Raw genomic sequence first — 72089 nt, 5'->3', positions numbered from 1 at the left:
ATCTATGGAAAGACCATGTAACTTGATGGATAGACAAAATTTTGCCCTCACCTAGAGTGCCAGAGATGCCAAACATAGCCCACAGAGTGGCTTTTTTCCTACCTGCATGGAGTTTAGGAAAATTGAGTTCATTGCTTGCATTTAAAAATTGGGAGAGTTTGCAGAAAATGTGGATTTCCACCGACACTTTGAAAACACATTTCGGGGGCACCTGGGTGGCATAGTCAGTTAAGCACCTGCCTTCAGCTCAGGTCATGGTCCCACGGTCCTGGGATCGAGCCTCAGTCAGCGGGCTCCCTGCTCAGTGAGGAGTCTGCTTCTCCCTCTCCCTCTGCCCCTCCTCCCCACCCATGCTCTTTCTCCCACTCAAATAAGTAAATAAAATCTTTTGCAAAAAAAAAAAAAAAAACACACACACATTTCTGTCAACACTGAACGTACCTCCCATAATGTCAGTGAGAGAGGGAGCCAGGAAAGAGGGCAAGTCCAGCTAGTTACAGAATTAAGAGAGCCCCTGGGAAGACACCCATGCTGTCAGTGGTCAGGTCAGTGCTAATATTGGCCACCATCCTTCTTAGGAGATGGGTAGTTTGCCAACAGCGTGTTTCCAGGAGATTAGATTGCCCAACTCTCCCACACATGCAGACACCACCAAAACTTTTCAAACAAGTTAGAAGTCAACTCAGAAGCTACCTTTCCAGAGCTCCTGAGAGTCTGTCCAAGGGCACACTGGGGACACGTACAAATGAGCAATTGCAGATGCTGAGATGCAAGACACACCGTATCTTTCACTTCTTTAAATCAATCCCAATTCAGGTAACACCACCAAGCAAGCACCATCACCACTTGGAGTATCGCTGTGACACAGCAGGAATCATCTAGCATGATGACGGGACATGGTGGGGGGGGGGTGCTCCTCTGCAGACATCACCGTGAGACGTCCTCTCTCCCAGGAAAGAAAAACAGACTTTTGCTCCCATCTAGTGTCCTGGAAGCCAGCCCCCCACATTCAGGGGCCATCCAAGGGGAGTGCGATCATGGACTGTGATTCAAAGGGGCATTGTTAGGTGGATGTTGAGCCTGTGGCCTTGGCCTCTGTAGCATAATGAACTCATCAGTTTAGCCAATCGGGCAGCCCCACAGGGAACAGGAAGCAGATATTGGAAATCTATAGCCAAGGGCTGTGGGAAGGAGAAGCGAAGTGAAAAAAGCAACTTGCAGAGAGTACACGTGTGAAGAAAGTGTGTGGAAGGATGCACACCAAATGTGAACACTGACCCTCCGGGACATGGTCGGGGAACACAGAGGCATGAAGGCAGCAGCCAGGGCTCACTACGTCAGCTCACCCAGTCTGTTCGGCTTCTGTTTCCTATAGCAAATACGCAATGCTTTCGTAATTACAAAAGTGCTGGGGCACTTGGGTGGCTCAGTCAGTTAAGTGGCCGACTGGATTTCAGCTCAGGTCATGATCTCATGGTCCTGAAATCAAGCCCCGCCTCGGGCTCTGCACTCAGCAGGGAGTCTGCTTAAAGATTCTCTCTCCTGGGACACTTGGGTGGCTCAGTTGGTTGAGCGGCTGCCTTTGGCTCGGGTCATGATCCCAGCGTCCTGGGATCAAGTCCCACATCGGGCTCCTTGCTCTGTGGTGAGCTTGCTTCTCCCTCTGCCACTCTGTCTGCCTGTGCTCACTCTCTTTCTCTCTCTGACAAATAAATAAATAAAATCTTAAAAAAAAAAAAAAGATTCTCTCTCCTTTTCCCTCTGCCCCTCCCCTTCTCTCTAAAAAAACACATTTTTAAAAAAAAACATTATTATAAAAGCTTTTTGAACAAAATATTTATAAAATACCAAGTATAAGATATTCTTATATAATACATCCTGTAGGTAGGAATATAGGCATTTTAAAAAGCCTATCTTTGAGCAGTGGAATGATGAATAATTGTTTTCTTATTTATAATTATTGATATCCTTCAAATGATCTACTTTTATTATCCATAAAAAATAATAAACATTGGGACGCCTGGGTGGCTCAGTTGGTTGGACGACTGCCTTCGGCTCAGGGCGTGATCCTGGAGTCCCAGGATCGAGTCCCACATCAGGCTCCCAGCTCCATGGGGAGTCTGCTTCGCTCTCTGACCTTCTCCTCGCTCATGCTCTCTCTCACTGTCTCTCTCTCTCAAATGAATAAATAAAAATCTTTAAAAAAAAAAATTCTAAAAAATATAAAAAAAATAATAATAATAATAAACATTAACAGTAAATTTGAAGATAAATTTTTGTATCCTATCATCCCTTAAAATTTTAATTAAAACGGAAATCTCCCACTGGCCTCCCTGTTCCACCCTGCTGATTTCCCATATACTGTTCCCCCCGTGCAACATTTTGTGTCTCATAGCTGTCCATCATTTGTTGACATGGTCAGTAAGTGACATTTCAGACAATCTCAGTGTTAAGACTGGCTCAGAAGAAAACCCTCAGAGGCAGCAGGCTCTGGTGAGTCTCATGTCCCAACACCTAAAAGGATCAAGTTCATTGTTATCCCTCACTGCCCCAAATGTCCACATCCACTGTGTTAAGAAGAGCTTTCACTCAAAGCACATGTCCTTTGATTCAAAGCATCGACTATAAGCTTATGAAGATGAATACAGACCATCGGGTAAAAAGCAAATCCCCCCCCCAAGAAAAGTGCTATTTTTCTATAATAGTTTCAACTAGCTTCATCTAGAGTAAATTCTGGGTAAAGAGTGTACAGCAAATGCCCTAGCTAATGAGGCTGAACAAGGCACCGCCAGACTCATGGAATCTGTTACTGGGGCTTGTCCTAAAATCCTATAAACCTCTGATGAATGTTCTTGATATGAATGATGACTTACAGGTGCTTGGGAAATTTTCTCAAAAACTCTTAAACACAGAAAAATTCACATGTGCTAAGTCCAAATGGTTACCAAGTAACAGAAACATGGAGTCACAAAACAGTTTCTGTACCAAGTTGTGCAAGTTGGTGGAATCTGTCTCATCACTTTAAGAATACATGAGGCAAAGAGAGGATTAAACACACACACGCACACACACACTCACAGACGCATGCCAACAGGTCCGCAGCAAAGTAATGCAGAAGAGTGACTTTGGGAGATAGAAATTACTGGGTCACCTGGGTAGCGTGTGTCAGTTAAGCGTCTAACTCTTGATTTCAGGTCATGATCTCAGGGTCATGAGATCAAACCCCACACTGGGTTCCACGCTGAGCATGGAACCTGCTGAAGATGATCTCTCTCCCTCTCCCCTGTCCCTCCACCACCAACAACCACCTCCCTCCCCCACACTCATTCTCTCTCTAAACAAACAAACAAACAAAAAAGACAAGAAAAGAAATGTGCACTCTGGCCCCATCCTCCCTCTACCCACAGTCCCTTTGGATCATGAAAAGTAGGTCTCCTGTCCCAAGGTCTATGCCCAGGTCAAGTCCAGAGAACAGAGTCAACAAATTATTTGTTTCTAAGCTCAAAAGGTACAGTTCAAGTAAAAGGCAGAAAATATATAAAAAGAGGTGCCATCTGGCAGCGGCAGCTCCCCATCCTGTGCCCTCCCCACCCCACACCCATTCCCTTACCCTGGAGCTAGGAGAGGAAGGAGGCAGAGAGCAGAAGGGGAAGGGAGGGAGCTGAAGCAGTCTGTCTTTGGGCCCTGCTCCCAGATGAGAAGGTGTGCGGGCTGGTGGCAGAGACCCAGATGGATCGGAAATCCCAGAGTGGAAAGAATCAGGAGTCGTCTGCCCCACACAGGACCCTGGACACCTCCTATCTTGTCTCTTGGGCCACATAGGCCAGGAGTTTTCTGCTTGGGGAACATCTGGGATGATCAGAGGCTGTCGGAGGGGCAGGGGGCCTGCCAACAGCTGCAGGTGGAGGGGGGTCTCCAGGGAGGATACGCAAACTCCCCACCCACCGCTCGCTTGACTCATTGGCCTTGCTGCTGGCACACAGGCCAGAACAAGGTTGCCAGAGAGTACCCACCGTAAGTTCGGGAGGGGCCGACGAGGGGACACCAGACAGGTAAATTATCTTCTCTGACTCACACTTTCCTGACTGTCAGAAAGGGCACAGTCACCTCCCAAGGCCTTGGTAAAGCACAAAGGAGGCCTCAGTAAGTGGTAGCCACGCCCCCCATTTCCCTCTCCCTAACACCAGCTAGAATTCTCCTTATCTTCATCACAGCATCCTTGCAAAGACAGCTCACGCAGCAGGGCACAAGGTCCTGACACTATGACGCTCATGCCCATGGTCTCTTCCCTCCGTGGGCCTGCATTTAACCAACAGCACATAACTCTTCCTTAGCCTTAAAAGTACATAGGCAATGGGTGAGGAAACAATTTTGAGAGACTTACACGTCAAAAAGCCCTTAATTATTTATTGACCCTACTGTTTACCAGGCATTTTTTCCAAGTGCTTTTTTTTTTTAAAGATTTTATTTATTATTTATTTGACAGACAGAAATCACAAGTAGGCAGAGAGGCAGGAAAAGAAACAGGCTCCCTGCTGAGCAGAGAGCCCAATGCGGGGCTCGATCTCAGGACCCTGGAATCATGACCTGAGCCGAAGGCAGGGGTTTTAACCCACTGAGCCACCCAGGTGCCCTCCACGTGCTTTTTAACTGTAACCTCATATCCCTTATAAATGAGGACGAGGAGATATGATTACGTCTGTTTTACACATAAGTAAACTCGGGCCACTAAGTTACAAGAAGTTAAGTCCTTACAAACAACAATAATGGGTAATAGTTACTGAATATTTACTATATACCAGACTCTATTCTCTTTATAGACATTAAATAGACATATGTTTGTGTTCCTGGCCCGTACTAAGCATGAAAATGTGTGTTAATGGCTCCATATTATCCGGAGTTCTCACCTGATTTCTCCAACAATCCCAACCAGTAGGTGACATCCCCATGAGGAAAGCAGGTCACAGACAGGTGAAACAAACTGTCCTGGCGACCTGGTTCCTTAGTGATAGAAGGAGGCGTTCGACCCAAAGAGCCAGATCTCAGCTACTGCTTCTGCCGAGTCTCACAGCTGGCAAGCAGTAGAGGGAGAATTCAGACCCCACATCTGACTCGAAAGCTCTCGACCACCTGATCATTTGCAAGGGCCGCATATCATTTACGGAGAGAAAGTTCCATCAGCCTTTGGGGCAGGGAGCCCACATGACCCCAGGTCCTCTGGAATATCTGTCTGCTCATTCCCAAATCTGAAGGTGGCAACCGTGTCAGAAAGACTGACAAGGGAAGCCGGGCAGTTAAGATATAATATTCACGACCATCAGGTTCTCCAGTAACGCTGCTCTCCCAATTCAGACATCCTGGTTTCTAAAGCAAACCTAATTCGCTCTCCTAACAGCCGTGAATGCCCCCTCCTCCAACCCTCGGCATTTCCTGCCCTCTGTCATGGAATTGCTCATATCCTGACTTGCACTGTGATTGTTTGTAGTCTAGTGCCTCGAGGGCTGTATGGTTAAAGACGGACTGGGCGCTGTTGTAACAGACATCTCCAAACAACGGCGGCCTAAGCAGATGGAAGTTAGTTCCTCACTCACATGATGGGACAGGGATCCAGGCACCTTCCTCTGACTCTGCCATGCTCGCAGGGCTGCCTCTCACTGTGCTCCGTGTGCCAACCCCTCGTCTGCATTCCAGCCAGTAAGGAAGGGAAGGAAAGGGGTCCGGGAGAGAGCAAATCCCTGCCTTCTAAAAGGAGAACCAAGTTAAAAGTTCTTTCACCATCAAAGTAAGGCAGAGCACATAGCGAAAGAAAATTAGCCATCTCAGGGCGGCTCAGTGGGTTAAAGCCTCTGCCTTCAGCTCAGCTTATGATCCCAGGGTTCTGGAATCGAGCCCCACATCAGGCTCTCTGCTCAGCGGGGAAGCCTGCTTCCCCCTCTCTCTGCCTGCCTCTCTGCCTACCTGTGATCTCTCTGTGTCAAATAAATAAATAGAATCTTCAAAAAAAAGAAAGAAAGAAAATGAGCCATCTCAAGTGACCATTTCATAGGAAATACATTCAAAACCATGTTGTATGCATACACACAACATTTCTCCATCCAACAAAAATGTAGAACATGCCACCATATGTCAGATGCTGTACTGATCATCAGGAATCCAATGAGAGGCTTTACAAGCAATGAGATGAATAAATAAGTAAACCCTTTTACAGAAGAGCAATCTGGAGGTAAGGCCATGAAAATTTCATGAAGGTAAATAATTTAAAATATGGACAAAAGTAATTTCTTCCCATAGACGGTCATAGATTAAAACAGACACATTTAAAGCTGAGTTCTTTGTGGCTTGCTAAAAAAATATATATGGAAAATCAATAATGAGGAAAATAAACAAACAGACCTGATTTATTGGACTATACTGCCACCAGCAAAATATATGACAGAGTCCCAATCCTGAATTTTTCCTTTAATGACTTTTTTTTTTGTATTTTACTCTGAGACACATTTTTACTTTTTCCCTATACAAAGGAAAACAAAAAAAAATGTCATTTACAGGATAGATAAATATACAGGTCTGAAATTGAATTCTTTCTGTGTCTTCTATAAGATAAACCTTCAAGGGATTTAATCTGGGAGAGGAGCCAAAAGTCCAACTCCAATTTATTATTATTTCTAAATTATACATAAAGCACCACATGAAGCCTTTAATAATAATGTCAGTGGAGCTGCCACGGGAATGCATTATTGTTTTCAGACATACACGTCACCAGCTAGGCTTTCCTCATTTCCCAAATTCCATTAGGATGGACTTTTCCAAATGGTGCCATTACCCCCCTTCACCTCTCACCACCGTAAAAAAATCCAATGAATGATCCACACTTCACATTTTAACTAAAGTGACACTAGCAGCATGAATAGTAATATCAAAAAGTGAAGTGTTTCCATTTAAATTAAGAGATGCATGAAATTTTGCACTGAATTAAAATGTCTTTTAATTTTTATATACTTAGCATGAAGTTTTCTGAACTTAGGCTTTAGGTTTCAAAGAGGCAGAGGTATTTGCATTTTATTCCCTCCTGGTGCTAACCTGTGACGTTTCTTCTCTGCACACACTGCTCCTAAGAACCTGACAATTTCTCCTTGCTCTCCCTGGCACCCAGACCCTGTCATACCCAGGGTGCTGTTTCCGTGAGGGCCCATTCTGATAGCTTTCTTCCCTCAAACTTTGACTCAAGTAATAATAATTCCTAGGCACCAAATAAGAGTCTCTCATCAAGAGAAGGCCAAGCGTTGTCTCCTAGAACTTTGTAATTCTCATTCTATGTAACTGAATTGTGTGCGTATTTATTGAGCTAGTGTAGGGAAACTATCTGGCTGGTGTGTTTGCAACATAGTTACTGTTTGTTCAGAGCTTATTAAATTAAGACACAATTCTACGTCCTGTGAGGAATACTGAGACTTATTCACTCATTAAAAATAATAATGGATCATTAACTGTGTATGAAAACTTATACATATGAACGATTCTATTCATTCAACATATAGTTACGGAGATACTACCATGTGTCGGGCATCAGTCTAGGTTTGCAAACACCAACACAGTCCCTACCTTCATGGATTTTACAGGTTAGTGGGGAAGGCAGACAGCCAAGAACTTGCACAAATAAATGTAAAACTAATTATCAAATGGGATAAGTGTTGCAACCCTTCTATTATAGAGGGTGGGTTCCTGTGCTTCAGTTCCATAGTGGTGTCACAGTCAGAGAAACACAACCCAACAAACCGAAGTCATTTCAGTACAGCTCAGCTCTCTGTCAAGGTAATGGGGACAAGGGAACACGGAGACAGCTCAAACCAGGAGGCTGCAGAGGTATAATAATTAAATGCAATATGGTGCCCTAGTTGGGATCCTGGAACAGGAAGAAGACAATAGCAGGAAAAACTGGCAAATCCAAATAAAGTCTAGAGTTTGATTAATGGCAACGTACCAAGGTCAGTACTACAGTGATGGAAGGTGTTAACAAAGGTAGAAAATGGGTGCGGTACGTGGAAACTTTATCTGCTTTCTTTGCTGTGTTTCTGTACATCTAAAAGTATTCCAAAATAAAAAGCCTATTTTTAAAAATTAGCTCACACCTTTACTTGAATTCTCAAGAACTCAAAATAGTATCTAAATACAGTGACAGTTAACACTTCTAAAAATCTCTGGGCTTTCTTTTCTGACTGACCTCTTACAGGAGCTCTCTGTTGCTGCGTAACAAGTCAGCCCAAAACATAGGAACTTAAAACAGCAAATATTTATTAACTCGCACAGGTGCTGAGGATCAGGGATCTGAGAGTGGCTTAGCCAAGGGCATCTGTCTCAGGGTCCTTATGGGACCCTGATGCTGATGCTGCAGGCTGAGGCTCCCGTCACCTCGAGGCTCAGTGGGGACCAGAGAATCAGATTTCAAGCTCACTCATGTGGTTGTTTGGATGCTTTAGTGTCTTGCTTGGCTTTTGGCTGGAAGCATCAGTTTTTCACCAATGCCAGCCTATATATTTAACTGTTCCAAAAAGAAAAGTGTATTCAAAAAGAAGCAGTAATTTGTTCCTTAGATGCTCTCCTCAGCGTCATGGTCAATCATGCAGGACATGTAGGGTGTGTTTTATCCCCTAAAGAGGGAAACTCCCCTTCACGTGGGGAAGTGATGCTATCTGATGGAGTCAGGGTCTTATTATTACCGAAATTTGTGTTTTTACAATTGAGGTTGAATACTTCTTCATACATGCATCATCCGTTCAGTTTTCCCTTCTGTGATTTGCCTGTTCATGTAATTTTCCTTCTTTTCCTAATTCGTTTTCTAATTTTTTTCCATGCCAATTTTTAGATATTTGTCTCTGCATCCCAGAATCTATTTCTTGTTTTTCAGTCATAGATGGTGCAAACAGATTATCAGTAAATAGATTACCACTTTGATGATGGCCTCTCAACAGTGATCCCCAAAAGCCCATCTTTAATGCATTCAAATCTATCTACCTTTATTGTATATAATTTAAGGGTCCTATTGAGAAATACTCCTGCATTCAAGATCACAAAGAATAATCTACTTTTTTTTTCTAGAGTGGGGCGATTTTATCTTTATCTTTAACTTTAGGTCTTTAATTCACCAACATATGGTATGAGATGAGGATCCAATTTTGTTTTTCCTCCCGGTAACAACCCAATTTTCCCAGGATTACTTACCAAATCCTCCATCTTTTTTCCTATCGCTCTAAAATATCAAGTTCCATATATGTAGGGCCTATTTCTGGATGCTCTTCTGTTCCATCAGGCCCAGGTTTTTTTGACTCATTCTACAACCCATGTTAATCTCTGGTATTATAAGTCTCCTTTCTTTGCTCCTTTTTTCCCTAAAAATGTCTTAGCCATTCATGAAGCTTTATTCTTTTATCAAATTTGTAGAATCGGTTTATTAAGTCCCCTTAAAATACTCTTGGAATTTTAATCGAAGTTGATCGCATTTATAGACTATGTGAAAACCAACAGTTTTATAATGTTGTCATCTCCTCCCTAGCTCTTCATTTATTTACATCTTATTTTATAACTGTTTCAGATTTCTCTTCATAAAGGTCCTGAGACTTTTTATTATGTTAATTCCTAGAAACTATATAGGGTTGTGGGGCTTGGGGTTTTCTTTTCTATTTTAATTGGTATCATTTTTATTTTTTTAAAGATTTTATTTATTTATTTGAGAGAGAGAGAATGAAGGAGAGAAAGAAGAAGCACACGAAGGGGGAAGGGCAGGCAAAGGGAGAAGCAGACTCCCCGCTGAGCAGGGAGCCCAATGCGGGCCTTGATCCCCGGTCTCCAGGATCATGACCTGAGCTAAAGGCAGATGCTTAACCAACTGAGCCACCCAGGCCCCCATTGGTATCATTTTTAATACTATAGAATGAGTTATTTCTAGAGTAAGGGTTAAAATCTCCAACGATAATTCTTGATTTGTGCCTTTTATCAGCATATCACACCTTGCTTGGTCTTTAAGATATCGCTTCTCCCCTACATTTGTTCCATCTGATACTGAAATTGCTACCTGAGCTTTATACGCCTGGTGCATTTCTTTCGATCTCTTCATTTTCAATTTACCTGTGTCCTTTTGTTTCAAGTGTGACTTGGTAGATCACAAACATGTCAGTGGATCTCTGGATTCTCTCACTAGTCCATCCTGGAGTCCTTGACTTTGACTCCATCCTTCACAGAGTTCCTGCCCCTTAGATGTCTCCTAATTGTCCTGAGTTCACCTCACTCCCTTAAGACTGACTGTTCCTGGGATGCCTTGGTGGCTCAGTCGGTTAAGCCGCTGCCTTCGGCTCAGGTCATGATCCTAGCGTCCTGGGATCAAGTCCCACATTGGGCTCCTTACTCATTGAGGAGCCTGCTTCTCTCTATGCCTCTGCCTGCTGCTCTGCCTGCTTATGTTCTCTCTCTCTCTCTCTCTGACAAATAAATAAATAAATAAAACCTTAAAAAGAAAAAAAAAAATGACTGTTCCTTGGCTGGTGATAGCTCTCCAGAAGAAAGGCCCTACCTTGCCTCCACAGGTGAGTTGGAGTACAGAGACAAAAGTCCCTACGGAGACTTTCCAGGCTCAAGTGATTCCTGCCCGGGTACCCCCTGGGGTGGGCAGTGATAGGAACTCTGAGCTCATGGAGATGGGCACTCAGATCAATCAGGGTATCTGTTCTTCTGCTTGTTGGGACTGGCTCCAGACTGTAAGCTTTTGAGTGACCCAAGTTCTCGTCCAGCCATACAAGCTAAGCTCTGCTATCGAACTTGGGAGCGCCTCCCAGCTACTCACCTGGTTCGCCCAGAGTAGAATGAGGGAGGGAGAAAGCCCTAAATAAAACCCAGTCTTAGTCCATCCTGGCTTTGGTCTCTTGCCCTGCACAACTGCAAACCCCACGCCCTGCATACAATGTTCCCCCTTCTTTAGGGTCCATTGCAGAGTGAGGCTCTGAGCACTGTCCCCTTCCCATCTCCTCTCGGGGCCTCTCCAGGGCTGGGATCAGAAGTGGCTGGCTTCCTTGACCAGAAGACAAATTCTGAAGAGCTTCTAAGAGATGTATTTTTTCTTGCCAGGAATTTTGCAACTGTTGGTTGCCTATAAATCACCTTAATTTAAGATTTGAGCCAATGGGCAGGCTAGTGGGAAAATACAAGCCCTTTCTTTATTTTCAAAAGGTGATATATTTACATGGCTCAGAAATAAAAAATATATAAAGTAATGCTGTGAAAATCTCCTTCCCACCTTGATACATAACCACTGATATTGGTTTCTTATGCATCTTTTCAGGACTTCAGTATACACACACACACACACACGCACACACACACATACACAAGTAAGCATAAGAATGCACTCGAATGTGTGCGCGCAAACACATACACACACACACAATTCTGATTTCTTCCCTTTTGCTAAAAAACATGGCATACTGTACAAGATTGTACATTTTACCTCAGCATTTTACCTTTGTTATCTCCCTTAAAATGTCTGGTAGATCTGTCTCTAGAGAGAGTCTGTCATTCTCTTCCGCTACCCAGTATCCCATGACACGGTGGACTGTGGTTTAACTAACTACCTCCCACTGACAACCGTTAAGGTTGTTCATGAACTTCTACCATTATAAACAACCCTGCACTGAATAATACACAGAGTTTAAACAGTGAGGGGAAATGGAAAAACTAGCCCAGGCATTTCGTTATGTGTTTCCCAGCGATTTCTTTCTCCCGCCGCTGTTTCTTCCTGCTGCATTTTTATCTTCCTGGAAGCCAAATGCTGATGCTTTATTGCAGTTTGCACATGGCTCAGGGTCATTTTAGCAGTTGGAATTACAAAGTAAAATAGAAAAATGTGTACTTGTGGAAGTCCTAAAAGTAGCGACAACAGCAACAAATCTCACGTTTGTCCAGCATCTTCTGCAGCCCTGAGCACCGAGACGGCAGGCTGGGGGGGGGGGGGCAGATCCCTCCGCTCTGCCCCGGCAGCCTGAGAGGCCCAGGGTTTGCCAGTCAGGCCGCTCTTCCCACTGGCTGAGGCACCCAGGAATTTTCTCCGCCACCCACTGACACAGAGACAAAAAAGAATGAAAAGCAGGGGCTCCAACGGATACCAGCAGTCCGTGTCCAAAGCAGCATTATTCACAATATCCAAGGGGTGGAAGCAAGCCCCGAGCCTCCTGACCAGTGAGCAAGTAAGAAAACACAGCGTATGCATACGAGGGCATGTTATTCAGCCTTTTTAGGAAGGAAATTCTGGCAAATACTAGAATATGGATGAACCTTGAGGGCATTACAGTACATGAAATAAGCCAGTACGAAAAGACAAATTCTGTGTGATTCCACTGATGTGAGGTACCCAGAGGAGTCACAGTCCCAGACACAGAAGGTTGGGGGCGTGGCAGGCAGCCGGAGGACAGGAGGGCGGGGGGGGGGGGGTGCGCGGGGGGTTCCTGTTTGATGCGTAGGGAGTTCCAGCTGTACATAAGAACTTAGAGATGGATGATGGTGTGGTTGTATAATAATGCAAATGTACTTCATGAGACTGAAGTGTATACTTAGAAATGGTTAAAATGGTGAGTTTTATGTGTATTATACCACCATTTTTTAAAAAATGTTTAAGAGTTAAAAAAAAGGGGGGGGGGCACCTGGGTGGCTCAGTGGGTTAAAGCCTCTGCCTTCGGATCGGGCCATGATCCCAGGGTCCTGGAATCGAACCCTGTATCGGGCTCTCTGCTCAGTGGGGAACCTCCCTCCTCCTCCCTCTCTCCCTGCCTGCCTCTCTGCCTACTTGTGATCTCTCTCTGTGTGTCAAATAAATAAATAAAATAAAAATCTTTTTTAAAAAAGTTTAAAAAATTAACAACAAAATTGGCAACCCCTAGATTAGAGGTCAGTCCTTGTGGAAGCATCTGTAAAGAAGCCTGTCCAAAAAACTCCTGACCTCAGGGACAAGTACCACACTAGGTTAGACTCATCCCTGGGGGATGGGGTGGGGGTAGGAAAACACAGTCTATAGAGGCAAAAGTAATTTAAAAGAAATTCCGCTTTTACTCAAACTCTCTTTCCCTTTGCTCCCTCCCCACAGCCCCCCCAGCATCCCCCCTTGGAGCACTCAGAGGCTTCACACTTGTGTGCTCTCTGCCTGCCCTGCCCGCTGTGGCCCGGCTCCGGCTCCCCGAGCAGCTCATGCCCTCACCTCCCTCTGGTCTCTGCTCAGCAGTCGCCTGGTGTGAAGCCTAACCTGACCACCCTTTCAAGGTAGAACACCCCTCCCAGACTGTTCATCTCCCCTAGCCCGTGTTTGTTTTTCCCACTGCACTTGCCATATTCGAGAAAACCCTGCACCTATCACTTGTTTATTATGTTCATTGCTTATCAGCTACCGCTCTTCCCACTAGGGTGCAGTTCTCGAGAGAAACGACCTCTGTCTTTCAGGGCTGCATTTTGAGCGTCTAGAATAGAGCCTGGGTCGGACTAGGCTTGCAGCACATCTCTGCAGAATGAACTAGGGAATGCCTCCAAACCTGCATCACAGGATCCTAGATTCTCCCCAAAAGCCAACAGCAGAGCTCTTATGTCAGTCTGGGAAAGAGGAGTAAATCTCTCATAATGACTTTTATCCCAGCACGTTAATGCACTCTGGGGCACCTTCCTTATAACACAAGTCTACCTAATAAGTGAAAATTATACCCTGTAAATGAAGGAGTACCACCAATTTCAGTACCCAAGTTGATATCTCTACTAAAATCATATTTCTGCCTAGTGGAGAAATGGAGAAGAAAAGATGCACGTGGCCCCAGGGAAAGGTTTCCCCAGGTTGTTGCAAGGACGAGATGAGATCCTGCATGGTGACAGTTTCTTCTGGTATCTGGTAGGTATTTAGTGCTCTCTGAAAGGCAGATATGGTCATTTCTTTCATTTCTCCTAAATGCTCCTCTGTGTTAATCCAGGGAGCACCAAAATATCAGACAAGTGGATGTTAATGGTGGATACGTTTAATCTTTGATATTAAATAAAATTTATTTTCCGATGTTCTTCAATGTAGCTAAAATTACAATATTAACTGTATAAATATGTATTTACCTAAGGAAAAGGAGGAACACATTGTGAGTAAAATAAATTGGAGTAAAACACCTAGTGTGTGCATGGATAAATAATTATATAGAGGTGCCTGGGTGGCTCAGTGGGTTAAGACTCTGCCTTCAGCTCAGGGTCCTGGGATCAAGCCCCGCATCAGGGTCTCTGCTCAGCAGGGAACCTGATTCCTCCTCTCTCTCTGCCTGCTTCTCTGCCTACCTGTGATCTCTGTCAATTAAATAAATAAAATCTTTTTTAAAAATAATAATAATTATATAAAAATATTTTTCAACGCATTAACCAAGATGTTAACAGTAGCCAGGTTAACATTTGAACCAGGAATACAAGATTCAATTAATGGAAATCGTTATTTTTTTTTAATGGAAATCGTTATTAAAGAATTTTCTGATAGAATGGTGCATTCAATGCATCGATTTTTCTTAAAAGGCAGAACTAGGAAGCAAATTTAAATGGGTCAGTAGTAAGAGCAGTGACCTTTACTATAAGAAGAAAAATCCCTCAGCCAATCCGGCTGGTTTATTTGATCCTATCAGGGTCTGATTTCTCTGGCTTTCTGGAAACTTTTCAAACTTTAATGTTTGCTTCTTCCTTTGAAGGATGAAGTTCACCAACTCTTGTACATACTTAAAGAGATTAATTTTTAAGGTCTCTCATCTGATATAAAATGTACACCACCTCCTCTTCTTTCATGTACAGTTCCCACTGGGACAAACTAGGCACAAAAGGTTTGAAGAAGCCTCAGCTATTCTTAAAGAAGAATACATGGCTGTGATCAGACTAAAGAAATAAATGGGTCAAGGAGATTTGAAAATAAGCCCATCCCTTAACTTTCTTCTATACATCAGACACTTTACATCCATGAGCTCATTGAAATCTCATAACAACCCTTAAAAGTGTAACTGTTATCATCCTTATTGTTCATTTCAGTACACTAAGGCTCCAAAAGATAAGATTATATGATGACTAAGTGGTAGAAGTAGGAGGTAAATGAGGATAGCAATCTGTTCCCAGAGCCTGTGCTCTAGTTGTGACCCTGCATATCTTCCAGCCCCTCAATGAAAGGCATGCCCAGACAGATGCAGCACTAAGCAATTCTCCCCTGGGACTAGTGAGAGGAGCACATTAGCCCTGGCGGCACAGGGACCTCACTCTGGGCAAATGCTGGTCCTTGGAAAATGTTCCCCCAAAGAGAGATGTATCTGGTAAGAATTCTAAAGGTAAAGGTGAAGAAGCAGTTGTGGAAATGCACAGCAGTGGGCTTGCCCATGTAAGCGAAGGTCTGTTCAGTAGAAGACATTCTTGTCAAGTAGTTACTTAAGGAGTGATGTAAAGCCACTCAGCATTTCCAATGATGTGCTTTAGTGTGTGTTTTTCTTGGGATTTTCTTTGGATTTATCCAGCTAAGGGTTTGTGGTGCTTCTTGACAACATCTTCGGTTTTGGAAAGTCCTCTTATCTCTTCAAATACTGCTCCTGCCCTAGCCTCTGTCCTCCCTGCCTTCAAGGACTCCATATACATGTGTTAGATCTTTCATGATATATCATATGTGTCTTACACTCTTTCCTGTGCTTTCTATCCTTTCCCACTGTGTGCTTCAGTCTATTTCTTTCTAACCTACCTTCTAATTCAGGATGCCTCTCTTCAGCTACATCTTCTTGGTCATGAAACCAAGTCTATATTTCCAATTCAACTCTAGATCTCCAATTCTCTACTCCAAATTGTCATCTAATTTTTTGATGATATTAAGCACCATCATTTTTAAGTCTGTAATAACTCCAGTGTCTGGATCTATTATAGGTGTGCTTTTTTCTTTTGGTTTTCAGTCATGCAAATTGGACATTGTATATGAAAAATTACACAGAAAATTTGAAGCTCTGGGCGATAGTATCTTCCTTCCAAAAGGACATGTTTTGCTTCTTACAAGCAGTTCACATGGGGCCAAATCACCTTAATACAATCAGGGATTAAACGGATTTAAACATGAGCTTCAGAGCCACCTGGGTGACTAATTCAGTTGGGTGTCTGACTCCGGACTTTGGCTCAGGTCATGATCTCAGGGTCGTCAGTCTGCACTCAGCAGGGAGTCTGAGATTCTTAACCTCTCCCCTCCAAACCCCCCCCCAAGTGTCCTGCCCCCCCACCTTAAATAATAAATAAATAAATCGTCTTAAAAGGAAAAATCTGAGCTTCAGTCTTTGTCAGGGCTGCCCTACTTCTGATTCATTGCTATCTAAAGGAAATCCTGCAGTTTTTATCAGAATCCCTCCTCCTTGGTGCGTTGCCAACTCCAATTTTGTCCCTTTGGTCTCATAAAAATCCTGAAAGCTCTGCTGTCACCTTAGCTGTATCTCGGTCACCACCTGCTGCTTTGGAATTACCTCAAGGGGAGAAGTAGCACCAGGGTCAGACTTACTTTGCCACACTTCCTTCTCTTTGGAATTTCAGTCCCTCCAGTCCTTGCTTCTTTGGTAGCAAGACATTATTTTCTATATATCATATTTTCTAGTTGTTTCTAGTAGGGTGGCTGGTATGCAATAAGCTAGTCCATCATTATTGATAGTGGAAATCCTCTCTCATGGCATCGTAAGTGAAAAATGTAATGAGATGGGTATTGAAAACTGGGCAAGGGTGGGAAGGTAGGGGAGTGGGGGGAGCAGGGAACCAACAAGGGAACAAGTGTGTTCTGGAAAACAAGATTGCTCAGCAAGAGGAAACATTGGATGGGCCACTCTGCTCCCCCTCCTCCCCTCTCATGTGCATAATTTGGATTTAAAAGCCTCTGGAAGGTAGAGTAGAGAATCTGGAAATAATATCTACAGCCAATAACTGCATTTTCTGAAATTCAAGCTGTACATTCAAGGACCAAGTTCATTTTTAAATATTTTATTTATTTATTTGACAGAGAGAGATCAGAAGTAGGAAGAGAGACAGGCAGAGAGAGAGGAGGAAGCAGGCTCCCCACTGAGCAGAAAGCCCGATGCGGGGCTCAATCCCAGGGCCCTGGGATCAAGACCTAAGCTGAAGGCAGAGGCTTTAACCCACTGAGCCACCCAGGTGCCCCGCCAATTTCATTTTTAAATAAGAGTAAATAATGCCACAGATACTACAAAGGAGTTTTAAATGTTGTCAACATTGGCTACATAAATCAGACCAAGTACTAAATCCTCATTCACCTGAAGGAAAACAATCAGAAGTAACTCAAGTCATATACATTACACATGTGGGATAACTAAAAACTTTTTGAAATATAAAGCCTTTCCAGAAGTTTTGGAAAGGCTCAGACACTGTATCACTAGGCTTCCATGACCATATGGGCAAGTGACATTTAAATGACATCCACTGGTCAAAACAGTTTGTGGAGTTAGATATAAAATGTCACCTTTTGGTAAACATATCCCTTCTAGGTAAATCGGACTTGGAAGTCACTGTAGGTGTGTTCAGTGGCCACTGGGTTCAAACAGAGGAATGCTTTCTGGAATTCACATTTCTCTCTTTTTTTTAAAATTTGGCTCTTCAGTAGAATTTATTTTTGACTTGAAAATAAAATTCCACTTCACTACCCAGCTATGTAGCTGATGTTTAAATCTACAAGGAATGTACAGTCTGGGTGGGTACCAACACTGCTGCTCAGGGAACAGGATCTTGATGATCTATCTGATATGTCTTTTTTTTTTTCTGACATGCCTTTCTACATACATACACACACAAACACATGCACTTACACATATATATTTGGAAATTTGGAAACAATTCAAAAATCAGCTAATGGGGATTGGTTAAGTAAAAATTGATTTAATTTTATAGAAGTTTTTTAAATAACAGAGAAAAATTCAAGAAATAATAAATGAAAAAAGCAAGTTCCAAATATTATAATGTGATTCCATTTTTATAAGAGAAAAAAAATGGTGTAGCTTCTATTTTCTCATTTATGCTTCTCTGTATTTTCCAAATTTTCTAATCCAATATGGTGTCAAGAGCTACCTCATATTTATACATTTGGGGGCCTGGCAGAGCTACCAATAATATATTGATACAAAATGTGTTTCCAGGGGCGCCTGGGTGGCTCAGCCAGTTAAGCATCCAGCTCTTGATTTCAGCTCAGGTCATGATCTCAGGGTGGTGAGATCAAGCCCCGGAGTTGGGCTCTGTGCTCAGCAGGGAGTCTTCTTGAGATTCTCTTTCTCCCTCTCTCTTGCCCCTTCCCCCTCTTGCATGTTCTCTCTCCCTCTCTGGAAAAAGAAAAGGAGAAATGGAGAAGGAAAAAAAAATGTATTTCTAAGTAGCAAATGGTGCCACAGAAAGAGGGCTGGTCTAGGATGGAAAGATCTGAATTCCAGTCCCAGCTTCCTCACCCACTCCTGAGTCACTTGAGTCACTGTGGGCAAGTCCCATTGCCTCTGGGAACCTCGATTCTCTCATCTATAAAGACAGAGATGATCACCCCTGTCCTGTTTCCTCCCTTAATTAGCACAAAGATCAAATACAGTGAAGCTCATGAAAGTATTCTGCCATGGGGAAAGTGCAAGCCAAGAAAAGAAATAGTTGCAACTTTATTAAAGATGTTCTTAACATTCTTGTTGGCTTGACTGAAGCTTATAAAGTTAAGGTTCTATATTTTACATCAGATAAGACATCCATTCCTACCTGTTCTTCAAATATAGACATGGGACCCTGCACAGAGGACCAAAGCAGGGGTGTTGGACAGTTAGGGTAGCACCAGCCAACAAAGGGGGGAAAATGTATTTACAAAACTCGCTGAAGTGAAGAAACAGCTGTCCCTGGCCCCAGTGGCATATTATCAACCGTTATATAAGGCAGGAAAGGTAAGGAGGTTGTAGGAGATACATTCCCATATGAGAGATCGGATATTTTTTAGATGATTAACATACTTGTCTCCCTTCAAAATCCACTAAAAAAAGAATTTTTGATCAACACACTGAGAGATTTTGTCCAAATGTGGGAGGAACATAAGAAAAGCCAGAAGTAAAATCTTGAATGTTCATCTCATTTTTCCATTTTCTTTCTCTACCCTGACAATTCCACCACTCAATCACTGTGTGATCTTAGACAAGTTACTCCACTTTCCTAATCTCAGTTTATTTATCTATACATTGGACCTGTGCCATTTCTATGCCACAAACAGTTAAGTGATGTAAGAGGCTGTCATTCACTTTTTCGGTTCCAGATGGACATAAATTGACTTGACTCAGGAGATGGGGCTCTAACACTGGCTTTGTTGTTATCTGCAACTGTGGCCAAGCCCACTCCAACACCCCCATAATGCTCAGGTTAGGACGGGTTAGGAGGATCCTGAGCCCCCAACTCCCACCATAGTTCAAGGTACACACATCCTTTGTCCACTCAGGCTGGTTTATATACAAATGACCTTCAGCCTACCATCAACAGGGATTCACATGGGTTGGTTGGTTGGTTGGTTAGTCTTCCCAAGATTTTATTTATTTATTTGACAGAGAGAAAGACTACATGAAAGCACAAGTAGGCAGACCAGCAGGTAGAGGAAAGAGAAGCTCCACTGAGCAGAGAGCTAAATGTGGGGCTCAATCCCAGGACCCTGGAATCATGACCTGAGCCAAAGGTAGATGCTTAACCAACTGAGCCACCCACGCACCCCAACATGTGTTGTTTTAATACTTACAAAAATAAACACAGTACATTAAAAGGATTATTCATCTCAACCAAGAAGGATTTATTCTTGGGCTGCAAAGGTGTTTCAACATCCAAAAATTCAATCAATGTGATACACCCCATTAGTAAAAGAAGGGACAAGAACCATATGATTCTCTCAGTAGATGCAGTAAAAGCATAATACAGCAGCCTTTCTTGACAAAAACTCTCTGCAGTATAATGATAGAGGGAACATACCTCAATATCCAAAAGTCATATACAAAAAAACCCACAGTAACTATCGTTCTCAATGGGGAAAAAATTGAGAGCTTTTCCCCTAAGATCAGGAACATGGCAGGGATGTCCACTCTCACCACTGTTGTTCAACATAGTACTGGAAGTCCTAGCCTCAGCAATCAGACAATAAAAAGAAATAAAAGGCATACAACTTGGCAAAGAAGAAGTCAAACCTTCACTCTTTGCAGAGGACATGATACTCTATACAGAAAACCCAAAAGACTCCACCCAAAACTTGCTAGAAATGATATGGGAATTCAGCAAAGTGGCAGCATATAAAATCAGTGTGATGGATTTGGAGACACAAAGAATGAGGCAGGGAAAAGAGAAATCACGGAATCTATCCCATTTACAATTATACCAAAAACCATCAGATATCTAGGAATAAGCCTAATCAAAGAGGTAAAGATCTGTACTCTTTTTTTTTAAAGATTTATTTTTTTTTTTATTTATTTGACAGAGATCACAAGTAGGCAGACAGGCAGGCAGAGAGAGAGGAGGAAGCAGACTCCCCGCTGAGCAGAGAGCCCGACACAGGGCTCCAACTCAGGGCCCTGGGATCATGACCCGGGCTGAAGGCAGAGGCCTTAACCCACTGAGCCACCCAGGCGCCCCCAAAGATCTGTACTCTTAAAACTATAGAGTACTTATGAAAGAAATAGATGAAGACACAAAGCAATGGAAAAACATTCCATGCTCATGGACTGGAAGAACAAATATTGTTAAAATGTCAGTGCTACCCAAAGCAATCTACACATTCAATACAATTCTTATCAAAATACAATCAACATTTTTCACAGAGATGGAACAGGTAATCCTAAAATTTGTATGGAACCAGAAAACCCGAATCACCAGGGGAATGTTGAAAAAGAAAACCAAAGCTGGAGGCATCACAATTCCAGATTTCAAGCTCTATTACAAAGTTGTAATCATCAAGACAGTATGATACTGGCACAAAAACAGACACATAGATCAATGGAACAGAATAGAGACCTCACAAACAGAACCTCAACTCTATGGCCAACTAATCTTTGACGAAGCAAGAAAAAATATCCAGTGGAAAAAAGACAGTCTCTTCAACAAATGGTGCTGGGAAAATTGGACAGCCACATGTAGAGGAATGAAACCAGACCACTTTCTTACACCATATACAAAAATAAACTCAAAATGGATGAAAGACCTAAATGTGAGATAGGAATCTGTCAAAATCCTAGAAGAGAACACAGGCAGCAACTTCTGTGACCTCAGCCACAGCAACTTCTTGCTAGACACGTCTCCAAAGGCAAGGGAAGCAAAAGCAAAAATGAACTACTGGGACTTCATCAAGATGACAAGCTTTTGCAAAACAAAAGGAAACAGTCAACAAAACTAAAAGGCAACCTACAGTGTGGGAGAAGATACTTACAAATGACTTATCAGATCAAGGGCTACTATCCAAAATCTATAAACAACTTCTCAGACTTCACACCCAAGGAACAAATAACCCAATCAAGAAATGGCAGAACTAGGGGCGCCTGGGTGGCTCAGTGGGTTAAGCCGCTGCCTTCGGCTCAGGTCATGATCTCAGGGTCCTGGGATCGAGTCCCACATCGGGCTCTCTGCTCAGCAGGGAGCCTGCTTCCTCCTCTCTCTCTCTGCCTACTTGTAATCTCTCTCTGTCAAATAAATAAATAAAATCTTTAAAAAAAAAAAAAAAGAAATGGCAGAACTACTACTGGGTATTTAACCCAAAAATACAGATGTAATGAAAAGAAGGGCCATCTGTACCCCAGTGTTCACAGCAGTAATGGCCATGGTCATCAAACTGTGTAAAGAACCAAGATGCCCTTCAACAGACGAATGCATAAGGAAGATGTGGTCCATATACAATATGGAGTATTATGCCTCCATCAGAAAGGATGAATACCCAACTTTTATATCAACATGGACGTAACTGGAAGAGATTATGCTGAGTGAAATAAGTCAAGCAGAGAGAGTCAATTATCATATGGTTTCACTTATTTGTGGAGCATAACAAATAACATGGAGGACATGGGGAGATGGAGAGGAGAAGGGAGTTGGGGGAAATTGGAAGGGGAGATGAACCATGAGAGACTATGGACTCTGAAAAACAATCTGAGGGTTTTGAAGGGGCGGGGGTGGGAGGGTGGGGGAGTGGTGGTGGGTATTATGGAGGGCACACATTGCATGGGGCACTAAGTGTAGTGCATAAACAATGAATTCTGTTACACTGAAAAGAAATTAAATAAAAAAAGAAAAGAAAAGACATGGCAGAAGACATGAAGAGGCATTTCTCCAAAGACATACAAATGGCCAAAAGACACATGAAAAAATGTTCAACATCACTCAGCATCAGGGAACTACAGATCAAAACCACATTGAGACAACACCTCACACCAGTCAGAATGGCTAAAATGAACAGCCCAGGAAACAACAGATGCTGGCGAGGATGGAGAGAAAGGGGAACCCTCCTACACTGTTGGTGGGAATGCAAACTGGTACAGCCACTATGGAAAATAGTCTGGAGGTTCCTCAAAAAGTTGAAAATAGAGCTACCCCACAACCCAGGAATCACACTACTGGGTATTTATCCAAAGGATACAAACATAGTGATCTGAAGGGGCACGTGCACCCCAATGATTACAGCAGCAATGTCCACAATAGCCAAACTATGGAAAGAACCCAAATGTCTATTGACTGTGAATGGCTAAAGAAGATGCAGTACACACACACACAAACATACATACATAGAGAGAGGAATATTACTCACCCATCAAAAATAATGAAAGAACCCAAATGTCTACTGACTGTGAATGGCTAAAGAAGATGCAGTACACACACACACAAACATACATACATAGAGAGAGGAATATTACTCACCCATCAAAAATAATGAAATCTTGGGGCGCCTGGGTGGCTCAGTGGGTTAAGCCGCTGCCTTCGGCTCAGGTCATGATCCCAGGGTCCTGGGATCGAGCCTCACATCGGGCTCTCTGCTCAGCAGGGAGCCTGCCTCCTCCTCCTCTCTCTCTGCCTGCCTCTCTGCCTACTTGTGGTCTGTCTGGCAAATAAATAAAAATCTTAAAAAAAAAAAAAAAAGTTTAAAAATAATGAAATCTTGCCATTTGCAATGACATGGATGGAATGAGAGGGTATTATGCTAAGCGAAATAAGTCAGTCAGAGAAAGACAAATATATGATTTTACTCATATGTGGAATTTAAGGTGGGGGAAAACAGAGGACCACAGGGGAAGAGAGGAAAAAATAAAACAAGATGAAACCAGAGAGGGAGACAAACCATAAGAGACTCTTAATAATTGGAAACAAATTGAGGGTTGTTGGAAGGGAGGGCGGTGGAGGGACAGCGTCCCTGGATCATGGGCATTAAGAAGGGCACTTGTGATGAGCACTGAGTGTTATATGTAAGTGATGAACCACTAAATTTCTACCCTGAAACTAATAATATACTATGTTAATTAAATTGAATTCAAATTTTTAAAATAAACAAATAAACAAATAAATGTTAAAGAAGAAACAAAATAGATTTGTACTGACCTGTCCACAGGTTTTAACTGCCCAGGAAGACTCCTTATGCCCAAAACTAGAAATGTGTGAAATTTCAAGTCTTCCTCCCTCTTCTCAAACTTCTTCCCAAACTGACAATTTTGTTTCCAGTTCACTCTTAAAATAGTCCCATGATGAATAATCCAGGGTATATAAATCCAGGGTATATAAATCTTTGTCCGTTTTAAGACTATTTTTGAAAGTGTATCTAGAGGGTTAAGACCATTCTTAGGTTCTTGGGGGCCTGGGTGGCTCAGTGGGTTAAAGCCTCCCAGGGTCCTGGGATCAAGTCCCTCATCGGGCTCTCTTCTTGGTAGGGAGCCTGCTTCCTCCTCTCTCTCTCTCTGTCTGCCTCTCTGCCTACTTGTGATCTCTGTCTGTCAAATAAAAAAAAAAACCATTCTTAGGCTCTTGATACACAATATACCAATTTGTTTTCTGGAAAGCCAGGAAGTACAAATTGATATTCTTATCAGCAATGTAAGAAGTTATGTGCCTGTCTTTCTTTTTTTTATTTGCTATTATGAGAAGTTTAAAAAAAAAACAGGATCCTTATTTTTATCTTCTAATTTGTATTTTTGAGATAAGTAACGAGGATGAACGTTTTATTTCAAGTATACTAATCCTTTTTAGTGAATTATCTGTTCATGTCCTTTTCATATATAAGTTGCTACAAGTTCACCATGAGAAACTTTGTGGAACAATTTCTTCCATAGCTAAAAGGAGCAGGAGACTCAATTCGAGACAGAAAAATAAAAAGTGACCACTTTCTTTAAAGGGGTTGGGATTCACACCATGCAAAATGAAACAACATCTACGAAATAAAACGGCTTAAAATATTCATTTCCCTTTGAGGCTTGGCCATAGCAAGATATTCCAGTTTTCTGCGCAAGAAGAAAGTTTGCTATTAAAGAAAGCTTTCCTGGGGTGCCTGGGTGCCTCAGTTGGTTGAGCTGCAGACTCTTGATTTCAGCTCAGGTCATGATCTCAGAGTCATGAGATCGGGTTCCACACTCGGCATGGGGTCTCTCTCTCTCTCCCTTTGCCCCTCCCCCCACTTGTACGTGCTCTTTCTAAAATGAATGGATGAATCTTTAAAGAGAAAAAAGAAAGCAAGCTAGCTTTCCAGAACTTTAAGCGAGCCCAAGGAGAAGACTGTTGATGTTCTCTCAGCACCTAAGAGAGCAGATGTGGCTCTGAATTCAGACCAGCAGACTGGATTTCATTCTGTGCGTGAGACACAGCACATGTTTGACTAGAGATGCCCAAGGGTCAGAAACCTTAATCTTCATGGTTTTTGTTTTCTGTTTTTTGTTTTTTCTGGAAGAGGCTTATTGAGACTTAAAATCACCAATTCAGAACTCATTATATTTGACAACAGTTTAGGTGAACTCTCATTTTCAAGTAACAAAACACTGTCATTTTATAGAGAATGGAACTCCAGAGGGTCCCGGTGATAGAAAGTGGTGACAGACGAAGATAATGACACACAGTCGCGGAGAGCCCACAGCCACGCAAGATGCAGGTGTTTGCAAAACTGATTTGGGAAAAGGGAAAACAACGTAGGGCCATCTAAGGTTTGACTCTGCAACTTGCTGGAAAATAAAAAGCAGCATCAGAAATTGAATTTTTTTTAAGATTTTATTTATTTACTTGACAGACAGAGATCACAAGCAGGCAGAGAGAGAGGGGGAAGCAGGCTCCCTGCTGAGCAGAGAGTCCAATGCAGGGCTCGATCTCAGGACCCTGAGATCATGACCTGAGCTGAAGGCAGAGGTTTAAGCCACTGAGCCACCCAGGTGGCCCAGAAATTGAATTCTGAAGGCAATTCAAAGAAAGACGTTTGAGCTAAAAATAAATAAATAAGGCAGGCATAGTCTCAAGGGGTAAAAAAAAAAAAAAAAAAATGGCTGTACATTACAGCTGTGTCTCAAACACAAGACTAAAGAGTCGCCTGCCCAAAAGCTGAACGAAAGGACAAAAATCCCTCCTGCTCACGCACGTGACCAAAACACCACCTAAAGGAAGCTCTAAAGAGAATGATAGAAAAGGAACACTTCAAAACAGACAAATGAAGGAATTTCCAGATGGTATCTAGAAAAGTCTACCCAGCAAAAGGGATCATGGGTACAATTTAAAGAAACTTTCTGACACCAGATGATACTTTGGGAGGAAATTCTGTATCTTTTCGCAGTTCCTTTTTTCACAGGAACACAACACATTCAATCCAGACCCCCAGAGTGAAGTGCAATCCCCCACCCCACAGGGCTACCTCACAGGGTGACCTCGAGTTTAGAGGTGGCACCTGTGGCTATGAGGGGCTCACTGACCTCCCCTTGCCAGGTGATCAGCCACACATGGAAGCTGGAGAGCAGAAAGGGCGTTCAGGTGAGAAACCGTACTTCTAACGTTGCTGTTGTGTCTGGGGCAGGGTACCAAGTCACGGACAGGGTGGCAAGGTTAGAAGTGCCAGCAAAAAGGAACAGAGAAGGGTCTGCATTTCTGATTGCCTCCCTTGAACATCGTTTGAAGGCGAAAGATGGAATTGCGTTAGTCATTTCTCCCTGTTGAACTGTGCTGTCTTTTTTTTTTTTTAAGATTTTATTTATCTACTTGACACACACAGAGAGAGAATACAAACAGGCAGAGTAATAGGCAGAGAGAGAGAGAGAGAGAGAAGCAGGCTCCCTGCAGAGCAAGGAGCCTGATGCAGGAATCAATCCCAGGACCCTGGGATCATGACCTGAGCCAAAGGCAGCTGCTTAACCGACTGAGCCACTCAGGCACCCTGAACTGTGCTTTCTGAGTAACACCTGAGACCAGACTAAGGCTCGCAGGCTCGGGGAAGCGGCACACGCAGGGGGCCGAGGCAGGAGGAAGCAGGTGGGACCGGGCTCTGATTCCACACGGAGGCAGGACATGCAGCTCAGGGCAGCACAGCCCACAAGGGAAAAGCAACCGAGTAGAACAGATAGCTGGCTGGGTGCATGGAGGGAGCAGAAGGCAAAGCCGGAGAGAGGCTGGGGAGGACAAGGAGGAGGACGTGAGATTTGGAATGAAGGAAAGCCCCTGGGTGGGATGGAGGAGTCAGGGATGGCATCTGAGGACAAGCTGGCACAGCCAAGGTTTCGGACGCCTGAGGCAGGGCAATGTCGAGGCTGCCCTGAATGGAAGGAAAGCCGGTAATAGAGGCGAGAATGGAGAACCAGCCCAGGGAGGGTCGACCGGGCTATGGCCACTGAGAAGCTCAGGGTGGGCACACAGACCAGGCCACTGTCTACACACGCTGCGGTCAATAGACCGTCTTGCACTTACCCCACCCTTCTGAGTTCCTAGGGGATTTGTGCATACATCTAGGTCCTACTTACACCAGGATTTGGGAATCTTCACTAACAAGAGCTTTTTAGCCCTCCATCAAAGAAAACAGCACTTCAGGCAAAAACAACAAATTATAATCCATAGCTCCTAAAATGTATCCTTTTCTTCCATAGGTATGGTTTCAAGATGTTTTGGCTCAGGCAGGCAGTCAATCCCCAAGTATTTGAAAGGACTTCCCTTATTTTTCTTTTTATTTCTGAGGTTTAGATGCACTTTTTTTTTTTTTTTTAGCCCTAGCAAAACAGCTCGCTTCTAGAAGCCTCGGTTCTCTCGTCTGTAAAATGGAGTAGATAACAGGCTCCTGTAAAGACTACAGGAAAGAGCTAGAGCGTGCGCAGCGCCAGAACCTCAAGGCATCCACACCTCCCCAGGGTCCCCCGCCCCCCAGCTCGAGCCCAGGGAGGAACGTTCCGGGGTCGACAGCAGCCGCGTGCACCTGAAGCTTCTCCCGCAGTCAGCAGTGCGCTGTGAAACAGCTTTGTAAGTGCTCACCAACAAACACCCGCTGGGGAGAGAAGCCGGGGCTCTCGGGGAGCAGGTGCACAGACCTGAGAGGCGCCGGGATCGAATACAGCTGAGCTGGGGGCGAGCTCGCGCCCGCTGTCCACACGCGCTCCTTTCAGCACGGGCCGGGCTATTCGATCACTACAGGAAGAAAAGGCGCCGCAGGAACGTGGTCTTTAAAACCCGCGGGCATGAAAATCACACTCAACACACTCATAATAGTTCTCTTCCGCATTTCACGCGTAACGACCTCCTTTCTTCCAGCGCCACGTCCCCCGCCAGCGTGCGACGCCCTTGTCCCCCTGACATCTCCTCCCACCGCCTGTCCTGAAGGCACCCCCCGCCCCTGGCCCCCCGGCTACCACCACCGACCTGGCCTTTGGGCGCTCTGCTCGGGAGGCCTCCCGTCCGGACAGCACGGCTGCAGCCAGGGGAAGCGCACGCGGAGCTGCATCACACCGTCCTCCCTGCTTCTGAGTAGGGGAACGCGTCCCGGGCGCCTGGGTGGCTCAGTCGGTTTAGCGTCTGCCTCCAGCTCAGGTCATGACCTCAGGATCCTGGGTTCGAGCCCCGCCTCGCTCCGCTGAGCCCCCGCTTCTCCCTCTGCGTCTGCCCCTACCCCCTGCGCATGCGCACTCTAGGGCGCAGGCGCTCTCGAATAAATTTTTTTAAAAAAATTCCGTAATACAGTCTCTCAAAAGTCACTTTTTAGCATAAGAAATGACAGAAAAACAGGGTGGGTCATCCTGAGTATACCCTTTCCACCTGCCCACGAACCCGAACTGCTGCTCACCCTCAAACCAGTCCGCTAGCGGGTGGCCGGGTCCTCCACACCCCCTGGCGTGTTTTATGTGTCATCATAGGTTCCGACAAGCTGAACATGGTTTACGGTAATTTTCGAGAATAGTAAGCATGTGCACTGTCCACATTCGCTTCCCTTGGCCTGAGACTAAAAGAAGAAAGCGTATTAGCTCATCTGCTCCCACTGGGGTCAACGCGAAGTCATTTTCCAAGGGTTCTGTGGGCCAACGGGCTCAGGGAAAATCTAAAAGGGCTGGTGTTTTAAAGCCTGAAAACAAAATGTCAGGGGGGGGGGGAGAATTTATGAACGGAAAACATGTTTTCTCGGAAAACGAGCTTAGAGAATCACGGCATGGGGAGGTCACACACAGGTGCTCCGCGTCCTGCCGGCCTGCGTGCAGCAGACGGAGCAGCGGGAGCACCCGCCCCGCCACCCCACCCCGCGCTGGCTCCACCGCCCTCATCCTCCTTTGGAATGACGGCCACCTCCTCCAGGCTGCCCCACTCCACACATGCGGAGCCAGGAGCAGCTCTCAGCTCCGAGAAACCAGGCCCAGGGACAGACAGGAAGTGTCCGCCAACGGGCCATGAAGGCCTGGGTCTTCCCTGACCTGAGTGCTCCTGGTGGCACAACAGGAAGTTACAACAAGCGACATTCTGGGTGCTGCTACATGCCTGGCGCTGTCACACGCATGTTACCCATATTTCCGTTTGGTCTCCCAACTCTGAGATCGAGGAATTTCATGGCAGAGGAAATGGACCAAAACCAAACCAAACAAACAAAAAACAAAAACAAACCACTTTGCCTGCAGAGACCAGAGTGGGGAAAAGTCTTGGCACAAGGAGCCACAGCTAAGAGCCAGGACACAAAGGCGGGTGGGCACCAGAGCTCTTTATGATGCTATCGAAGTTTTGCCAAGCTCAATTTAGAGGTGAAATGCCAGGACAAGGTTGACAACCTGCTGGAAAGACAGACATCTTGGGGAGTGGGCCTCTCAGCTCCTCCAAGAGCTACATTCTATCAACTCCTCTTAGAGGACCCACCTGCAAAACGGACTCCCAAGAAGCCAGAAGCCCAACCGACCAAGTGACAAGAACTGCAACTTGGAAGGAAACCAAACACTCAGGGTCTGCAGTTGAGTTCACCCTCCACCCAGACAGCAAAATCTACACGGGAAACCAAGTCACCACCAGAGTATTGCTTGGTAAACACTAAGGTAGTGGGATGCGTCACGTCATAGGAATCTAGAGCAGTGACAAGATAAAATACCAAGGCCAATCATTCTGGGTTTCTGGGACAGTCCTGATTGCCAGTACCCTGTTTATAGTCAGACCATATGTCGTAAGTGACTGTCTCCTACACATGACCTTCCTGCCGGGATGGTGGTTATCTACCCTCTGCCTCATTGCCAAGGCTGTGGGGATCACACCTTTCGAATAACATACTTACCTCAAAAACCAATATAACTGTGTTGTTCGTTATAATTATGCTCCGGTTTTAAGAAAACAGCCTTGAGACTCAAAAAACACACGGGTCTGTCAGCTGGAAAGTACTTCCCCATTGTCACACATCAGGTTACCCAGCCAGGTCACCATCGTTCAGTGCTGTGAGGACTCCAGCCTCCAACTTCAGACACGAATGCTTTTTTGTCCCACACTTTGCATATAAAACCCTTTCACAAGGAGAGACCCGACCTTCCCCATCTGGGGAAAATGAGGACATTAACCCAGATTAGGGGCTGGAGTGGATGGTTGCAGGAGGGGATAAGCTCTTCCTGGGAAAAAGGAAAGGTCAAGCTTGACTCAAAAGCTATGCTCACATCTAGATTATGTTCCAGAATCTGGTGAAAGTTCTCACTTGAAAAAGGCTTCTGCCTCTTTTTTAAAGAGTTGACAAACCACAGATCTGGATGATCTTCCACAGTCTTTTCCAAGTGTTAGATCATGTTTTTGATTCTTAAAATTCTCTTATTCAGAAGATTATTTGGAAAGTGCCTTACTCTGTGACAAGACTGCGTTAGGCATGGTGGTTCAACACTGTTCCAACAGTGAACAGCATGCTAACAAGGACAGATTCTGCCCTCATGGAACCTACTAACAGTTTTCCTTTTTTCTTTTGTTTACAGAAATGGAAGAGTAGGGCACTTGGGTGGCTCAGTTAGTTAAGCGTCTGACTCTTGGCTTCAGCTCAGGTCATGATCTTGGAGTCGTAGGATTGAACCCCCAGTCAGGCTCCGTGCGGAGCATGGAGCCCACCTGAGATTCTCTGCATCTCCCTCTGACCACCCCCTTTCCATAAATAAAATCTTTTTTATTGACAGAGAGAGAGAGATCACAAGTAGGCAGAGAGGCAGGCAGAAAGAGAAGGAGAAGCAGACTCCCCGCTGAGCAAGGAGCCCGATGCGGGGCTCAATCCCTGGACCCAGGAATCATGACCTGAGCCGAAGGCAGAAGTTTTAACCCACTGAACCACTGAGGCACCCCAAATCTTTTTTTTTTTTTAAATTGAAGAGTAATATAAATACATGTCCACAGGCAGAGCCACCCAAAAATTTATGTTTCAAGTGTTAAAATTTCAAGATTCCTGAAACCCAACTAGTATATATTTCTTCTTTGGACATTGGCTCAAGTGTTTCTCCTCCTCTGCCCACAAATACTCAGACGACAGGCTGAACGATGCTGCTGAAACCAGCTATAAGTTGAAAAATCAAACTAGACTGGATTTTATTAAGTATATATAAATAGCCCCTATTTTTCTTTATTTCATCACTTTGAGGAAGTTAAGTGGAGATTAGGTGAAAAGCAGTAATACTAGGTGTAGAGACATGACAGCCAAAAGGGAGTCATTGAAACTGTATTCCAGCCAGATCTGCCACTAGATCTGCAGTCAGCGAAAGGCAAGCAGTGTCGTGTCCTCGCTGGAGAAGGAGGTGGTCGGCATAAACATGTTGCCCGAGAGCACGTGCCACTCTAAAACTGCTCTGTCCTAATTCAATTATTAGGCGATAATGCTACGAACTAACTACATACGCAGGCACTCACAGTGAAAAGTAAACGAACACTGAACTCAGAGGAATATTTAAGGAAGACGAGAAACATTTGCTGCTTTTTAAAAATGCAGTGACTATTTTATTCACACTAATTAGAATATATACACAAAAAAATGTGTATCATATGTTGCTTTCAAAAAATTCTATGTTCCATGAGAACTATGTAATAAACAGTGTAAAATGTTTCTACTGCATAACAAAGGAAGAAAAATCAGCATTCCCATATAGTGTTAGGAAAATATTTAAGATAATTTGAAGTTATAAGAAAACAAAGTGAAATATTACAGAACAGTCTTTTCAGGAAGTAGATGTTACAGTCTAGAAGCAATACTTTCATACTCTGAAACACTTTGGTATAAGTGAAATTAATACAAAGCAAAAAAAAAAAAAAAGAACAACAACAACAACAAAAAAAAAACCAAGAAACTCTACTTTGGTTCACATTAATTGAAAGTTTAGCAACGAGGCAACCGCACGGCTACCTCAGATGACAAAATGGAAAACGTCCCATCGGCTCCCCCGCCCCCGCACCACCGCTGGCTGACAAGGATGTGCCGGGAGAGCGCTTCCCAGGACTATTGGGCCACGGGAGCTTCTCATGTCCCCCTCTATGTGCTCAGCCAGTGCTTGAAAGGCTTCATAAAACCTCAGATTCAACTTGGAATATAAGCGATCTTGGTTACTTCCTCTTAGACACAAATGACCCCGCAGTAAAGCAGCTCAGAACTACAGCTCACATTTAAAGTAGAAAAGTAGAACACAAATTTTTGGAAAATCATATAACTACAGTTTCTCAAGAAGTCCATACTTGAATAAAAGAACATACTACATTAATTTTAAAAAATGCAAGTTTAATAACCCACTGACAGTAAGTTTTTAAGAAACAGAAATAACCGTCTGCATGCCACAAATAGTTCTTCATCGATATCAAGCATTACTTTGACAGCTGCACAACTAACCTGATCTGAGGAATTTTTAATTGCATCATTTTTAAAATTACATTTCCTTTCCATACTGTCCAAACGTGGTACTGATTTTCTTCATTGTCTTTTTGTTCTGCATGTTATCTTTTAAATGGCTTCCTACTTGTGAGAATTCTTTCTGAGCAAATGTTGATGAACCACTTTTTCGTCATCCATCACAGGCGCAAACTGGGAATGTCCTCTGAGAGTTTTCTCAGCCATGTAATTTCTACTCCAACTTTCTGGAAAGACAAGAAAGTCTTTAGAAGAAAACAGAATCCTTGGTGAGCTTTGCAAACTTACAGTAATAATATACTAATGCACTGTTGCTCCTTCCTGAAGTAAAAGAATATTCTATCATGTGCTCAGCTTTACCACGTGTGCACCGTAAACTGCCTCCAAAGAACACAGCCTGTGAGCACAAGACCTCGGGGCTCCGGAAGGGACAGAGTGAGGGAGGGAGTGTTCAGTGAGGTTAACTAGTGGGTAGATCTTCGGAACAAAAAGAGTACAGAAGGTAAAAGAAAAAATTTCTGTCAAGTTCATGTGAGACTTTTTAAAGAACAATTCTAAAAAGGATGAAAGGAGATAAACATAAAGAATTATTCAACAGGGGGCGCCTGGGTGGCTCAGTCGGTTGGGTGTCTGCCTTTGGCCCAGGTCATGATCCAGGGTCCTGGGATGGAGTCCAGCATCAGGCTCCCTCTTTGGCGGAGAGCCTGCTTCTCCCTCTCTCTCTGCCTGCCTCTCTGCCTGCTTGTGATCTCTCTCTCTGTCAAATAAACAAACAAAATCTTTAAAAAAAAAATCTCTTAAAAAAAAAAACAAAAACAGTATCAGGAACTTAAGTTCCTGCCCAAATTTAACAACCAAGGATAAGAAGAAAGAAAACAATGAATAAATAATGTGTGAAATGTGAAATATTTTGTGGTCTGAATTCACACTAGCAGCAAAGTCCAAAATATCTCAAGCAGAGTAATTAGGTTAAGACTAATTAAAAAATTAAAATTTTTTTAAAAATCAATTTTCTCATCAAACAAAACAAACAAACACTGGGCATATAATAAAAATGTCAAACAAGAGCATATCATAGAAACATCAATGCCAAAAGGGTACATTTTAATATATGGCACAGCCAAAAAAAACTAAGAAAAAAGTTAAATCCCTCTATTCTTCTAAACTATGTTCTTCTAAACTATGAAGTTAAGTGAAAAACAAACTCATTTAAGAAAAAATTAAGCATAATTACTGAAATGATAATTTCAAAAGACTGGCTGACATTTTTTTTTTTCTTTTTTCTTTTTTTTTCGGTGACAGAGAGAAACAGGGAGAGAGGGAACACAAGCAGGGGGCGTGGAAGAGGGAGAAGCAGGCTTCCTGCTGAGCAGGGAGCACAATGCGGGGCTCGATCCCATGATCTGAGCCGAAGGCAGATGCTTAACAACTGAGCCACCTACGCACACCTGGCCCACCTATTTTTAAAATATGCTCTTTACCCACCCAACGCCTCAAAAGCCAAAGCATAAGCAAAAATGAAAGGCAAATGTCAAACTGGAAAACAACTCTGCAGTGACAAAGGGCTAATATCCTTAAAATATCATAACTATAAATCAGTTAGAAACAAAAATACCCTACATCACACCTCCAACACCTTTTGCTCAAAGGCCAAGACTAGACAACTGACAACAAAGACAAATGGCCCCTGAAATATACCAATAATGCTACATTTCACTAGCGTCAGAAATACAAACTAAAACAATGACAAACAATTCATGCAATTGTTTATCAGCAAAATTTTTTAAAATGGTAATACCCAGTGTTGGCAAGGATACAGGAAAACCAGCACTTACACAGACATGAAAATTGAGCAACTTTTCTGAAATGCAATTTAACAAGAGGTGTAGATTCAAAATCCTTTGCAAATGTGCAATACACTTAGATCCAACAATGCTACGTGTAGGAATTTATCCCAAACAGATTTGTGCAAAAGGTACATGCAACTGTATGTCAGATTTATAATAAAGTTGGAAATACATCTAAACACCTGACAATGGCAAATAACTTAGGTACTTTAATAGAACTATAAAATGGAATACAATGCAACTATTAAATATTACGTATCCCAGAGCATTGTTTATAACTAGTGAAAGATTAGAATAACCTAAATGCCCATCAACAAAGAACTGGCTAAGAAAACTACCGTGTAGCAGTCAGTGGGACACTACACTATCATTACAAACAATGAGACAGCTCTTACATCCTGATAGATCTACTTCTCTTGGTCTGAAATGATCTTCTCTCCCCAGATACCCACCCAGCTTACTTGCTTCAATGACACCTTATCAGTGACAGTGTCCCTCACCATCTTAGGATAGCAACTTGTCCCATCCCAAGTGTGCTCCCTTTCTCCCTTACCCTGCTGTTCTATTTTTACCATCTGCCACACTGCAATCATGTATTTACTGCCCATCCTCCCCCAGAGGAAAAGATCTTACCTGTATCAGTGCCCACACTCCCCTCCTTCATCTGTTTCAGGAAAGATGTATCCCTGCTCCTCTCCTCAGGCTAAATGCTTCACATGGCCTTGGCCCCTTCCTGCATTACCTTTTCAAGTATTTCCCTCCACAATTACCCATTTTACTTCTGCCTTATCAATTTCACCCTCCAATACTGGATTATTCTCAGTAGCAAACAAACACACCTTAATATCATAAAATGTCCCCGTCTCATTTCTATTATCTTTCACAGCAAAACTTTTCCTCTCTGACCCTTACCTCTCCTCCACTCACTTTACCTCAGCCATGACATGAAAACACCTTTGCTCAAGGTCACCAATGATGTCCTATGTTCGCCTCAAACCAATGGCCAAGTCTTGGTTCTTGGCCTTGACCTCTCTCTCAGCAGCACTGGACACTGCTAACTACTCTCTCTTGAAGCAATCTTTTCTCAGCTTCCCTGAGCTCACAAGCCCCCAAATCTTCTCTCACTTCAACGGCTCCTCCTTATCCACCAGACCTCTTCTCTACCTACATACTTCAAGGTGATCTCATCCCATTTCTGGCTTCAAATGACCACATATATGCTGATGATTGGTTTTAAGGTCATTACCTTGAGCTCTGAGCTTCAGACCCCCAGCTCCAGAACATCAACCACTGACTTAACACAACAGAACAGATTCCCATTCTCACACCTCACCAAAAAACTAAGCTCTGTCCACAAGCCTTCTCAGGAAAAGGTACCATAATCCACCCAGCTGCTCACACCAAAATCCTAAGAGTCATCCTCAACTTCCTTCCTTCCTCCCTCACGATGAACTTATCTGGAAGCCCTGGACGTCCCTCCCTGCAAAACAGATCTGCACTCAACCATCTCTCACCACCCCTACTGATAAAGCCCTAGTCAACGCCACACCAGCCTCTTAATTATTCTCCCTTCCTCTCTCCTTGCCAGCATGTGCCCTCCACCCAACACCCAGACAGAGCGTTCCTTCTGAAGTCTAAGCCAAGTCATATCACAACTCCCGTTAAAACCCTCCATGTTTCCATTATACTTAGAGTAGAATACAAAGGCCTTACCAGCTTCCTCATAAGCAGGCCTGCCACCTCTGAATCCTCTCCCCCTGCGCTCCCCTTCATTACCCCAGCCATACTGGCCTGCTTTCCGTCCTGCAGACGTGCCGTGTCTCTTCCCATCTCACAACCTTTGCAGCTGCCCTTCCTCCTGCTTGGATCGCTCTCCTCATATCCTCAGATGTCCACCTCCCTCTCATCTTTCAAATTTCAACTCCAATGTTGTCATCTCAGCAAGGCCTTCCCCAGAAGCAACCCATCACCACAACATCTTCCTAGACCTATCTCCACAAGACCGATCAATATCTGAAATTTACTTATGGATTAGAGCATAGGTTTACTATCCATCTCCTCCCAGTAGAAGATAAATCCTTTAAAGGTGAGAACCCTATCTTATTTTCCACTTATCCACAGCATGAAAACTGGTGTCTGGCACATAGTAAGTACCAAATAAATATTTGAGAACCAAATAAGAGACGATTTTGTAATTGAAAATCTGAACTGGGGTAGTTTTTGACATTACCTTTAGTTTATTTTACTACTGTGATTCCAGAAATGGTGAGAACTGATAATACTGTATCAAGAATCTGATTATAAAATGGCTTTTCAGACCTCTTCCCTACTCTGTTGACTAAGACTCTCCTATATACATTAGGAAATGATCTAAATGTACACTAACAGGAAACTGGCTAACTAAGATGGAACACAGCCACACTCGAAATTACTAAGTAGCCGGAAATTACTATGTAGTCATGAAAGAGAATGAAAAAGATCTAAGCTAACACAGAAAGTTGTGCAAGTTATAAGGCTGATCGAAAACATCAAGTTGCAAAATAATACATCCAATGAGATCCCTTTGTTTTTACATGCAAGCGCATTTGATTGGATGTGCACGGGGCGATCCAAGGAAACCCTACTGAAAGCAGTTATCTCTCCAAAATAAGAAGGTGGAGGCTGAACTTAACATTTATTACTTGAAAATTAAAAAGTGTCATGAACAGGGAGCCTGAGTAGCTCAGTCAGTTGAGCATCTGCCTTCAGTTCAGGTCATGACCTCAGGGTCCTGGGATGGAGCCCTGCACTGTGCTCCCTGCTCAGTGGGGAGTCTGCTTTTCCCTCTGCCTGCCACTCTCCTTGCTTGTGTGCTCTCTCTCTCTCTGACAAATAAAGAAATAAAATCTTTAAAATAAAATAAAATAAAATAAAAAAATACAAGGATTAGCTAAAACTGCCAATGCCTTTTCCCCCTTACTCATGTCTTAAATGTACACACAATGTCTGGAACTCCGTAGTCATCTCATAACTATGAGTGTCATCTCATAACTATGGATTAAGAGTCAAAATGCAGTATAAAGATGCCACCAATGTGAAAGTCCAGTGACATCATTCAACAGATGAACCCTTCCCATTACACAAGAAAAATAAACCTCTATTCATTTGAGGTACTGTGAATTGGATTCTGTTACCTACAACCAAAGGAATTCCTAACTGACATTCCTGGGAATATCTTTCAGAAAGAAACTGAAAATAAAGTCAAATTTTATGCAGAATTAGGAAGAAAATTATAACATGTCAGAAATGCAGTCTGCAAACCAATTCCCCCTCTTTAATGTTTCTATTCTGAATTTTTTTAAAAAAGAAAAAAGAAACACTAGGAAGAAACAGAAAAGAGAAAATTATAGTCAACATCAACTCCATAAAAAAGACTTCAGAGGGGCACCCAGCTGGCTCAGTCAGTGCAGCATGCTACCCGTGAGTTCCAGCCCCACGTTGGATATAGAGATTACTTTAAAAAAAAAAAAAAATTTTTTTTTCAGGATGAAACATTCACAGTGTATGCACACAATAAAGATAGACTCACACAGTGCAACTGAAGTCCAATCAATGCTGGGGCTGTTCTGGACTGATGTTCATTGTTCGATAAATTTCTTTAAGTAACAACAGAGCAGTATCTTCAGATTCCCTATCACAAAGAAAAGAATATTTTTACTTAAGAGACCATTCGTAGAAATTAACCTCTATGCATAAAGGTGGAAAAGGCAGCCCTTGTTCTAGTCAACCCTACCTAAGAAAGGCAAATGACAGTGTAGTCTTAAAGCTGTCCTTATAAACTGGATGGACACCGATCAGCTACAAAACAGCTGTGTGCAATCCTCCACGGTGACAGGGGACATCTGAAAGGATGGCTTTTCAAAGTCCCTGCCACTCCCATTCTGTGAAAGGTATCCCTACAAAATCAGTGTGCGAGTACCAAAGGCCTTTGGTCAAAAAGAGATGACACACTGCCATCTTGTGGATAATAAAGGGGGAAAATACTGATTTTGAATATATGGCAGTTGTAATTAATATTCCATCATAAATGATAAATCAGCTAGAGAGTCTCCCTAAAACGTATGTGCTAGCACCTAAAGGCCACGCGAATATTACCAAAGAAGAAACCACTTACCAATAGCATAAATGACTCTGAAGAGCGAAAAGATATTCATTAAAACTCTCTATTGGCTTTTCTTGAAGAACGTAGTCAATTCGGCGACCTCCGTTTAGCATTCCAACCTTTCCTAAGTAGTCCTCATCCTTGGAAAAATCTGGACTTTCAACAATCTTTTCTGCTAGAATTTAAACCATTTCAATATCAAAGTCAATCACTTAATCATTATCCTTTGACTTTAGCTGACTTTCTGGGCTCAAGAGAGTATCGCTTGACACACGTAGCAACCTGGGGAACTACCAGGCTCACTTCCCATTCCTCCAAAGAGCCAGGGGAAGGAAGAGGGGCTGGTTACCCGAGAGAGAGGAGAAAGAGCCAACGAGCTGACAGAAGTTTTGAAGAAAAGGGGTGAGAGAACATTGTAGAAAGAAAGGAAACAGAATTAGAATCTGAAAGAGTCAAAAACATCCTGGCACAATGATCTCACAAGGCAGACACAGTCTAGAATATAAGGACACCATGAAACAGCAGCATCAGGACGATAATTTCTTACAGTGGGTCTTTAAAATGCCTGAATACAAGCTTAGCTCTCAACTCTGATATTCCACTCTGGCCTTAGAAATCTCAACAAAAACTTAAGAATGCAGAGTAAAAAGTCCAGCAACTTTCAGGCAAAAACCCAGAAAAAGAAATGATATGCATTGTGAAGTACAGTGAATCAGAACAGATTTTCCTTTACGAAAGAACCTCTAACATTTTAACAGAAAGGAACAGAATGGAAAAGCATCATTAAATAATTCGTAAGTAATATGTTTACAAATAACATTTGTACTAGAAAATGCTTCTCAAATGTCAAATTTACCTTCAACTACTTGTTTTTCTTCTTCTTCTTTGATCTGATTGGCCACTTTCTCCAGTTCTTCTTGCAGCTGAGTTGAAGAGGTGTGAGCGCGGGCAAACTCGTTTAACGTCTGCCAAGCACTTTTCAGGGAGCTAATAAAGCCCTGTTTCAAATCAGATCCCATACGAGAGAGACTGTCTTTCAGCTCTAAGGAGATTAAGATGACATATCATGTCAGTTAGTCACTGGATAAAATTCTGCACCACAAAAACTGAAACTGAAGTTAACACTTTTCTCAGGGTAAGTCCTCTTTTAAACGCCATAGTTTCTCGGCCAAGAACTCTCAATATATTAAAATGTTTTGTAGAGGGGCACCTGGGTGGCTGAGTCAGTTAAGTGTCTGCCTTCGGCTCAGGTCATGATCCCGGAGTCCTGGGATCTAGGAGTCCCGCAGCGGGCTCCCAGCTCCGTGGGGAGTCTGCTTCTCCCTCTGACGTCCCCTCTCATGCTCTCTCACTCTGTCTCTCTCTCTCTCTCAAAATAAATAAATAAATAAATATCTTTAAAAAAAAAAAAAAAGACATGGGCCCACAAGATTAAAAAGATGACTGCTTTTTTAATCTATAATCCTAAAATGGTTTTGAGAATTTGAGATTTTAATATAACAACAATATAAACTTCTGATTTAAAAATGAAGAAACCCCTACCCTTCCACCTTTTCTACTTTGTGGTCTAATAAATCCTATTTGAATTCAAGGTATTTGAGTACCAAACTTCCCATTTTAACTCCAAAAGAGTTAAGTATTTTTTAATAGCACGATGTAAGCCCCCCGCCAAAAAGGAACGAAGGAAGAACAGAAAAAAGAAAGAAAATCCAATTTTCAACAAAAGGGTATGATCCCTTTCCCCTACTGCACTCCCATCCCTTCCACCCAAACCTTTAAGACTTTTTTTTTTTTTTTTTTTGACAGACAGAGATCACAAGTAGGCAGAGAGGCAGGCAGAGAGAGAGGAGGAAGCAGGCCCCCTGCTAAGCAGAGAGCCTGATGCGGGGCTCGATCCCAGGACCCTGAGATCATGACCTGAGCCGAAGGCAGAGGCTTAACCCACTGAGCCACCCAGGCGCCCCCCACCCAAACCTTTAAACCTACGGATGATATACACCATTAACAGGCATAAGAGAGACATAAACCCCACTTGGAATTATTACTGATCCATTATGTTTAATGGATGTTTTTAATTGGAAAAGTTTATATAGTTATTAGCATGGAAGTAACAGCTCATTTGACTTAGCATCAAGTCTATTTCTTCGTGGTCCTTAGTTCAAGTGTTATTCTGCTTCCTAACTCCAGAAATTATGACTAAATTCTATCAATCTTTGTGTCTCATCATTTTAGTACTGACTTCCCTCATTCTTAAGTATCTCAACCATTAGAACACCACACCAAGAAGAAAGTCATCAAGGAGAAGCAACTCATTCAGAACTTTCTTTATAGCTCTTCTGAACATTTAATAAACAGGTTCCAAACACAGCAGGCACTTAAATAACATTAATTTTATGAGAAAGGATCTAGTGTTAAAATTTTCATGATTAAATTACAAATGACAGAAAGGACATAATTCAATATGACTAACAGATTACAAAATGACAGAAAGGAAACAAGTTTTTATAGTATTTGCTTTTTACCTAAATGAAGTCTTTTTCTGCCTTTGTGATGTGGGATGAGAACCGCTTTCAGGTCCAAATCTGGAACAATCATGGGCTCTAATCTATAAGCCACTGGATCAAGCTGTAAAGAAAAGTGAAATTTAGGAAAAGTTCTTTTATCTTGAGTTATGTATCTGGACTGGGTGACAAAACAGGTAACAAGAAACCAGAGATTCTGATTTTTTCACAAGTGGTAATTTTAAGAAGACTTCTAAATCTGTGAGTAAAACTGGCTTTGCAAGCAAAGCAATAGAATTATTTCCTTGAACAAAGGCTTCCGGGTAGAAAAGTTTATTGGACAGCATCAGACTATTCTCTATTAGGACAAAGAGTTGAGTTGTACATCAAAATGAGAATTAGTTCCTAAGAAATAAGAATCTGAGACTCTAGGGTGCCTGGGTGGCTCAGTGGGTTAAGCCTCTGCCTTCAGCTCGGGTCATGATCTCAGGGGCCCAGGATCAAGCCCTGCATCAGGCTCTCTGCTCAGCAGGGAGCCTGCTTCCTCCTCTCTCTCTGCCTGCTTCTCTGCCTATTTGTGATCTCTGTCAAATAAAAAAATAAAATCTTAAAAAAAAAAAAAAAAGAATCTGAGACTCTATAAGGATGATCTAATAAGTGTTTCTATGTAGGTGTTTCATCTTTTTCAAAATAAAAAGCAGTTCAAGTCACTCACTGGATGATAAATATTGAAGAATCCTTTACACGTAGGGAGCCTGTAGTTCTCATCTATTCTATCCACTCCTCGAATAGTGAGAAACATACCAATTGGAGATCCCAAGGCAAAGAAAATCTCTGGCTCAAAGTCTAATGCGTTGTAAACAACAGAAACCTAGGAAGAATCAAAAAACAATTTAAGATCATCATTCCAAGGTCACAGAATAAAAAATTCATAAGTTCAAGCTGGAACTGCACTTAATTAAAAGCATGTTAACACAGATGGTGCCACTCTAGGTACGGTTTATAATGTTTATAATCACTGTCAGCTATTTTAAAGGGACAAAAAATTTCTCTTTAAAATCTTCATAGACTGGGGGCATCTGGGTGGCTCAGTCGTTAAGCAAGTGACTTCAGCTCAGGTCATGATCCCAGAGTCATGGGATCGAGCCCCGCACTGGGTTCCCTGCTTGGCGGGAAGCCAGCTTCTCCCTCTCCTACTGCCCCACTTTGTGTTTCCTCTCTCACTGTGTCTGTCTCTGTCAAATAAATAGAATCTTCAAAAAAAAAAAAAAAAGGTAAAATCTTCATAGACTATTACATCCTCTGTCTATATTTTACTTGTTGTACAGCATAACATACACAGTATATAGTAAACATTGTATTTATTATAATTATAAATACCATTAAAATTGTAGATTCTAGATTCAAACTGCCTGGGCTTGAATCCTGGCTCCACAACTTACTGTGTGACCTTGGGCAAGTTTCTTAACCTCTGCCTGTTTCCTCATCTACAAAATGGGGATAACAATGCCAAACTCATAATGGGGTTGAAAAATAAATAACCTCATCCACATAGAGTGCTCAGCACAGAGCCTGGCCTATTTTAAGCATCCCACAACTGTTACTTCTCTTGTAACTACCACCTTTGTTTGTCCAAGCAAGTTTCTTTCCAGTAGAAAAATGCTTTGTCCCAAGAGAGCCCCTGTTTTGGCAGCTTGCTTTTAGCCGCTCACCTCACTGACAACGGCCCAGAGTAAGGAAAGCCCCTACATTCGTGGCACTCTACGGTTTACAAAGCTCTTTTGTTTGTTGCTCAGCGGCAGGATAGAGGTCTTTGTCACTCGAGTATCCTGACGATGAAAAATGATGAGCGGCATAATCCGACCGCGTGACAGAGGCCCCCTGAAAGGGAGGTACAGCAAGATTATCGTGTCCGTTTCTCAGATGGAGACAGTGACGCTCAGAGAGATGACGTCACTCACCGACAAGCACTCACTAGTGAGTGGCAGAATGAGAACTTCGAATTCCAAATCCAACGTGCCTTCTACTACCCTAGGCTGCCCCTTCTAACCAAGTCTAGGCTGTTCATCCCTTGGCTTGCCCTTATATTTGCAAATTCAACGGTTTCTGCTACTGATGAGGGCCACACGGGACATGCTCTCAAGATTATGCATTTCCCCCAGCTCCAGATTTAAAAAAGGAAGAAGAAAATAGAAAGTTAAGAGAAAAATTACCAACTGGAAATTACAACATAGATGAAAAAAGAGCTAATATCCTTAACACACAGAAATTCTTAAATATCCAAAAAGGAAAAAGAAACTCAGGAGAAAAGTAGGTAAAATCAAAACTTCACAAAAGAAAAATGCCAGAAGACATATGAGAAAACATCTAACTTCTCTAATGCTTAGAAAGGCAGTGAGATGCCATTTTCCCTACAAGGTTATCAGAGAGATGAATGAAATGCTAAAAAGAAAGAAAGAATCTTCTGTTTTCATAAAAGTCGTTTTTTCAGAAGAAAGTGATAAAAGTGAGAATACTCCCTATCTGTAAAGGAGAATGACAGCACCAGAGTTAGTGGGGGGGGGGTCAGTCTTATAAATTGCCTCTGAGAATAGAAACCGACAAAACTTTTTCAGGGGCAAGTAGAAGTAACTACCAGAATTTTCGTATGTACATTCTTAGGCCCACCTAGCCCACTTCCACTTATTTAACTGAAGGAAATAACAAAGAATATGCACAGAAAATTGGTTTAGAAGTGTTCATCACTGGACTGCTTAAAAGAGTGAAAAACCTGAAACTGCCTACATGTCCAACATCATGGGTGAACTGTGTCCCTCAGCTCAGACCTTATTCGGAACTAGGATCTTTACAGCGGTAATCAAGTTAAAGTAAGGTATTTAGGTGGGCCCTAATCCAAGACGCTGGTGTTCTTATAAAAAGGGAAAATGAGGTCACGGAGACAGACACAGAGGGAAGACGAAGCAGACACAGGGAGGAGCCTGTGAAAACAGGGCTGGAGAGCGGCATCTCGGAGCCAAGGAGCCCCTGGCAAATGGCCGGAAGCTGGAAGAGGCCAAGAAGGGTTTTCCGCTCTAGGTTTCAAAGGGACTATGGCCCTGCTGACCCTGCTGACACCGCGCTCTTGGAGCTTGAGCTTCTAAGAACTGAGACAATAAATTTCTGTAGTTTAAAGCCACCCCGTGTGTAATCCTTTGTCGTGGCGGCCTGAACAAACTGATACACCCAGTAATGAGTAAACGAAAAAATAAACCATTATCCATCCAGACAGTAAAACAGCAGTCATTATAATGAGAGAAATATTTACTGACACAGGAATATATTTGTAATAGTGCTTGAAAATGGCAGTATAACGTTTTGGTAAAACATTTTATGTAGTATTTCCCCATCTTTGCTAAAACATGTATATAAATACATGCTTAAATAAAAGTCTAGAAAGCCTTGTTCAAAGAGTTCAGAGGTTAGTTCTGGCCACGAAGAGTATGGTATTTTTTGTTTTCTCTTGCTTAGCAGTTTCTTGACTTTCTGGCAAAGAATGATGCACACGGGCTATTGTTTACACTGCCCCACAACCTTCTGGGTAATAAACCCTACTTGCCCACACTGGGCCACCCACCATGGAGGTGGCACGTGACTTGGGCTGGGACAAACAACCTGTGCCCCATTCCCCAGGCAGTATGAATTGGCTAAAATGGACCTATAACTCATACCAGGTCAAGCACATTTTCCTAACTGGACCTACCGGGGGAGATTCCTTTTCCTCTGTGGTCATAAAGCTATAAGGGGATGAGCCTATAAGGACACCCATGATTCCAGGTTGATGGAGAAGGTCAGCTCCCACAGAGGGACACACAGTGAGTGTGTCCTGGTCACATGGAAACCCTGGTTCCACATCTATACTCTGATCCTTCAGAGTTAAGTGAGAAAATCTCTGCCCTTTATTTGCTAAAGTATGTTCAAGGTGGGGCACCTGCGTGGCTTAGTCGAGTAACTGCCTTCAGCTCAGGTCATGATTCAGGGTCCTGGGATCGAGCCTCACTTCAGGCTCCCTGCTACATGGAAGGCCGCTTCTCCATCCCGCTCTGCCTGCCACTGCCCTGCTTGTGCAAGCACGCTCCCTCTCTCGCTCTCTCTCTCTCTCTCTCTTCAAATAAATCTTAAAAAGAAAAAAAAAAGTATGTTCAAATTTGGTCGTATTTAAAAAGAAAGACATTTTTAGAATGCAATCAATGAATTGTGTTTAAAAGCTTGAACAGGCTATTACAAACACCCTGTTCCATTTTCTGCCTTCTTTAAATCAGTCATGAATTCACTTGGGAGAACGGAACCTTACAGACACAACTGTAAGTATACTGAAAGTAACAATGTCTAAAAAGATTTTAATACTTCTAAGCCATTGAGATGTAAGTATATTAAAGTGTATTATTAAATATAGCACTGTCGATTCCTTGGCCAATTTTTATAGAAATTTTTCTGAAAAAGGAAAAAAAGATTTTTCTGCAAGGGAAGAATTGTGAATACTAAAAAATGTAAGTTAAGTGAATGCATCAAGTTTCTCTCAAAGAAATTTAAGAATATAGTAGTCCCCCCTTATCCAAGGGGATACATTCCAAGACCCCCTATGGATGCCTAAAACCTTGCATAAGACCATCCTCTATACACTATGTCTTTGCCATACTTACCTATGATAAAGTTTAATTTATAAATTAGGCAGGGTAAGAGATTAACAACAATAATCACAAACAGAACAATTATAACAATATACTATAAAAGTTAAGTGCATGTAGTCTGTTTCTCTTGAAATGTCTTCTTGGACTGTACTCAGCCTTCTTCTTGTGATGATGTAAGATAGAAGGCCTATGTGATGAGATGTAGCGGGGTGAGTGATGTAGGCTTTGGAAAGTAACTTTCAGTTACTACTGACCTTCTGACCACACGTCAGAAGGAGGATCATCTGCTTCCAGACCACAGACGACCAGGTAACTGAAACCACAGAAAGCCAAACTGCAGGTAACTGGAGACAACTGTATTCACATGATTTTCAAACTACCGTCACTCCGTTGCTAGTAGCTATGAGGGACTAATGTTATAAAATTACGAGCAGTGGAAAAACTAAAAATAAATTTACTTCAACATAAGTATTTTTTAACTGAGAGATGCACACAATCTTACGGAGAGAAAATGTTTTCTCCACCCCCCATAAATGTTGACTATTTTAAGAATTTAAAGACAGGGCGCCTGGGTGGCTCAGTGGGTTAAAGCCTCTGCCTTCGGCTCAGGTCAGGATCCCAGGGTCCTGGGATCAAGCCCCGCATCGGGCTCTCTGCTCAGCAGGGAGCCTGCTTCCTCCTTTCTCTCTGCCTGCCTCTCTGCCTACTTGTAATCTCTGCCTGTCAAATAAGTAAATAAAATCTTTTAAAAAAAAAATTTAAAGCCAACCCCAATAATAAAGATATGTGATTCCAACATAAAAGGTGCAGCTCTAATCAACTTGTAAACTTACCTGTCCAGTGCCAACTTCGAAAGACTCATAGTCAACATGCACAGAAGACACATAAGCACCAACTGGAAGTTTCCGCTTGGACTCGTTAGAGTCTGAGGGGAGGGAAGTCATTTCTTTAGCTCTCTGAGCATTTTCCTCTTGTCCCTTTGTCGAAGCAGCCATCACTGCCTTCTTCTCTGCTGCTGCTTTTTTCTGTTCCTGTGAAACAGCAACATTTCACAACACAAGCCTGAGGAAAAGTTCATCAACTAGCTCTATGGAACAAGCAAGCTATCTCAAAGCTAAGGAATGATCAGTAATTTCCTAGGCAGAGTGGTGTCAGGGAAACATCCTTCTTAGAGTCACACACCAAATACTTAGGGAAGAAACGCCACTATTTAAAATTCTTAAGAAAAAAAATGATAAGAGACAGAAAAAACAGTTAAATCTAAATACTAGCTATCACTACACTATTCACTCTACTTTTCTATAGAACTTAAAATTGTAATACAAAATGCCAACTATTTGCCTTTATGAACTCAACTTTAGACAGATTAAAGTACCATATAATTGTGAAATACATATTTCCTATAAAGATGTGGATTTGAGGAGAAATGTCTTCATTCAACATGTTTACACCCAAGATGTCTGCGTGGAGCCACTGACAAGTTTTCCTCAAACCCATTTTGGGAAAAACAGACGAGCACACTGTGGTTAGAGTCCCGCAATGGAGTATCTACTCAGAAACAGGAAGGAATGAACTGCAAATGACGCAATAATTGGATCTATCTCAAAAACGCTGAGTGAAAGAAGCCAGATACAAAAGAGCACATGGCGCTGAACCCATTTATATGAAAAGGCAGAATAGGCAAAACTCAACAGTGACGGAAACCAGAGTAGTAGGAAAACAGGGAGGAGCGGACGAGAAAGGAGCAGAAGAGAACTATCTGGTGACAGAAATGTTCTAACCCTTGTTCTAGGTGGTAATTACACAGATGCAAAAAGTTTCAAAACTTACTACGCTGAACACTTAGGATCCATGTACTTCCATAAATGAGGAAGTAAACCAAAGCTCTGGGGGCCTCTGTGCAACCAGCCTCCATCCCTTTGTCCTACACCCTATTCCCAGCTCAGCTGCTCTTTCAGCCATAGGTAAACACAAGCCCACTCCTGGAAGGCCTATTTCTCCTTCAAGCATCAACACTTGGGGGCGTCTTCTTTGACCTTCCTCAGCCCCTCAACCCTCTCCCCAGGCCAGAAATGCCACTCCCCTGGCTCTGACAGCACGGATAGCACTGTTACAGGACCAATAAGTCACCTGTGGTCAAATCTCTGCCCCTAACTAGACCACATACCCTCAATTCATCTCCAAATCCCAAATATTGACATGGTACCTGAGCCAAAAGATATTAATTAAATCTTAAATAATTCAACTGCTTAGGCTAACCAAAACAAATCAGTCCCAACTTTATAGTCCTGTTACATGCAAAGTGATATACACTAAGGTGTAAATATATAATAAAAATAAAAGAACTATAGCAGTTCAAAAGATGGAAAGATAACACAGATCATGTTTACAACAATAAAGTAGCCACCTTAAGAACTAATTTTTCTAAGTACTTAGAGAATCTCTATAAAATTAATTTGATTAGTACATGAACATTAGGGGCATTGGGGTGCCAGGATGGCTCAGTTGGTTAAGCCACTGTCTTTGGCTCAGGTCATGATCCTGGAGTCCTGGGATTGAGTCCCACATCGGGCTCTCTGCTCTGCAGGGAGTCTGCTTCTCCCGCTGACCTCTCTCTTCTCATGCTCTCTCTCTCTCTCAAATAAATAAATAAAATCTTTAAAAAAAAAGAAAGAAAGAAAGAAAGAAAGAAAATTAGGGGCACCTGGGTGGCTCAGTTGGTTAAGCATCTGCCTTCAACTCAGATCACGATCTCAGGATCCTGGGATCGAGCCCCACATTGGGCTCCCTGCTCAGTGGGGAGCCTGCTTCTCCCTCTCCCTCTGCCTCTGCCACTCCCCCTGCTTGTGCTCACGCTCTGTCTCTCAAATAAATAAAATCTATGAATAACTAAATAAATGAAAATTAAATGAAACAAGTTTTTCCCAACTGCTCTTCTTTCTTTCTACATGATTTTTAGTTTCTGTTTTGTTTTGTATTTTTAAGAATTTTTGCTTTTTTTGGTTATTATTTCATGAGATTTTAGCGAGGCTATTCTTATCTCTTTAAATGGTGAGAACTAAGAACAGAGAAAATGAGCTAATATTTATTGGGGGCTAAGCTTACATGCATTAATCCAACCCTATAGGGAAGGTAGCAAAATTCACATTTTAGAAATTAGGGAAATCAAGAATCGAAAAAGTTAAGCAAATTGCTCATGAATAAGGAGTTAATAAGCTGTTGAACTGGGACGACTGATTCATCCATCTGTCCAGGGCTTACTCAGTTTTTGCACCAGGAAATCCCCAAATACCAATTTTAAAACTGAGAGTCCTTCACCCTGGGAATTCTCTCAGTTCCAGGAAAACGGGAATGGCCAGTCGTCCTAGCTGGGGTTGAAACCCGGTTCTGGCGGACTCCAAGGTCTGCGCTTCCATCAGCTCCACACTGCGCCCTTGGACAGGGAGCACATTAGCTGGCTTAATCACACTGTATTAACAAAAACTCCCAAAATCTGAACAAGAGAGTCAAAGATGAATTTTGGTTCCTGTTTTTAGGGCACAAATAAACTTTACCAGTTTAGCTGCCTTCTGTTTTACAAAGTTAGCGATCTTCTTTCTGGGTCCAAGGGGTATGCCCATTTCCTTCAGGTCATCAACTGTACACATAAGCTTGAAAAGAAAATAAACAAACAAGCACATTAGTTCATCAGTTTAATGACTGATGAAATGAAACCGAAATCAGGAAATGATAAAAAGAAACCAGACGAACAGAAGCAATCTAAGATCCAGTCGATTTTTTAAAAGTTAATTTGCTTTTAAATACTCAATTAACTTAGGCTATAAACTCTGAGCCCTCCACATCTAAACCATTCTACTCATATTTGGCAGAAAATACATGCATTCTGTACAAAATTAAAAAGCTACACAGTCAACCAGACAACGAAGTCTCTTCCCTCTGCTCCTGTTCCAATCACCCAGCTCTCTCACAGCCTCTGCAATCTGCTCTTTCCAGAGACAACTTCCATATACACAGCACCTCAGTGGTTTTCCTTGTGTGTGTAGTCTGCGAGGCAAATGGGACTGAACTGTGCTCTTTTCACATATCATATCTTAGAAATCACTTCCTACCACTACCTGGGACACTGCCTCATTTACTCAGCAGCTGCATTCCATCACGTGCACGCACCTTCAACTACTTCACTGGCGCCCCACCAGCGGACTGGTAGGCGTTTCTCAGGGTTTGCTATCAGGAACAGCACTGTCGCGAGTACCCTTAGATACTCTTGTGTCAATATTCCTATATTTGGAATTATTCCTGGCAAATCGCTGGAGCAAAAGATTTTTTGTATTTTTTGCATTTTGGGGGGTATTTTTTGTATTTTAAAAGGTATTACCATCTTAACCATAAGGAACAAACTGAGGGTTGCTAGAGGAGAGGTAGATGGGAGGGATGGGGTAAGTGGGGATGAGCATTAAGGAGGGCACGTGATGGAATGTGCACGGGGTGTGATATGCAACTGATGAATCACTGAAACTAATAATATAGTATATGTTAATTACACTGAATTTAAATAAAAAATTTAAAAAATAAAATAAAAATTTCCAACCCTATCATTTTAGACTAAAATCTTCATCAAAAATAAAGTTAATCTTGCAATAAAAAGAAAATAAAAATTTAAAAAATAATAAGGTATTACTAAACTGCTTTCCACAGAGATTGTACCAACTTAATCTTACTAACCATATGTAAACCGTGCCCAGTTAACCTCATCCTGGCCCCAGAGTATATGAACAAGCTTATTTTTGCCAAACCAAAAGGTTAAAAAAAACTCATTGCACTTTCAGTCTGCCTTTTTCTCCTGAGTTTTCTTATGACAAGAAGCCATTTGTTACTTCCTTTTCTGTACATCATTTGTTCAGTCTTGGCCTATTCTAGTGTGTTGATGGTCTCTGTGCAACTAATTTATAGGAGCTTTGAATAATAAGGAAATAAGCCCTTTGTCTCTAACATGTGTTCCAAATATTCTTCTTAATCTATCACTGGCCTTTAGATGTTGTTTAGGGCATCTCCTGTTATGCAATTTTTCTTTTATGGCTTCTGGGTTTTGTGGCATACTTAAAAGCCCTCCCAGATTACACTAAAAAACAAATGAAACTTTTTTTTCCCATTTTTAAACATTTAAGACTCTGCCTTATCTGAAATGTGTACTCAAATGATTCATAATTTTTGATCTTATAAATAGGAGAAACAATTTTAAACCAAAATGAATCAAACTGGGATGCCCAGGAGGCTGTCAGTTAAGCATCTGCCTTTGACTCAGGTCATGACCCTGGGGTCCTGCGATCCCTGTGTAGGGCTCCTTGTTCTGCAGGCAGCCTGCTTCTCCTTCTCCCTCTGCCTGCTATTCCCCGTGCTCGGGCACTTGCTCTCTCGCACTCTCAATCTGTCACACAAATAAATAAAATCTTAGGGGCGCCTGGGTGGCTCACTGGGTTAAGCCTCTGCCTTCAGATCAGGTTGGGATCTCGGGGTCCTGGGATCGAGCCTCCCATCGGGCTCTCTGCTCAGTGGGGAGCCTGCTTCCCCCTCTCCCTCTGCCTGCCTCTCTGGCTACTTGTGATCTCTCTGTCAGATAAATAAATAAAATCTTTTTATATAAATAAAGTTTCCAGAGCAACCCTCTCGGGTCCCCTTCCTCTTCCAGAGCTTTGTACCATCACTTTACTATCTTTCAATAAACTTTACTTTGCTGCCCACCAGAAAAGGAAGGAAGAAAAGGAAGGAAAGGAAGAATGGAGGAATGGATCAAACTATCCTCAGTACCAGAGATTCCATATCAATCTTTTCCTTTTCAAAAGTGCTAACATATTCAGAGAGGCTAAGTGCTTCCAGAGTTTCTTGCAAACTTAGGACTTCTTCATTTTCAAGGTCAAGGTCACAAGACTCATCCAAAGTCAACTTTGGCTCTTCAGGCATCTTAAGGAAAAAAAAAAATGTCAGGGGAGCATTGCAAACCTCAGAAAAACTCCCATAAAATGTCTCCTGATCTACAGTAAATCCTAAACAAGTTTGCTCCATAGAGAAATCATAATTTTAGGTAGTTTATCATCCAAAGTTTGAATATTCTAAGAAAAGTGTATCAATTGAAGAAATCACTCATTCCCATTTTCTACAATAATTTACTTAACATTTTTTTAATCATAAACTTTCTCTCACATTTAAATTTATAATCCATAAGGAAGACAAGTGAGAGACTCAAAGGAGCTAAGGTGATTCTATCACGTTTATAACCTCAGAGTACTTTGATTTATAAAAACATTTCAGGGGCACCTGGCAGACTCAGTCAGAAGAGCATAGGACTCTTGATCTCAGGATTACAAGTTCAAGCCCCACAACGGGTGTAGAGACTACTTAAATAAACTTAAAAAAAAAAAAAATTCAGGAAACAGTTCAGACTTTAGAAAACTGTTTGGCTTTATCTCTAATCTAAATACGTTAAGTGGGCTATACCTGCTTTTCCTGAAAATGTGGCGGCTTCACAACGCCATTAGCTACAGCAAAAGGCCCAGGAGACTTTGACAAATTCAAATCTTTTTGATTAGACAGGATATCAAACAGTATTAAAGAACCTAAAAAAAAAAATTACATTTTGCTTTATAATGACTAATAGTTTTATACCACTATGTAAATTCTCTTTTTTTCCCCAAATTCCCTAGGCAGAAGTCATACAAAAGTTAAATGTCAATCAAGATCTGATCAATATTGTTTTCCCAAACACCAGAATAAATTAAAATATAAAGCATTCCTAGGAAACTGAAAATCAAAGGCAGAACCTAAACAACATATTCATGTCCACCCTTTATAAAACTTAAAATCTTTAATTCTAAATCTTGTATTAATAATGTCACCCTCACTAAAAGCAGTGATAACTCAACAAAAATTATGTTTAAAATGTGAATATTTGACAGTTTTACCTAAACTGTGACCAGCAACAGAGACACCTCCTTTAAAGTCTGGATTCCGACTCATAAAAAGTGCATGCAGACGGTTTATCTCCATTCCCACTTTTTCCACGATTGTCTGACAGTAGGTGGGGCTATTGTAAAATAAAATATCTAGCAAGGTTTCATTGGTAAAATGACGAAACCGACCAATACTTGGTAAAGTAATTTTCTTAATGTTCCTGTTTTAGAAAGAAAAAAAGTATATTCAGTCACTAGCCACCTTACAACTACAGACGTTTTTAAAGCTTAGACAGTGATTTCTAATGAGTGTAAGAATCCCACAGACTAGGGCGTCTGGGAGGCTCAGTCGTTAAGCGTCTGCCTTCGGCTCAGGTCATGATCCCGGGGTCCTAGGATCGGCCCGCACAGGACTCCCTGCGCTTCAGGAACCCTGTTCTCCCTCTCCCGCTCTCCCTGCTTGTGTTCACTCTCTTGCTGTGTCTCTGTCAAAAAAATAAATTTAAAAAAAATCTAAAAAAAAAAAAAAAAAAAAGAATCTTATAGACTAATTACGAGTTGATTCTGTAGACAAAGTTAGTATAAATGAACCAAGATAAAGCAAAAAGGTGTTAAGTGTGCATACAACTATGCTGCGACTTTGGGGATTCTCCAAGAGTGATAACATAAGGCATATGTAAAATTTTTAATTTATTTTTCTTCTATTCTTCCATTTTTCTTCCAATTAACTGGAAATCAGGATACCTGACAAAAATTGTGGTAGGAAGGATGACACGGAATATAACAAGGAATCAGAAAGGAGTTTCATGCACTGAAAATCTTTCTTGATTTGAGAATATAGCAAAGTTCACGAACATCCACAGAGAAAGATTGCCCCTCATCATAATAGGACCTACCATGAAAGAATATACAGAATAACATAGAATACTGTTTGTAGAATTAGTGTTATAAACCACGTGCCCTGAAACATTATAATCTTCACTAAAATCCAGATACGTTATTACCCCTGTGTCCTATGGTAAATATCTAAATCTGTGTTTCTCAATTGAGAGTATGCAAAACAGAGTAGGGCATGTTTAGTTGTCGGCACCATGCCGACAGAAGTCGCTGGCCTTTAACAAAGACTGGAGATATATTTGGCTGTTGGGAATCTGGGGTGTTGTCTAGTGGGTAGAGGCCAGGATGCTCCTAAACATTCTGCAACATACAGGACAGCCCACTGTTTGAACTGCTACAGATTAAAATAGTATTCTAGGGGCGCCTGGGTGGCTCAGTGGGTTAAGCCGCTGCCTTCGGCTCAGGTCATGATCTCAGGGTCCTGGGATCGAGTCCCGCATCGGGCTCTCTGCTCGGCGGGGAGCCTGCTTCCCTCTCTCTCTCTCTGCCTGCCTCTCCATCTACTTGTGATTTCTGTCAAATAAATAAATAAAATCTTTAAAAAAAAAAATAAAAAATAAAAAAATAAAATAGTATTCTAAAACTGGATTACATTTCTCACATTCTCCTAAATATTTATACAGACATATGCATGCGCACATGTGTACAAACACACACACATGTGCACACAGAAAAGCGGCATATAATCATTCACAGCCAGTGTTTAAATCATACGTCAGAGCAACTGTATCATTTAAATAAAGGAATGTATTTTTTTAGCACATATGTCGAAGTTACAATAAACTACTTCATATTTTGGTTTAAATTTCGAATCTAAACAACGAGTCATCAAAGTCCACATACCTGTCAACACCTGTGGCATCCCCACCCAAGGAACTATGCCAATGAACAGGAAGGAATTCCACTCTGCTTACTTTCCGATCGTCTAAAGATTTCTTGAAATGTGTCTGCAGCAATTTCAGAGAAACCACCCTAAAATCATCCACTTAAAAAAAAAAAAAATCAGGGAAGATAAATTAAAATGATTAAATTTCCTGACTTGATGGGTAGTTTATCAATTCTCTCAAATACACTAGTACTTTTCATTTAACAAACCTTTTAAGAAAAAAAATAAGAACAATGAAGTCAGTCCAAAAAGGAAAAAAAACAACCTTTTGGAAACTTTTTTTTTCAATGTCTTAGAGGAATGTATAAATGACTGAAAAACATTTAACTACTATTCCTGGAAAGCAGCATGGCACTATGGGTACAGACTCTGGAATCAAACTGTCTGCCACAGGATCCCTGCTCTAGAACCCGCAGACCATGATACGGGAGAGGCTCACTAAAGACTGTGGACTTCAGTGCCTGACCTAAGAGTGAGGAGAACAGCAACAGCACCTGCACCCCCCAAGGTTTATCGTGAGAGGTGAGTAATACGATCCGTGCAAAATGCCTGGCACAAATCAGGTAATAAATATGAATTACTATTATACAGATATGAAAATAAAACTTCAAAAATTTAAGTACACCAGGCACATTCATTGTTCCATTAAATGACTTCTTTTAAACTGACTTTAAATGATTTCAATGCACAGGTATACCTAGTTGCCAAAAGTGCCTAGGCAGAGCCTGTCTGTCAGAAAGGCTAAATTATTTCCAAGATCCCTTCTAACCCTTCAGTCTAAGATTTTAAGAGTTACATACATCATAAGAGCAAATCAAGTATAAATTATTTCCCAGTGACCATTTAAATCTCCTCTTACAGTTCCTCAGACAATAGTAAACAGCTGGAAACCATCTTAAAAACTAACATTTAAAAGTTCTTCTATTACTTCTCAATTCATTCCTTGAAATAAAATGACAAATACTTACCACATTCAATAATGCTTCTAAAGCGCAAGTCACACACAGGTCCAATGCCATGCACCATGAACACCAAATGATCAACCCGAGGCATTTCCCCTACAAAAGAAATACATACATGCCTACATACATACACACAACCTGGGAAACTGTTTGGGTTTTCGTATTTGAGTAACAATATTCTAAATATCCCTTTTGTCACCACAAAATGGGCAAAGAAACTGAAGGCTCTTCAAGCTAATAAGCTTCGTTACTCTCCATGAAATGAGAAGAACAAACTCAAGGTCCATCTTGGCAAATAACAGTGAACTAGACCGAGAGATGGAGGAAGCACGCCACCTCTGATCCCAGAGGCTCTGAGCACATGATAACCAGCAGTTTTGAACCTACCGAGGCTCCATAACCTTCGTGATTTTTTCAGAACTCCCCAGGAGACTAAGCCCCACATGGAGAAGCAATATGCCAACACAGAACTTTAGAATATTTCCCCCAATGGGGTGCCTGGCAGGCTCAGTCAGAAGAGCATGCGACTCCTGATCCTGGGGTCATGAGTTCGAGCCCCACACGGAGTGTAGAGATTACTTAAATAAATAAATGAGTAAAGTATTTTCCCCAAATCCTTCCCTTTCCCTATATAATATACGTCCTACAGACTGCAACATCTTCAAGTTATATATGGGAAAACCAAGATAAATCTATTATTTTACTCTGGCATATAGAAACAACTACAGTTCAATCTATTTTACTCTGGTTATTTTGTTCACATTCATAATATGAGAACACTTACTTATATTTGTAATTTCATAAAACAATGAAACAAAAATGAAATCCGTAATTGTCAAAATAAAATCTGTATCTTCAATGGTGTAACAGGAGAAACCAAAGCCCATACACTGGAGCACTGGTTGCCCAAATAGGCCAAATCCGGCTCACCACCTGATTTTTACGAAGCTTTACTGAAACACGGCTATGCTCATTTGTTTACAGTCCATCTACAGACGCTTTCACACTACACTGGCAGAGCTGAACAGATGCAGCAAAGTCCATAGGGCCTCAAATATTTACTGCATGGCCCTTAACAGAAAAAGTCTGCCACCTTTCCCACTGCAGGAATACACACGAGACGAGACATGACCACAAAAGCCCCCAAATATTGCCAAAAGCCTAGTTTCAACCAGCAAAGCGCTTCTTCAGAACAATATATCTTTTAGAATCTATGTCACATAGTTTGTATATCTTCAACAGAATTCTAAATTTTAAAATAAACAGATATAAAGGTAACAGGAAAAAAAGAAAGATATAGGCCAGCCTGGCTGATTTCTGCATGTTATGGCAGGTAGGCCTAAGAAATGCTTATTTTTTTGTGTCCGTAATAAATGATGCTAATATAGAGGAGTCTAAAAGTGACCTTGGCCCTAAACAACCTATACGCACCGTCAGGAATCTCATCAAGGTTATCATCAATTCCACGCTTCACAACCCTGGGCCTCGTCTGTCCATCTTGTGTGGTTCCCCATTCATCTGGCACTGATGAAGGCTGGAACTGAACAATAACCTTCAGGACAGGACAGAAAGATTATGAAGACCTCATGAGCATATTGACTTCCATGACAGGCTAAATAAATTACTTCAATACATAATTATTTCATAGTATCAACAGTTACAAGTCTAGTACTAGTAGTATTCTCCCAAAACAATTTTGTAACAATCCTGCTAGGATTCACATTAACCATTAAAACTAGGCAACTCAATACCATCACTTCCAATGCTTACACTGGAAAATACTACAACTAAATCAGAAGCAGTACACCTTAAAAACATAACATAAAAATCCAGGTTTACATATAACAAATTAAGAAAAATTACCTAGAATGGAGGAATCTTCATCTTACAAAAATATTTAAGGCGTAATTCTTTAAGTAGCAAGATTCCCAATTAATGTAGTAATACGATTTCAATGCCAAAAACTGATTTACCCACCACTTCTTAGGAAAAAATATATTCTGTTAAATCAACTAAATTTAGTCGCAAGTCACACAGTAATTTTTCTACTAAAAAAAAAGGAGGCATGCAAGATGGTATGCAAAGTTTTGTGTCTGCATCAAAAACAAATAAAAACATAAGTTAAAAGTAATTACCATCAGGGGGAGAAATGGGAAATGCAGAGGTGAGAGGCTTTTATTTTTTATTTGACCCCTTTTTATACTGTTTAAATTCTGTTGGCACATAAATGTTTTTACTTCAGTATCAGTAAGAACTACAGAAGTGATGACATTAAAATTACTTTCGTTTTCTTGTATACTTCTCTGACATAAATAGCCTATGTTCTGAAAAATTACTATATGCCAAGCACTGTGCTAGACGTTTTTGTATAAAATTACTTCATTTTATCTAAAATATGACCCTGGAAGGTACTTACTACATGTGAGGAACCTGGGACTCAGAGTGATTAGTATGGTAAATGAAAGAACACCCCGAATTAGTATCTTTAAAAAAACCTAGTTCATGGAGACAACACAAGAAAAGGAAGGACATTATTTTTAAAAGTCGAAACAAACCACCATCAAGGGTAGGATGGACAAACCATGGCCTCCAAACCGAATGTGAGCTACCGCCTGTATCAATAAGGTTTTACTACACTAGACACACCCCCTGCTTCATATATTATCTGCAGCTGCTTTCAGGCTACAGCGGCGCGCCGACAGCTGCAACAGAGATCGTACAGCCTATGAAGAAGTAAATATTTACTCTCCCGCCCTTGACAGAAAAAGCCTGCTGACCTCTGCTCAAGTGCAAACATTTATCAAACAACTTCAGTGGTGCATAATGAGCTTCAGCCAACACGCTGCCATAAGCAGAAACTTCATGAGAAAAATTTAAATTTTATTTTTGTTTCTGTGATCAATGTAAACTATGGCAAGCTTTTAAAAACAATGCACTTCTTATAAATGCATCCCTACAAAAGTTAATTAAGATGAACATGTATCAACCACATTCAGCAAAATCATTATTAAAATGAACTTAACGTTTTAATATCTTAAACAATAACATTACCTTTGGATTGTGCATAACGATTGTCTCTCCACTTGGGAACTCTAATCTACGGTGCCACTGATTTGTGGTTACTGCTTTTTTATATTCAGCCTAAAATAATGGAAACATAATCCAGTAAAATAAATTTATACCATATTGAGAAAAAGTGAGGAACAAAGTATAACTATGATGATAATAAAAATCACGTAACAGAGGCTCTCATGTACTAATTGCCACACTTGACAGTCACTTTATATAGGTTACTCTCAATCACTCCTAAATAAGATTATCCCCATTATATAGAGGAGAAAACAAAGGTCTACAGAGCCTGTTAGTATCCTAGAGCAATGGTAACAAAGTATCACAAACTGAATGGCTTTGCAAACAGAAAAGTATTGTCTCACAGTTGTGGAGGCTAGAAGTCTGAAGTCAAGTGTCAGCGGGCCATGTCCCTCAGGATCCTACAGGGAACTCTTCCTTGCCTCTTCCTAGCTTCTGGTGGTTTACCAGCAATCTTTAGTGTCCTCTGGCTTACAGAGGCAACCCTCCCATTCTCTACTTTCACAGGGTATGACACCAAGTCCTATTGGATGAGGGGCCCACCCTTCTCCAGAATGATCTCATCTTAGCTAATTACATCTGCAATCACCCTATTTCCAGGTCAGATCACATTCAGAGGCACTAGGGCTAGGACTTTAACACATCTTCTGGAGGCTGCAAAGGACGACACAATTCAATGCCTAGTCCGCAAGTTCACAGCGGCACAAGATCGCACACCGTGAGGAGCGCGGGAGAACTGCAGCTCGCTCCCACCCTCAACTTTCTGACTCCAAAGACAGAACTGTTGAGGGGCGCCGGGGTGGCTCAGTCAGTTAAGCACCTGTCTTTGGCTCAGGTCGTGAAGGTCCTGGGATTGAGCCCCACATCAGACTCCTCGCTCAGTGGGGAGCCTGCTTCTCTGCCTGCTGCTCCCCCTGCTTGGGCTCTCTCTCCCTGTCAAATAAATAAATCCTTATAAAAAAAAAAAAAAAAGGGCTGTTAACTATTTTCTTACTCTTCCTCTAGATATAGTATTCTGCTTCCAACAAGGGAAAAAAAAAGCCTGAGGGCCTCTTGGAGAGAGACTCAAGATGAGGTAATGCGGAACCGCTGCCACACCCACTGTCTGAATTTTTTTTTAAATTATTAACAATGATTATTTGACAATCATGTCAAAATAGACGAGTTTCTTTTTGTCTCCTGGACAGTCACTGATTAATGCCTCCCCTCCATCAGCCTCTACCCCTTTGACTCTTCCTCACTTGGCTTTTTGTAATTTTTACCATATTTACTTATAATTTTTAAAAGCAAGATTACAAATAAAAATGTTTAAAGAAAGAAGTTTCACTATCTTAAGAATTCTTTGCACTTTTACATACCCCCTTTCAGTCCACAGATTTAGAATAAATGTTGTCTGGTAGTGCCAAGTTTCCACGTGGCATTCTTTTAAAGGGTCTTGGTTATTCTTGACACTTTGACCCTCCATATACAATTCAGGAGCAGTTTACAAATTTTACCTTAAAAACTCTGATGTCATTTTGATTGGGATTGCATACAATTGATAAAATAATTTGGGAAGAACTGACATCTTAACTGTGCATCTGTGAACATACTTAGCTGCACTTCTTGAGATCACCTTTTATTTCAATTGTTTTACAGTTTGTGAACTTGTTTCCACAAGTTCCCACAGGTATTTGTCAGAAGTTTTCCTACATAGCCTATAGTTTTGTTAGTGTTATAAATAGCATCTTCCTCTTTTTATTATGGGTGCTAGTTTTTTTCTTTCTTTCTTTCCTTTCTTCCTTTCTTTTTTTAAATGTAAGCTCCATGCCCAGTGTGGGGCTCGAACTCACGGCCCTGAGATCAAGAGTCACACACTTTACCAACTGGGCCAGCCAGGCACCTCCGTCTAGTGAGTTATTTCTATTATATAGGAATGCCATTAATTGGTATATGTTGATTTTATACCTACAGACTTGCAGTGCTAATGGTATTTCTAAAAATTCTCCCAACTTTCTATGTACCTAATCATGTCATCACCAGAGAGAAGGTGTTTTCTGTTTCAAACTCCTGTTTTGTCTCAGTGCTCCGATAGTGCAGGATCACCTCCACGATCTTGAGAAATGTCTGCTTCTCTTCTTCTCATCGGCCTTCTCATCTCCTAACCTCCTCCGCATCTTCCCTGATCCGGTTTAAGCACCATGAAAGATGCTGAAGAGAAGCTAAGATCTCCCGAGATTCCGAAGAGCCGGCTGCTGCGGCGATGGCCAGTCCCTGGACAGCCGCCCCGCCGCCCTCCAGGCCTGAGTTATCCATTTGCAACACAGCTGAGATGAAGTGAATCCGCTGAGATAAAACTGCTTAGACTTTATACTTAGACTATGTGCCTTAGCTTCAAAATAACAGGACTAAACTTGGGATGTTACACCTTCAGTAGGGTCCTACCAGAGAGACCAAAAATTATAGAATTATAGCATACATTTGCTTAATAATTTCGGTCTGAAATTATGCAACAGATATCAGCATTCTTTTACACATTTTTTTTTTCCTCATTCAAATAACTAAGATTATGTTTTAGGAGAATGGTGCCTCCTGGTACATGATATTTCCAAGAACAAAATTAATTTAATGCCTTGTTTTCAGTCTTTGCTCTTCTTACCTGGGTTCTGACTCTGCTCCGTATCAGTGTTTTTCAAACTGCGCATGATGATGAGTAACAGATTATAAAATGAGTGTTTCAGATGAAACAGAACATATCAGAGCAGCACCCGGTAAGTCTAAGTACTGCTCTACAGGCCTTTGTTTTTAGTGGTGTGTGAGAGAAGGCTGACGCAGCTCACAAGCACGCGACGCAACTCTCCCCACTGTGGCTACTAGCGTCCTGTGGGTAGCTCAAAGCTGGCCATGGAGGGAGTATGTGTATCATGGAAACCAGCAAATTCTATAAATTTATAGAATTCTATAAACTCTATAAATTCCCCAGAGTCTGTTACCACACATGACTATTTCTGATAATTAAATATACGTGTGTGCATGTGTGTATATAAAATACGTATACTAAATTTTAATGTCAAATGTATTTTTTACTATAGCTTGAAACAAAAAAAATGTGAACCCTGTGCTCTCAACAAGTTTCTTTTCCAATTTACTTTCCTCAACTAACCTCTGTCTTACTTTAGGCCGACATTTACCTTTCAGTGTCAGTTTGGTTATAAAACTGTTTTTCAGAGTCACTATTATAGAGATTAGTATTTCCAGAACAGGTACAATTGATAATACCTAAGAAATGCATTTATAGGAGTGCCTGTGTGGCTCAGCAGGTAAAGCATCAGGGTTTGGTTCAGGTCATGATCTTGGGTCCTGGGATCAGGCCCCATGCCAAGCTCCCTGATCAGCAGGGAGTCTGCTTCTCCCTCTGCCCCTTCCCCTGCTCATTCTCTCTCTATAAAAAAAATAAATAAAATCCCTTTAAAAAATGCATTTATAATTATTTTTAAAAAAGAAAATATGCCACAAGAAATCTACACTATTATGTTAGAAAAAATATATATATATATATGGATAGATAACTGTCAAAGAAAATATTTTTTAAATATAAGGGTTCAATATGAAAGGATGACATTAATTTTCTTCTTATCTCTATTAAATATTACATCAAGCACAACAAAAATTTAATAATAGCCGCTAAACTTGACTGTCAGCTCCTAACAAAACATAAAATCTAGTCCTTACTTGAAGCTATTCAAAATATGAACTAGGGAAGGTTAACATTTTAGAGGCCCCTTTTACCGATAACATAGTATTATTTTAATGTTTTCTGTTAGAACAGGTTATCTAAGTTTTAATAACTACAACATTAAACAATAGTAACTACAGTGTTCTGTATCTCACTTCCATGTATGCAAACTGAATTCACCTAACTTATTTCAAACATTTAATTCAACCACGAAGTAGACTAATCATAAGAAATTAACACAATTATGTAAAACATTAGCCAGTAGTTTCAGAATGGCTAGTAAATCTTGAGACAGGTGTTCCTATTCTGTTTTCTACTTATTTTCAAAAATCAGAAGTTAAACTCTAGCCTTTTACTGAACAGTAATTTGAAAAGCATCCAAATGCTTGGCAATTGCTGTTAACAACAGATCCCGGCAGACTAAGTTGATTTTAAGGTTTGCTATGAGTACCTTTTTAGATTTGTGATGCGTCCCTGAAAAACAGTCTATCTTCAGACAGGGAGGCCACGATTAGCATCTCATGAACAACAGCACCCCTTCAAAAGCAATGCTCTTGTGAACAGGATCAAAACAAGCTCTTAGCAATTAAACCAGCTCTCAGGGCACCTGGGTGGCTCAGTCGGTTAAGCTACTGATTCATGATTTCGGTTCAGGTCACGATCTCCGGGTTCTGGGATCAGGTCATGATCTCAGGGTTCTGGGATCAAGCCCCAAGTCAAGCTCCACGCTCAGCAGGGAGTCTACTTGAGATTCTCTCCCTCTGCCCCTCCCTCACACACACGTATGTGCACATTCTCTCTCTCCCCCTGCTCTAAAATAATTCTTTAAAAAAAAATAAAGTCGGTTCCATTGTGAGTGGTGTTGTAGGAGGCTCCAATATATACAAGGGCCTATGTTTTTTAAAGAAATGGGTAAAGGAAATAAGCCCACATACCTCTAGTTTTTCACTGAACTCCTCTGTATAGGGAATAAATCTGCTGTCCGTGTCCCCTTTGTAGAACCAAGTACAGCGTCTCACTTCAGCGGGCTCCTCCTCCCAGTACACAGCCTTCCTCACTCGGTCATAGAGATACACGTCATAGCGCCCTCCATCTGTGCCTAGAACCACGCTCTCGGGGTCTGGCTGGACTAAGGCACAAAGTTCACATTTTAACCCAAAAGTAACAAGGCATGTTAAAAAGTAATAAATAATGAATATGGTGATTGGCTGATCCTAAAAGACAACTAAGTTCATTTTTGTTTAAAAACATAATTTTAAGATGAATTTGTGCTATCCAAAATTAGGACTCTTCTTAACTGAAGAAAAAAATAGCCAGAGCAAAGTTTTAAAACATCATCATTTAAGGGGCTCCTGGATGGCTCAGCTGGTAAAGCCTCTGCCTTCAGCTCAGGTCATGATCCCAGGGTCCCGGGACTCAGTCCTGCATTGGGCTCCTTGCTCAGTAGGGAGTCGCTTCTCCCTCTCCCTCTAGTCCCCACCCAGCTTGTAGGCGTGCACATGCACACGTGTTCTCTCAAATAAATAAAATCTTTAAAAAAAAAAAATGACCATTTAAAAAAAAATCATAAAATAATTCAAATAACTGCCAGGTTTTCTTTTTTTAATCAAAGCAGCAATGCTCCATAAAGTATATTTCTAGGGAGTATTAACAAGTGACTTTTTTTTAAAGATTTTATTTATTTGTTCGACAGAGATCACAAGTAGGCAGAGAGGCAGGCAGGGCGGGGAGGGGGGGGAAGCAGGCTCCCTGTCGAGCAGAGAGCCTGATGCAGGGCTTGATCCCAGGACCCTGGGATCATGACCTGAGCCGAAGGCAGAGGCTTTAATCCACTGAGCCACCCAGGCACCCCTAACAAGTGATTTTTAAGTCCCATGATGAATTATCAGGATAGAGATGCCTGGGTGGTGAAGTCGGTTAAACATCTGACCTCAGCTCGGGTCATAATCCGAGGCTTCTGGGATCAAGTCCAGCATCAGGCTCCTTGCTTAAGCATGGAACCTGCTTCTCCCTCTGCCTACCACTCCCCCTACTTGTGCCCATGCTCTATTTCTGACAAATAAATAAATAAAATCTTAAAAAAAAAAAAAAAAGAAAAAAGAAAATATCATCAGGATAAATACACATATTTCTATACTCCCAATTCTCAGAGAGCCTTAAGACTACAGTGCACTATCTCAAAAGGTGAATGGGGTTAAATCATTTCCAAAACTCACCTGACCACAGAACACTTTTCAGAGCATCTTCAGGAACAAGAGTTCCAAAGATGTTTTATAAATGCCCAATAGCTACAAATGAATAAGGGAAATAGAAAAATTGACACCCACATTATGTGAACTAGTCTATTTCTCTAACTTAAAACACCTTTAAACAAAGAAAAAAATTATTAAAACATTTCTTTAAAAACCTTGCTCAAATAACTCAGGACTTGCGTTCATATCACTGTCTGAAGGTACGGAGTCTGGTGGAGTCTACAGGGACTACTAAGGAATTTGACATTCACAAAAAATAAGCCGTGGATAAATACTCTTTATTTCTGTTCTTCCTAAAATCACCATACAAATGTATCGTACGTGATCAGTACTTACCTGAGTTATAGATTTCTTCAAGATTCGAAGAGTCAAACATACTGAAAGGCATCCATAGTTGTTTGTATTCTACCTCCTTGCAGTAAAACCAGTGGGGCTGAACAGGTTCATACTGGTTTTGAAGTAGAAAAGGAGACGGCGCTTGCACAGGGGGACCTGCTGGTCTAGCCAGGGCCTGCTGCTGCGTTGGAGGGGTCAACCCTGATGGCACTGAGGGAGGAATCTGGAGGACACAAAAAAAGTTAGAGAACTATGATGTTTGTCCCAGGAAACAATTCCATATATGCCCCGGACCCAAAGTGACATTAGTAATGATTACCCTACATGTATTTCTAGACAACTGTTTCATTTAATAACTAGGCCTGAAAGCAACTAAAATTGTTTTATAAATCTAACAAAATCCAATACCATCTTATTTTTTTTTTAAAGATTTTATTTATTTATTTAAAGATTTTTATTTATTTATTTGACAGAGAGAGATCACAAGTAGACGGAGAGGCAGGCAGAGAGAGAGAGAGGGAAGCAGGCTCCCTGCCGAGCAGAGAGCCCGATGCGGGACTCGATCCCAGGACCCTGAGATCATGACCTGAGCCGAAGGCAGCGGCTTAACCCACTGAGCCACCCAGGCGCCCCAACACCATCTTAAAAGTAAACTGGGCTTTCTCAAACTCAGGGCAAAGTAAATTAGCACCTTCACAGAAATCAACCTAGCAGTGTGTCTTCTACGATTTAGTAAATCTTTATAACGTGCACATTCCTTGACCCCACCATTCCATTTCTTAGAACTCATCCTAAAGATTTAACTAAAAAACAAGCAAAAATTTACCTATAACGATGTACACAACAGGTCATTTATAACAGAAAGTCACTGGACACAATCTAAGTGTCTTACAGAAGGGCGCCTGGGTGGCTTAGTCAGTTAAGCATCTGCCTTTGGCTCAGGTCATGATCCCAGAGTCCTGGGATGGAGCCCCGCATTGGGCTCCCTGCTCCGTGAGAAGCCTGCTTCTCCCCTTTCCACTCTTGTGTTCCCCTGCTTGTGTTCCTTCTCCCCTCACTGTGTCTCTGTCAAATAAATAAAATCTTCAAAGAAAAACAGTCTTCTAGAGACCTGATTAAATAAATTATGTTACTTAAGTCCTGAAATTCTCTAGAGCCATCACAAATGTTGTAGAAAAAAAGTTAACATCTAAAAAATATGCATGGAAATATGTTTGTCTAGAAAAAATATAACAAAGACATATAACAAAATGAAAAGATGGGTTACAGAGAGACAATTTTGAATCATTTGACTTTTCTACATTTTCCAAATTTTCTGTACTGGAAATACTTTTTTTTTTTTTTTAAAGATTTTATTTATTTATCTGACAGACAGAGATCACAAGTAGGCAGAGAGGCAGGCAGAGAGAGAGGAGGAAGCAGGCTCGGAGCAGAGAGCCCGGTGCAGGGCTCAATCCCAGGACCCTGGGATCACAACCTGAGCCGAAGGCAGAGGCCTTAATCCACTGAGCCACCCAGGTGCCCATGTACTGGAAATACTTTTAAAATCAGAGTCTAACTATTTTAAAATTTTTTAATTGAAAATCATTTTGGAATGTATCAATGTTAAAGCTACTGAGGTGTTAACTGTACAGTGCTTATATGAAAGAACTTTCTTACTCTTAGAAAATACGTACAAGGGACGCCTGGGTGGCTCAGTTGGTTGAGCATCTGCCTTCAGCTCACATAATGATCCCAAGGTCCTGGGATCAAGTCCCGCAGTGGGTTCCCTGCTGAATGGGGAGTCTGCTTCTCCCTCTGCCTCTCCCCCTACCTGACTTGTGCTCTCTCTCTCTTGCACACTCTCTCAAATAAATAAATAGGATCTTAAAAAAAAAAAAAAGGAAATATGCATGAAAATATTTAGGAGTAAAGAGTCATCATGTATTCAACTGACCAAGTATTTCCCAAAACAACTGCACACATACATGGTGAGAACAGGAGAGAGAGGACGACCAAATGCGTGGGAGTGCACGTGTGCACGAGCGCCAGAACAAACGGGGTAAGATGTAATGACAGATAAACATGGGTGAAGGGTACCAGGGTGCTCTTTGTATTTTTGCAACTTTCTTTCTTCTTCTTCTTCTTTTTTTAAGATTTTATTTATTTATTTGACAGAGATCACAAGTAGGCAGAGAGGCAGAGGAAGGGAAGCAGGCTCCCTGCTGAGCAGAGAGCCTGACACGGGGCTCAATCCCAGGACCCTGGGATCATGACCCATGCTGAAGGCAGAGGCTTTAACCCACTGAGCCACCCAGGCGCCCCTTCCTTTTTTTTTTTTTTTTTTTTTTTAAGTAGACTCCATGCCTAGCACAGAGCTCAATGCAGGGCTGAAACTCACGACACTAGATCAAGACCTTAGCTGAGATCAACTGAGCCACCCAGGAATCCCTGCAACGTTCTTTTAAGTCTGAAATTACCACTTTTAAAATTCTTAAATTAGATATCTTTTCAAGAGTTTAATCAGCAAACTAGTATGTTAACTATACTGCACACTGTAATTCCAGTTATGTTCCAATATGCTGAAGTCTAACATTGCCAAGAGTTTACATGTTGAAAGGATTTAAATTAAACAATAAAACAGAGCCCATTCTCTATCCCCAAGAGAGATGTGAGGTTATACTCTAACGATAATACTGCTACCCTTGCCACACCGGGTTGGGTTCTTAATTCTTCCTTTTAATCACTTCCATTTCTTTGATTCAGGTGATTTCCCTGTGGAAGTCAGTTGAGCAATTAGCTGGGAAAAGAGCATAAGGGAATTTCATAAAATTTGCCCAATGCAAATGTTGTTCTATCACCCTCCTGAGAGAGAATCTGACTGTCTAGACCCAAACTTCATAATGTAAATAAAAGAAATTATTGGAGTAATCAATTTTTAGTTCCTGTAATTGAATGGTTTGATTAAATAGAATAATTAAAAAGTGAGAAGCTGGCAGTCTGTTCATAACTGCTTCAACGCTCACATGTCCCCAGATGACAATTATTATTGATCTCTTACACTAAAATCTGGAAATACTGACATGTAGTTAACTCATTAAAATCAAGAACTACTTCCATACACTGATAATATAAACCAATATAAGAACCATTTGACGAGCTACCTTTGAAAGAATGTTTCCTTCAAAGCATGTAGCTTACAAAGAAGGGCCTCTGAAAATAATCTGTCATCACGTTGATTATTAGAAGTGCAGCGGTTTAAAAGACATAGGCTAAGATGACAGACAGATTTAAAAAATCAGAGTGAATAGCTAGGATTTAAAAACACGTCTCCTACCGGTGGCAAAGATCCTCCAGGCATCTGGTACATCTGCATGGGGGGCCCCGGGGCTGGCGGATGGGCGGGACGGGCCGGGGTCTGGCACTGCTGCAGCTGCGGCGGAGCGATGTAAGGATTGGCCCTGCTGCTCACAGGGGTATGCCGATACGGATTGTGTCCCTGTTGGGGTGCTCCTTGCGGTGGGCTCCCAAAATTGGAAGGAGGGAGACTACCCGGCTGAGAAGGCAGGTAAGCATTCATTCCCATCTGCGAAGGTGGGGCACCATACTGAGCCTGCGAAATGGGCGGTGAACACGCATTCAACCCATCTTGGGGTCCAGCTGTAAAAGGGAGAGCAGCGGGGGACTTGGAGAATGCGGAGTGCCCAGCGGACGTTGCCACGGTCGTTAACGGGGACTGTCCAATATTCCCAAAAGGATCACTACTGCTTGACACCTGAGAGAAGTAACTAAATGTCTGTGGGGTAGACGTGTGAGCAGAAGTCTGACCGAGGAAGCTGTCCTCCTCACCGACATCCGTGGAATCCTCTGAAAGGGAACGGGAGAACAAACGGTTTAAAGGTTCGTCTCCGGCTCTGCAGAGAGGATCCAACAAGGCAGATCTAGCAACTGTACCCCATTTTATTGTTCTATTTCTGCATTACAGAAAAAAAAAAAGACGAAAACCTTTTTTTTCTTCGAAACGAAAAACTGGAAAATACGAATGAGAAACAAGAAAAAGAGGGAAAAATTAGATTTCATTCATAAGCCAACCTCTCAGAGATAATCAGTTTGGTACATGACCTTTTACATTTTTTGAATAAATATAGTTAAGTATTTATTTTGTAACTATACAAAGATCACAATTATTTGTCTAAGGATGTTTTCAAGAAGGGAAATGAAGGGCGCCTGGGTGGCTCAGTGGGTTAAGCCGCTGCCTTCGGCTCAGGTCATGATCTCAGGGTCCCGGGATCAGTCCTGCATCGGGCTCTCTGCTCAGCAGGGAGCCTGCTTCCTCCTCTCTCTCTCTGCCTGCCTCTCTGCCTACTTGTGATCTCTGTCTGTCAAATAAGTAAATAAAAATCTTTAAAAAAAAAAAAAAGGAAGGGAAATGATCTACAATTTTTATATCTCATTTTTTCCTGGTAAAAAAATAATTCAAATATTATTCTACTACCAAATTACACATAATTTTATTTCTACAGTAATAAGAAACTTAAGTGCAGATATGACTGTGTTGACAAGAAGGGTGTGTTTCAGGACTCCTACCTACTACAAAGCACTCATTGTACAAATGAACATGTGGTATTTGTATTCCCAAGGCAAAGTAGGTCAACCATTTATTGCCATCCCTAAAATCACACAGTATCACATCCAGATAACTAGCCTTTAGAGAATGTCAAATCGTGAGAAAAGTCATTTTCTAACCAAAGGAAGTTCTCTTCACTTCCCTTTGCCAAAAATGATTTTCACTGCAGGTACTGTCAACCCCAAATTATATTCTCTTCTGCCACCAAGCTGTAAAATAAAAGCCTGTTCCCTGGGACGCCTGGGGGGCTCAGTCAGCGAAGTGTCGCCTTCAGCTCAGGTCATGATCCGGGGGTCCTGGGATCGAGTCCCTCATTGGGCTCCCTGCTTCTCCCTCTCCCTCTGCCTGCTGCTCCCCCTGCTTGTGGGCGTTGTGTGTGCATGTGTGAGTGTGCGCACGCGCACACACATACACTCTCTCTCTCTCTGACAAATAAAACCTTAAAAAGAAAAAGAAAAAAGCATGTTTCCTCTACACAACCTAAAAAGTCCAGCCTCTTCTTCCTTACTCAGCTTTTATACGCCCCTACCTTAGCTTGTAGAGACTTTCCTCTCCCTCATCTTTCCTCCTCCAAGCACATGCCCTCTTATCTCCTGCTGCTGGAGGCACGGAGCCCAACAGAGGACCCACACCCAGCACACAGCACACTGTGATCCTTGCTCCCGAGTGGCCTTTCAAGCTCCAGGATCCTTCTTGACCTCTGCTGAAGGAGGACACTTGGCTCACAGAGATTCTGGCTTGAGCTTCTAGGTTGCTCCCATTATATTTCTCACACACCAATTTAACTAAGATACTCCACTATTTAAAATACTCCTCTCGGTAGTTTCTTTGTAACTAAAAATAAAATACCACCTCCTGCACAAAGCCCTTTGTCTGCTGGTTCTATTCTCATTTCAGATGTATTTCCAGCTCCCACTCTCTCTTTTCAACTCTCTGGACCTCACTTGTCTGTATTTCTCGTTTATCTCTCAACAACTTAAAACATGGAGTGGAGAAAACCTCTGTGGTGTCCTTCTTCCTTTAAGACAAATTGGGATCAGGGGACGCCTGGGTGGCTCAGTTGGTTGGACGACTACCTTCGGCTCAGGTCATGATCCTGGAGTCCCGGGATCAAGTCCCGCATCGGGCTCCCAGCTCCACGGGGAGTCTGCTCCTCTCTCTGACCTTCTCCTCACTCATGCTCTCTCTCACTGTCTCTCTCAAATAAATAAATAAAATCTTTATAAAAAAAAAAAAAGACAAATTGGGATCAACCTGATCTAAGGAACTTTTTTCTGATTAGCATCCACTCTAAATGAAATGCTGATCTCAACGTGCTGCCAGCTCACCTCAGGGGCACTTTCTAATTACACGTGGACACATTTGGTAAAGACACCCACAACTTTAATGGGCACTTGTACACTTGTGACACTCCCAACTCTGTCTCAAACCGATACTGTTCTCAGGTGTTCCAGAACCTATTACCCAACTGCTTCCTCGACACTTCTGGCAGCTCAACCACATACACCTCGAACTCAGTAAGCCTGGAAATGAATTTGTCACCTTAACCGTCTCCCTTCTTGCGCTTCTACTCCACTCTACTATCTCAACAGATGTTTGTCAACAACCAGACACTCAAATCAAAACATCTCCTAGACTCCTCCCCTCCCATCATTTCTCAATTCCTTCATTTAATCATTCAGATACTCATTCAAGAAACATCTACACAGTATCTGGAGGCAGATAAGCTTACAAACACATAACGCTAGGTGACAGACACTACACTCCGCACCTTACAAAAATCAATTCACTTCTCCTGACAGCTTTAGGAGGCTGTACAGATAAGGAAAGTGAAGCACAGAGAGGTAAAGTAACGTGCCTGAGGTCACACAGCAAGTTACCGGCAGAGCCTGGGATGGACAACAGTCTGTACTCACAAATACCATACTCTGTGTGATGCCACACAATCATTAAACAGCAATACCCCTAGACAATAATAAAGAAGTGAAAGAGTTAGGGTGAACATAGGAATGGGGGACAAGGAGAAGGAGAAAAAGCTCCTCAGACAAAGGGAAGCACTGTCTTGAAAGATGAGTACTGCATTCTGCACCTCTACTCTGCAAATATTACAAGTCTATCCCAGGAAAGGGAAGCTGTCCATCCAGGACATTCCCTACTGCATCCTAGTTGAGAAGCACTAACTTCTCTGCATTCCCTAGCACACCCGTAGGTGTTCAACAAAAATATGGGTAATGTCAGTGCCAGCGTGGAGCGGCCAGCCTTCGGGACAGAGGGCTCCTTGGACGAAGAGCAAGCCTCCTGATCTAGCCCCCGCTTGGGATATCTCAAAGCCCCCGAGCCACTCAAACCTGGTCGCTGATGGCCCTGGCAAGCTACCCGGAGTCGGGTACACACGAAGGAAAACCTCCCACCCGGCCCTCGTCGCCCCACGCCCCCCGCCCGCCTCCCCACACACACTCGTCCCACCGGATTCCCCTCTCCCTACCTCCGGGCAGGAGCAAGGAGGCCGAGGCAGCAGCGGCTTGGGTGACTGGGATGAAGGGCACGTTGAAGCTGAATTCCGTGGCCGAGGAGGAAAAAAGTAAGTTAGTGCCCGATGAGGAGGTGCTGGCGGGACCGCCGCCTCCGTTAGGTTTCCTCTCGGCCATGGCTGCCGCCCACCGTCCGTTACACGTCTCCTGGAAGCCGGTGCACTACCACCGGCCGGAAACCGGTCACACTCGGGGCCAACACACTTCCGCACTTGCGCACAAGGCCCGGAACTCCCGGACGCTGATCAGCCTCCTTCCCTTCCTCTGGAAAGCGCCGCCCGAAAGCAACATGGCGGCGCTAGCTTCAAGCCCGAGTCCTAGCACGTAATACTCCCCGGTGCTGCCGGGGCGGAGGCTGGGGCTGGAGCGTGGGAGTAGCGGC

General features: G+C 42.1%; 1 protein-coding gene across 3 annotated transcripts; it reads right to left on the bottom strand.

The window, feature by feature from the left end:
- Window positions 1–31408: 31408 nt before the first annotated feature.
- LOC122901168 (SEC23 interacting protein) lies at window positions 31409–71881 on the bottom strand. Of its 3 annotated transcripts, none has more exons than XM_044240633.1 (19): window positions 71662–71881; window positions 67887–68416; window positions 64571–64793; window positions 62918–63111; window positions 58229–58318; window positions 56609–56729; window positions 55184–55273; window positions 54173–54314; window positions 52445–52653; window positions 51981–52099; window positions 51294–51446; window positions 49043–49138; window positions 46322–46519; window positions 41537–41692; window positions 40843–40945; window positions 39177–39362; window positions 38333–38495; window positions 37748–37849; window positions 31409–32559 (listed from the first exon to the last, which is right to left on the bottom strand). In XM_044240633.1, exons 1-18 carry the CDS (start codon window positions 71822–71824, stop codon window positions 37768–37770), a joined length of 3018 nt encoding a protein of 1005 aa, XP_044096568.1. In that variant the 5' UTR covers window positions 71825–71881; the 3' UTR covers window positions 31409–32559; window positions 37748–37767. The 3 variants fall into 3 exon arrangements, with proteins under 3 accessions (XP_044096568.1, XP_044096569.1, XP_044096570.1); XM_044240634.1 differs by having other exon boundaries at window positions 31409–32555; XM_044240635.1 differs by having other exon boundaries at window positions 38333–38492.
- Window positions 71882–72089: the final 208 nt, after the last annotated feature.

Source organism: Neovison vison, chromosome 2 (assembly GCF_020171115.1).
Source record: "Neovison vison isolate M4711 chromosome 2, ASM_NN_V1, whole genome shotgun sequence".
Lineage (NCBI taxonomy): Eukaryota > Metazoa > Chordata > Mammalia > Carnivora > Mustelidae > Neogale > Neogale vison.
This window is presented reverse-complemented; position numbering and strand designations above follow the sequence as displayed.

Coding starts and splice junctions, on each gene's coding strand:
- LOC122901168 (XM_044240633.1), bottom strand. CDS start 71,824: ATGGCCGAGAGGAAACCTAACGGAGGCGGCGGTCCCGCCAGCACCTCC. Junction 64,794..67,886: donor CTGGAGGATCTTTGCCACCG/GTAGGAGACGTG, acceptor TGTGTCCTCCAG/ATTCCTCCCTCAGTGCCATC. Junction 37,850..38,332: donor CAGAGTCATTTATGCTATTG/GTAAGTGGTTTC, acceptor TCTTTGTGATAG/GGAATCTGAAGATACTGCTC.